General features: G+C 38.8%; 2 protein-coding genes and 1 long non-coding RNA gene across 3 annotated transcripts; all 3 read right to left on the bottom strand.

Moving 5' to 3' along the window:
• Nucleotides 1–28569: 28569 nt before the first annotated feature.
• LOC119558514 (Krueppel homolog 1) lies at nucleotides 28570–69600 on the bottom strand. The gene is made up of 4 exons (XM_037872014.1): nucleotides 68576–69600; nucleotides 37216–37916; nucleotides 30434–31779; nucleotides 28570–30083 (listed from the first exon to the last, which is right to left on the bottom strand). The coding sequence occupies exons 1-4, from the start codon at nucleotides 68679–68681 to the stop codon at nucleotides 29747–29749; spliced, it is 2490 nt and encodes an 829-aa protein (XP_037727942.1). The 5' UTR covers nucleotides 68682–69600; the 3' UTR covers nucleotides 28570–29746.
• On the bottom strand, nucleotides 44888–45728 carry LOC119558515. The gene has a single exon (XM_037872015.1). The coding sequence runs from the start codon at nucleotides 45629–45631 to the stop codon at nucleotides 45389–45391; it is 243 nt and encodes an 80-aa protein (XP_037727943.1). The 5' UTR covers nucleotides 45632–45728; the 3' UTR covers nucleotides 44888–45388.
• LOC119558517 lies at nucleotides 50997–52337 on the bottom strand. Its single transcript, XR_005220229.1, has 2 exons — nucleotides 51467–52337; nucleotides 50997–51115 (listed from the first exon to the last, which is right to left on the bottom strand). It is a non-coding gene; the product is annotated as an uncharacterized LOC119558517 (long non-coding RNA).
• Nucleotides 69601–72089: the final 2489 nt, after the last annotated feature.

Below are 72089 nucleotides of genomic sequence, written 5' to 3'. Positions count from 1 at the left end.
GTACGATTTTAAATCGCTTCGCCATCAATCAACAAACAAACCCTTTTATCTTAAACATTTCACTTAAACTAACGTGTTTCATAACAATCTTTTTCCATTTGCATGTCTTTAACAAATTTTCGTTCTCTCTGGAGGTTATGCCCGAATGTACTTGATCGCAAACTTTCTCACTACTGTTTGAGTCGGGCGTGGTCACAAAACCGATGGAGGGCTTAACTTTTCCGATTTCCCCCCTTTGAACTTTATTTTAGTTTTCCGGCATTTCACGCCAAATTCACGGCTCTTGAAGAAAATCTCCGCCGCGGTTCCGCGACGGACCGAACGTCTTGCAGCGCGCTTGAACAACTGCCCTTGGCTCTCGCTTAAACGAAGAACTATGCCCAAGCAAAAGCTTTTACTTATAACCTAGCAGACGAAAATGGTGAGGTAGGTCGGGTCTTCTCTCATCGCCCCAAAGGCAATGCTGTTGGCGGGGCCCGGAACTGGGCCTCTTTTCCGCTACACGACGTAGTTTCCCGAGCAGCTTGTCCGGCTCCAAATATAATGGGGATGACCTCCACCGATCTCCCTCGAATATACGGCGGCCGCGCAGGAACCTTTTGAGGACGGCTGGTAGCTGCCGAATAAGCCCAACGTTATCCACTAGACCTCAAACCTTGCGATCACGGCTAAAACTCACCCCAATCCGTAATTAATCTCCTGAATATATATTTCCTTTTCTTTTTTTCCCTTCCGGTGGCCCAGCGATATGAACAGGCTGATCTAGACACTCGCGCTAAACTTTGCGGGTTAATCACTTGCAGAGAAATTTTCACTTCTGCTTGCCTCGGCTGCCAAAACGGAAAATACCGACTCTGACGCCATAATTCAGGCGGTAACCCAAACCCCGGAGTATGAGGTGAAAAACTAGACCCGAGAAAGCCTGACATTTGCCACTGTTGCTCTCACTTATTCCGAAATCTGCTGCAGAGTGCAGTGGTCTCCTTCATGTAGCTTACGGCCCAATCCTTAAGTCGGGGAAATTTCTGCCCAGATCAGCGCCAGCATTATCATAAGCTTTTCAACATACACCCAAAGGCGTCAATCTACAATCCTAATCAAGAAAGTGCATATAAAGCAGTGAAAGTTTTAATCGGATTGGGAATTCTCAGTGCACCATTTGTCGCACATACACACAAGCAACACAGTGCTTGTGTTGCTGACGCACATACAACCAAGCAACACAGCGCACAGCGCACCCGTTATTGAAAGTGCGCAAGTGGGCAGGCCCAAACCTGCCACACCCGGTTTTGATTTGTGATTCGGAGAAATTCAACACAAAAACAAGGAAGAACGCTAAAGTCGAGTACCTCGACTATCAGATACCCGTTAGTCAGCTAAAGGGACCAAAGGAAAGTGGAGATATGCAAGCAGCAAATGCGCCACCTACCGGCGGTAGACAGACTTAAGCGCTGTGGGCGTTAGAGTGGGCGCGGCAAAGATTTTTTTAAATCAATCAATAGGTATTGACGAGACCAATACATTTCTGTTAAAATTTTTTATCTAGCACGAAAATTGTGGGCGCCACAGTTTTGGGCGGTTTGTGGGCGTTAGAGTGGGCGTGGCACTCTTCTGAAACAAACTTGCGCTGCGAAGGAATCTCAGGAATCTGCATGCCTAATCTCAGTATTGTAGCTCTTATAGTTTACGAGATCTCAGCGTTCATACGGACAGACGGACAGACGGACATGGCTAGATCGACTCGGCTAGTGATCCTGATCAAGAATATATATACTTTATGGGGTCGGAAACGCTTCCTTCTGCCTGTTACATACTTTCCGAAATGCTGAAATGAATTGTTCTCATCAATACCTACCACTTTAACGACCACAAACCGCCCACAAACTTCAAAAAATCGTTAGTATGAACGCGGATATCTCGGAAACTATCAAAGATAGACTATTGGGATTTTAGATTTAGATTCCGTAGCCTTGTACGCAGCGCAAGTTTGTTATGCGAATATGCCACGCCCACTCTAACGCCCACAAACCGCCCAAGCCTGTGGCGCCCACAATTTTTATGCTAGATACAAAACTTTAACTGAAATGTATTGGTCCCGTCAATACCTATCGATTGATCACAAAAAAATGTTGGCACGCCCACTCTAACGTCCATTACGCTTAAATCTGTCTACGCCGGTAGGTGGCGCATTTCAATCTCACTTTGCTGCTTGCATATCTCAATTTCCCTTTTGTCCCTTAAGCTGAGTAACGGGTATCTAATAGTCGAAGTACTCGACTATAGCGTTCTTTCTTGTTATTGACTGTATACATATATTCAAATAATCTTGATATAAAACAAATTCCCCCATGACATAAATACTTGCTCAGTGATAAAATTAAATTTAATATTCTAAATTAATGTTTAAATTAATGGAATTAATTAATTCTTTATAGAATGTGAATGTAAACAACCCATACCTTATTAGAATGAAGTTAAGCCGAAGTGGAACGTAAAAGTTTATTATAGTCTTTATGCATTCTTTAGAATTATATATTTATTTAAAATTTAATTTAACAGTCTGTGTGTTTGGTTTTTCAATAGCCAAGCCATATGGCGACTACTCCTAGTCATGGTATTAGGGTACTTAAACTCTTGTGCAAAAAAAACCTCTGATATCAAACAAAAACACCTCTTAACGAGGTAAAAAGTAGTGGCGAACGCGCCTTTAACAAAAAAAAATGTATGTATTCGGCACGCTACAACAGAAAATTTACGTGTAGGTAAATAAATATTTACTGTTGCGGGCCGAAATCATAAATTTAATGTAGTTTATTTATTTTATCGAATGTAATATCATGTTTCGTCACAATTGTTGATATCAGAAATTTTTGTTAAAGGCGCATTCGCCACTACTTTTTACATCGTTAAGAGGTGTTTTTGTTTGATATAAAGTCCAGGCTATGATCGGTGTTATAAGTTGTGAGTAAATCTAACTCAAGCATTACTGGACGCAAATAGCAGAGTTCTTCCTTATGAATTACGTTTGTTATGAATTGGTTATTTCATTACAATTTAAAAAAGTAATGCTAATGAAATCTGGTTTTATTATTTTTCAAAAAAGTAATGCTAAATATTGAATTACTTTTAAAATTGTAATGCCAATAAAAAATTAATTCGTTTCTTTGAAAAAAGAAAAGAAAAGATATTGCATCTTTGCAAAACTTCCCAAAAATATAATGAGAATACATTGCATTGATTTTCAAAAAAAAATAAAGCCAATAGAATAACATTTCATTACTTTGGAATACTTTTGTGCGTTGTCCGTCGTAGCTACAGTGCCGCTTGTTGTTGTTGTTTTTGCAGGCGCATCAACAGCATTACTTTCCAGCTATCTCGCAATCCCTCTCTTAGTTTTTTTCTGATTCCCTTAATCGAAAGCTTAAGCATACAGAGTGCTCTTCCCGCACTTTTAACTGTTTGCTTGAAATTTTCGATCTTGAAAAAATAGCTCATACCAAGTGTGCCGGGTATATCGGTCGAACTAATGATGACCTGGCAAAGGGTCCTGACTTATTATATTGCTGTGACCAGTAGGGCGCTTGTCAAAGAAATTGGCAACACACAACATTTATCATACAATTCAATATGTCCGCCAGAATTCAAAACTGCCGCCAGGGCTTAGACTTGCCGCCAAGAATTAAAATGGCCGAACAAAATGTTTACAACACTAAAAAGAGGCATTCGATAGAGTTTCATGAGCAACTCTGGTCCCACAATTTCCAATAAACAAGCCCTTATTACTGAAGCATATCGATTATCCAGTCTTTTCCGTTCTGGACCGTGGCCGTGTGAGGATCGTTCTCCCCTGAACAAATTTTCTTCAGTGATTAAACTCAAACTCAGTGATATGCCCAAACTAAATTTGCAAAATATCAGTCATCCTCGGCCATTGCTACGGTTTTTTGTTACCATTAGGTCGCTATTGATAAATGAAAGTAAGTTTAACTAATATTTCGTGAAAAAACCCCGTCTTTCATAAAATATTTCGCTTCATAGGTAAAGTCTTGGAAGTCCAGTGGTCTCCTTCATGTAGCTTACGGCCCAATCCTTAAGTCGGGGAAATTTCTGCCCAGATCAGCGCCAGCATTATCATAAGCTTTTCAACATACACCCAAAGGCGTCAATCTACAATCCTAGTCAAGAAAGTGCATATAAAGCAGTGAAAGTTTTAATCGGATTGGGAATTCTCAGTGCACCATTTGTCGCACATACACACAAGCAACACAGTGCTTGTGTTGCTGACGCACATACAACCAAGCAACACAGCGCACAGCGCACCCGTTATTGAAAGTGCGCAAGTGGGCAGGCCCAAACCTGCCACACCCGGTTTTGATTTGTGATTCGGAGAAATGCAACACAAAAACTACTTATTAAATAATCTTAACTTCTATATTCATGTATCTAGTTTAAACTAAATTCCTATCAGTTAACTAATTAAAATATAGAATTATAATAAGAAGTTAACGTAAATTATCCAAAACCTAGTGTAAAACCATTATGACATAGGCAAATCTCGTCATGCAAGCAAGTGTTTAAGCCCCTGGAGGTTTTTTTTTCCCAATTTATGTCAAACCACAGTCAATTGAAATGAAGTTCTTGATTTATAATCAAAAGTTACAGCCAATAATACAACATATTGCAAGCGCTTTTAATGCTATATTAATATTATATTATATATTATATTTAATGCTATATTTTTATTGACTATATACATATATTCAAATAATCTTGATATAAAACAAATTCCCCCATTACATAAATACTTGCTCAGTAATAAAATTAAATTTAATATTCAAAATTAATGTTGAAATTATAATTTTTTTTTGCTTTGACTTAAATACACCCCATCAATATGAATTTAACCTAAACTTTATATGACACCCAACTTTGTAAATTTAATGATTACCTTTGTTAGTATTACTTTTCTAATATTAAACCTATTATAAACATTAACTGCTAAATTTTTTTATGGAAGCTTGCATCAAGGAAGATGATTAGGAGCTAGGCGTGTGTCGAAGGGATGACCAACCTGTATCAGGTTATGTGGCTTCGGTGATCATGGTAGGGTGGGCAATGTCAGCGGCAAATAACATCCTCGCTGCTGACACCGACACACACACATCAGCTGCTGACATTCCATATAGGCAGCCCCCTTCTTTTTAGGTATTCTCTCCCTCTTTACCCCTATCTTAGTTCTGTCCCCCAACAATTAACCTCAAAGTCAGTTCGCACGCGAATTTAAATAGGAATATTGTATATACATATGCGAGTAAGTAGCACTCTGGATCAAATTGGAAACCACTCCCTTTACCGACGAAACAAGAGCCATAACCAGCGCGTGCCCCACTTGAAGCTACAACCACTATCTTTCGTTGCTGTTAGAGTCATTCGTAATATGGTACAGACCCTTGTCTACAAATTGCGCACGAGATGAGATCTTTTATGCGCCAAACTGAAGGTGGCTAAAAGGGTGTAATTAATAGATACGGCGTAGCTAGAGATAGTTTTCGCCGAGCAGATGAGTTACTCTCAGCGCTGGATTAACAATTTAAAGCCCTCAAGATATTGGATGAGTCTCCTAAGGGAAAAAATGCCACTGGCGGTAGGCAGCCTAGTGAGAACAACCCGCAACCCCCGAAAGAATTAGCAGCTAAAAAAGATATAGACAAACTGCAATCTGCATCGTCTAAAATTGATTCACCAGTTCCTTCTTCACTAAATATCATGACACCATCAGTTAATACTGAGCCTATTCTACCGGCACAATTTGGCTCTGCAGAAACACAATCTGCCGCACCAAAACCCCTATCAGTGGTTCTGCCAAAACAACAAATATTTGTTTCTCGGTTTTCCCCTGACCAAACGGCCTCCGAGGTGTTGGACTATATACAAGTTAACACCGGCCAAACGCCCCCTTCCCTTCACCCCCTCTCGGCCACCCAGCAACACCAAAACATTCGAGTGGCTGCAGCCGCTAAGTTATGGTACCAGCAGCGATGGAGCAGCAGCGGGCTAGCCGGCCGGCTTCACCTTCCCCCCGCCGCGGTGCCGACGCAGCGCGGCAACATGCGCCGGCCGGGCGCTGACCTACCTGCCCCCCGCACCCCGTGTCAAGTCAGCACAACGACATCCGCTGGCCTGGCTCGGGAACGCTGACCGTTCGCCGTGCAAGTGGAGCACGGTGAGAACTGCAAGGTCGGCAAAACTTCAGCCGGCCGCTGACGCTGACGCCGACGTCGACGCCGGGACCGGACTCACGGGGCTCTAGCAGGTGTCGACGCAGAAGACTGGGGGCAGAGCCAATTGGACCGGCGAACCAACATAACTTGTCAGCTTAAGTTTATTTGAATAAAGAAGAATTATAACGTATACAAGGGCGAACGCTATTGACTGGGAGGAACTCTATTGTATGCAAGGGCCAACGCTATCGATTGGGAGGAACGAGCTACGCTTGGGACAGCACAAATACACCGGAATGTCTAGGTATTAAGTCGGTCCTTCCCGGGGACATACGAGGCCCCTCGGGAAGGACTTAACTTACAACATAAGACAAAGGCCAAAAATATTACCATGGAAAAATTTAATTTTACCCATGCCAGGGACACCTCGTCTTTTAAGATCTCTGTTCCAAACGAGCTCTTTTCAGCCGTATGTTCTGCAAATTTCTGGCCTGCACTTATGGTTGTAATGGAATTCGAAACTAGGAATTGGAATTCAAGTAAAAGAATATAACCTGTAGAAACAAGACTCCCCAGTAGTGTCGCTCCATCATCTTCTACCGTAGCACCTTCTTCAAAAAACTAAAAACTAGCTTACTCTTTCCTATCAGAATACCAGAGGCTTTCGTAGCAAGCTAACTAAAGTGTATTCGGATAGTCTTTCTTTTGCATCTCACATTATTGTGTTCACTGAGAAATGGTTAAAACTGGATATCCTAAATTCCATTTATAGGCATGATCGATCGTCCAGGCGAGGAGGGTGAGTCTTAATCAGTCTCAGGTCGGTAGAGATTCGTGTTGAGGAATTCAATAATACTAAATTCGTATTTGTAAAGCTGTCGATCCCTGGTAGTTTTATATATATCACCAGCTCGCACATTCCGCCTGTATCTGAGTTCCCGGAGTATTTAAATCATCCTTTTGCTATACTCTCAAATAAGCTGTCCAAGAGACCATTTTGTAGTGCTGGGAGACTTTAATATACCTGGAATTAAGTGGTCCACAGATGAAAAAACGAAAGTCTAACTTCCTTTAGCTCGTAATGATTTCACTGAAGATTTGATTGACATATCTTTATCTCAAGTTAACTTCATTAATAATTCCTTAGGCCGTTTACTGGACCTGAGCCCGAAGTAGGACCTCTTATTCAACCCGAAGATCCACATCATCCTGCTTTCGAGGTCTCAATCGACACTTGTGCTGTGCTAGAAGAAAATTCAGAGAAGTCAACTAAGCGATTACATTGTTTTCGCAAGGATGACTTTCAGCGGCTAAATCTTTATAAATCAGTTTGATTGGTCCGATCTTTTCTAATCCCAAAATATGGATGATGCTATAAATATTTTCTATAGTACAGTAAATTCATTTTTCAATTCTTGTGTTCCGTTGTACTATCCGTCAGTCTCCAACAAGCCACCTTGGTTCAGTAAAGAGTAAAGAAGTCCTGTTCTCAATCTATTTATTCTACATACTTAAGTGCTCGGTCTAGTTTTACCTTGCATAACTCTCTGTGTTACAAAGTCTATTCTTAGGTGGAATTTGTCCAGTACAATTCTGATTGTTGCAAAAATTACCTGTCTCGTTGTAAGCGTGATTTCAAAAGTAATCCTAAGCTTTTCTTTTCTTTCGTCAATTCTAAACGGAAATCTAACTGCTTCCCTCCCTCTCTTTTTCTCAATAATAATGTAGCATCTGATGATAATGATATTTTCAACGTTTTTATTTAATCTGTCCCTAAGTCAATGTAGATTTCCATCCATATGGAAGGAATCCTTTATTATCCCATTGTTTAAAAAAGGGAACAAGTCCGATATCTCAAACTATCGTGGTATTGCTAAACTCAGTTCTATTCCTAAACTTTTTGAAAAAATTATTACCTGTCAGTTGCAGCATCATTGCAGGTCTATTATTTCACCTTGTCAGCATGGCTTCACTAGATGTCGCTCTACTTCTACAAACCTACTTGAATTTACGTCTTTAATTACTAGAGGTTTTCTGACACATCATCAAACTGATGTGATTTATACCGATTTCTCTAAAGCTTTTGATTCAGTGAACCATAGGATTCTTATTTATAAATTGTCCCTTTTAGGTTTTCCACCCAACCTACTAGAGTGGATATTGTCCTACCTTTCTAATAGAACTCAAATGGTCTGTTTTAATAATAAAATTTCCAAAATAATTAATGTTACTTCTGGAGTGCCACAGGGTAGCCACCTGGGACCTTTACTGTTTGGCTTAATGATTAACGATCTACCTTATGTCATAAAATCGTCAACTGTTTTAATGTATGCAGATGATGTCAAGCTATGTTTGTCCATGTGTTTACCTAATTCATATAATGACCTTCAATTAGATTTTGATTGTTTGTATACGTGGTGCATGATTAACATGTTGAATTTGAACTATTCTAAATGTAACTTTATGACCTTTTATCGTTGTAATCCATCTCTCTATTCTTATTGTATCGGAAATAACGCCCTTGAACGTTTTTTTTTTCTGTTCAGGATCTTGGCGTTCTATTTGATCATAAACTTAGTTTTAAAGACCATATATCTACTATAACTTACAAAGCCAGAAGTCTCCTGGCGTTTATGAAGCGTTGGTCAAGGGAGTTTGATGATCCATACACAACAAAGCTTTTGTATGTTTCTCTTGTTCGTCCGTCAATGGAATATTGCTCGTGTATATGGTCACCTCAAATTAGCTGTTACCAAAATATGTTAGAGTCCGTTCAAAAACCATTTCTTTTATTTGCTTTGAGAGGTTTAAACTGGGACACAGGAAGTCGATTGCCCTCTTATCATGCGAGGTTGCGCCTGCTGGACTTACCAACCCTGAACCATCGTAGAAAGTGTCATGGAGTTATGTTTTTGCATAAATTAATTAATGGTGATGTCGACTCTCCCTTCCTTCTTAGTTCCCTCAACTGGAATGTACCCTGTAGATCAGTTCGTCGTTTTCGTCCGTTGTCCCTGCCAATTTGTAGATCCAATTATGCCCTTCATGATCCTTTTCGGGTTCTTTGTGACGACTATAATGCACTGTGTCACGTCTTACTGTTTGATAGCCCTAATGAAACTAATTATGATAAACTTATGTATTTTCTATCTTTCAATAATTTGTAAATTTCTATGTTACTAGCCATTCTATGTGAGCATGTATTTTAAACTGTTTATTGTTATGTCGTCTTTTTCCATGTCCGTGATTTCGTTTACTTGCCCAAATCGGTTTAGGGCTCCACGCGTAACAAGCATTGCTTGGTGTCGTAAGGGCCACTTGTTTTTACTGACCATAGTGCATCAACGTCCAAGAATATAAAATCGTTGTAAAGTTCAATTCTCTCAGAATCCGAGAAAGTTTTTTATTTTGTTAACACTAAGCGTAAATCCACCAATCGTCCTTCCTTCCAATTATAGAGGTATCTCTAAGTTGTCAGCGATCTCAAAGCGTTTTGAAAATATTATTACTCCCCACTTGCAGCACCTCTGTAGGTCTGTAGGGTCTCTTTAGGGCTTATGAACAACAACCACTAACCTTTTGGAACTTACTTCATTTGTGATAAAGGGATTAAAAAACAACTTCAAACAGACACCATTTACACTGACTTTAGTAAAGCATTTGACTCTGTTAATCACGTTCATCTAGTTAGAAAACTGGATTTATTAGGGTTCCCACAAGGGAGCCACCTGGGGCAGCTACGTTTTGATTTGGTTATAAACGACCTTCCCTCAGTAATAACTAATATGCCTGCAGTACAAGGATACTTCTTGCTAGTCCGACTCGCAATCCGACTTAAATAATTTTCATACATAGTGCTCTGACAATTTACTGAATTTAAATGACTTTAAGTGTAAGGTAATGACTTTTTGTCGAGTCAATCTTCAATATGTGACATACACGTTGAGTAAGGGCTCATTCGATAGAATACCTCTAGTAAACGATCTTGGCGTTCTTTTGGACCCAAGGCTAAAATTTGCTGATCATATTTCGTCCATAGTGAATAAAGCTAGGCGTGCGCTTGGCTTGTCCGCCCGATACTTGAGTATAGAACTCCCGTCTGAAGTCGCCAATACGGAATTCAAGTTGATCGTATCGAATCTTAACAGAAGCACTTTTTGCTGTTTGCTTTAAGGTGCCTAAACTGGGATGCAATCCTCATCTTACATTCTTATTCTAGTAGATTACTTCTAATTAACTTTCCCTCCCTAGCCAACCGCAGAACGATGCTTGGAGCAGTTTTTATTTGTAACCTTATTCGAGGTGAAATTTATAGACTTTATCCTTTTATCCTCAAATCTGACTCTCTGCCTCTCTTAAAACGATTAATATTAAATTTTCTAGCACAGGGGTACCTAACCTAGGGATACATATGGCCATCTTAAGTATTCGCGGTTTTTCAATAATCACCTTTAAAGCTTAAACTTGAGTAACTCAATTTGTACCTCAATTTATACACCTTGCGATACCAATGTCCATCAAAAAACGGGTTATTCACATAATGAGGCATTTTGTTCTTAAGATGGCCATATGTATCCCTGGTGTCTTATGTGTGATACCAATGGAATTCCGCAAGGTTGAGCTTTATAAATGAATATCGAATTAAACGCGAATTCTTCAGAAGAGACTGCTAAAAGGGCTTATGTAATTTTAAATGATGATCCAATGATTTATGGGACACTTTTGTGGTGGATAACGAAAAACCGCGAGTTCTGAAGATGGCGAAGGTGCATTATGTGCGATACGAATTTAAATTAAATTGGATTTGGATTAAATTGGCCATAGCTTCAGATTTAATTCACCCCCAAGCTACGTTCAATTAACTTTTTATTTAACTATACAATTTTCCTTATAACCTTTATAATTTCTAATGGGAAATAGTCACTAGCATTATTTGTTTTAACTGTAAAGAAATATTTTTTTATACCCGTTACTCGTAGAGTAAAAAAGTATACTAGATTCGTCGGAAAGTAAATAACAGGCAGAAGGAAGCGTTTCCGACCCCATAAAGTACATATATTCGTGATCAGGATCACTAGCCGAGTCGATCTAGCCATGTCCGTCTGTCCGTCTGTCAAGATGAACGCTGAGATCTCGGAAACTATAAGAGCTAGGCTACTGAGATTTGGCGTGCAGATTCCTGAGCTTCTTACGCATCGATTGATCCCACTCTTACGCCCATATCGCTTAAATCTGTCTACCGCCGGTAGGTGGCGCATTTCAATCTCGCTTTGCTGCTTGCATATCTCCATTTCCCATTGGTCCCTTTAGCTGAGTAACGGGTATCTAATAGTCGAGGTACTCGACTATTGCGTTCTTCCTTGTTTTCCATTAGCATTAGTCTTGCCAAAGGTAATGATTTTTTTTCATTGAATTCGAAAGTAATGAATTGGTTTTCCACTTGCATTATTTTATTTTAAAGTAATGCAATGCATTGCCATTATTATTATATTTTTAAAATGTATTGCATTAATTTTTACGGGTTAACTTCCGTTTAGCTCCAACGCCAGATTTCGTTCAAACTTTCAATATCTACGTTATTTGGGGTACTAACTACGGGAAAAATAGTCAAAGTTGGCGCAAATAACGGGATCAAATAATAAATATCTTCGAATATATTAACTTAATCAAAAAGTTTGCCAAGGAGAAATGAAAGCTATTAAAGAAATGAGTAATTTATGTTCTATACATTTTTTCTGTAAAACTAATAGTTTTCGTTAAAAACGATAAATAAGATTACAGTTTCACAAGGTTTGAAAGTAAAAAACCGTTGAGGCACACTTTCGTCATTTTGCCCGATATATCGCACGAAAGCTTGTTGTTATATCGGCGTGTCGATATTGATATCGATGTCACTCGATGTTTTAGTGATGGTACGACCAAAACACGAGAACGGCATTGAAATTTTTAAGAACACAAAAAAAAATAATAAAGGCTAAATGAAAAGTAAAAGTAAAATAGAAATGTTGAAAAAACAAAAAAATATTCAAATTATAAAACGGAAATAAAATGTATTAACCAAAAAAACATAAAAAAAACATTTCTAATGTTTTTTGTTAAAAAAAATTCGCTATATGGGAAAAAAGAACATAAGCACGATATATCGTAAAAAAAATGTCAAAAAAGTCATCTTAAATGCTGTTATCGATTAATCGTAACCATCTGACGCCATTTTTATGGCGGGATATTGCAATATTTTTAAATGTTCACCTCCTATTTAAAAAATTTCTTTTATTATAACAAAAAAGATCCGTTTTATAAATATCTTTTGTTTTTGTTTGAAACATTTTTTGATTATCCTTAGTTGGGTAAGGTTAGGTTAGGGCGGCTGTCGGACTATAGTCCGACACACTTAGACCTCAGTGGGTTTATTGTGATACCGCATGATCTCGTTTTCTTTCCTTCTCTAGGGTCCCGTTTCTAGTAGTTTCAGCCTGTGTTAAGCTAATCAGCATGTCTTCCACCCTGAAGATTTAATAAAGGAACTATGCGTTTTGCCAATGTGTGTTGGCTAGTGTGTTGAAGTAGTTTTTTAAATTTAGCTTGCAAGTAGCCAAGGGCATTCCGACATTCTCCTCTCCTGGGAGGAGAGGCATGGTGGTGGCTAATTCGTCCGCTATGCAGTTGCCTACGATGTCCCGGTGACCCGGAACCCATATTAGGCTGATAGTAAACTGATTTTCCATCTCGTGGAGAGATCTGCGACAGTCTGCTATTGTACGGGAGTTAGTGTTTGTCGAGTAGATCGATTTAATAGCCGCTTGGCTGTCACTATATATGTTTTAGGTGTTAGGCTAAAGTTCCCTAAACAGGTTAGTGCTTGTTTTATAGCGTGAACCTCCGCCTGAAAGACGCTACAGTGGTCCGGGAGCCTGAATGACTTCCTGATATCTAATTGTTCGGAGTATACACCTCCGCCAACGTGTCCTTCTAATTTGGAGCCATCTGTATAGAAACAGATTGCGTCCGTCGTACCCGGTCGGCTTTGCTCCCATGCCTCTCTATCAGGAATCAGGGCCTCAAAGGGTGTAAGACTATATTCAATGGATTTGCATAGATCCGTGATCTTCGGAATCGATTTATCATGCTGGAGAATTTTAGCATGGCCATAAAATTGGGATTTCCACTGCCCTGTGTCCCTCAGTCGAATAGCTGCCAATTTGGCCCTTTCCAAGCCTGCTAAGTCCAGGCTAGGGAGGTTCAAGCTCGCATTCAGCGCTTCATTCGGGGTGGTTCGAAGGGCTCCACTAATACACAAAGCCGCCATTCGCTGTACTTTGTTTAGAGGAGTCAGTATACATTGTTTGTGCAAGGCGGTCCCCCACAGAGCCACTCCGTACAGTAGGATTGGCTTGACTACCGCTGTGTATATCCAGTTGACTATTCTAGGGGACATGCCCCATCTTAGCCCAATTGCGTTTTTACAGGAGTAAAGTGCAATGGTCGCTTTTTTGGTTCTCTCTTGGTTGTTTAAGCCCCATTTGAGGCGCTTATCTAGTACTAGCCCCAAGTACCTGGCGTGATCGCTAAAAGAGAGATTACAATTGTTTAGAATGGGTGGGTTAAGTTGTGGAATTTTGTACCTACAGGGTGGCTGATGAATTTTGCTACATTAAGAAACTCAAATAATTTTTTTTTCAGTGTATGGAATTCATTTTTCTTTTATTTATGTTAAAGTTCATTCAATTTTGTTAAATATAGCTTAATTAGTTTTAAAAATAATAGAATTTAAATGCCCCCCTGCTCGTTGATGCATGTGCGGCATCTTACCAAAAAGTTGTTCATTACTGCTTAGAGAGTTGAGACAGGAATAGCCGCAATTGTTTCTCGAATGGATTGCCTTAGTTCAGTCAAATTTGTGGGTTTTGCTTTGTAGACTTCCTGTTTGCAATAACAAGAAAAAGTCAGGTGCAGTAAGGTCAGGCGACCTGGGTGGCCAACGGAATGTGGAGTTTCTGGATATCAGCTTATTGGAAAATTTTGGTCGCAATTCTGTCATAACAGGTTGGGCTATGTAAGGAGCAGCACCATCTTGCTGAAAGCACACAGAGTTGAAAGAAATTCTCATTCGGCGTAATTCTGGATAGAAAAACTCTCTCAACATGCTCAAGTAACGGTCTCCAGTAACCGTAACGGTGTGACCGTTTTCTTCGAAGAAGTAGGGCCCGACAATGCAGCGTGATGAAACTGAACAGACCACTGTGACGCGAAGTGGATGCAATTCCGTCTCATGGAGTATCTGTGGGTTGGAAGCACTCCATATTCAACCATTTTGTTTGTTTATGTTGCCGTTTAAATCGAAATGGGCCTCGTCAGACATGAAAAGACAGTTCAACATGTTTCCATCCTCTTCCACCATTTAAAGCATCCTCTGGCAAAATTCCAAGCGAATCGGCAAGTGTGCAGCGATCAGTTTGTTGGCCATTTGAATTTTATATGGGAATAAGTCCAAATCTTTGTGCATAATTGACTGTAATGACTGTCTGCTTACACCCATTTGAGCAGATAAGCTTCTTGTCGAAACACGTGGATTGTTTTGTATGGCAGCAGCTACAGCAGCGATTGTTTCCTCCGTTCGAACTGAAGGGTTTCGATGGTAAGGTCTTCTGTTGACTGTCCCATGCTCGGCAAAATTGTTTACAAGTCTCATTATGGTCCATCTGCTCGGAGGATTGCCGTCAAACCTGCGCCTATACTCTCTTTGAACCGAAACTACGGACTCCAGTGCGTGATAGCGGCGGACAATCCAAATTCTTGTTTCAGTGTCCCAGTTATCCATTTTTGTTAAATGTAAAAGTCAATCTGCAAAATAAAAAAAAAAATTTAACCAAATTCATTAAATAGAAAAAAAGTTATTTAATTTTTTTTGGTAGCAGCTTTCATCAGCCACCCAGTATTTGTAAATAGAACAAGTTCCGTTTTCGAGGGATTTACCCCGAGTCCGATCGCTATCATCCATTCCGATAGTATTTTAAGTTTAGCGGTCATAAGATCGCAAAGTGTTTGTGGATATTTTCCATTAAAGATGATGGCGACGTCGTCTGCGTATGCCACGACCTTACAAACTCCTCCTTCCAGAATCCGCAGTAGTTTATTTACTGCGATATTCCACAAGAGGGGTGATAGTACACCTCCTTGCAGGGTGCCTCTGTTCACTAGTCTAGTCTGTGTTGAGGTCCCTAGTGTGGCTGTGACCATTCTGCTTATCAGCAATTTATGGATTAGCCTCACCATTGGCGGTTCAACCCCTAGTTCTGTAAGAGATTCTGTTATAGCAATGGGGAGCACGTTATTGAAGGCTCCCTCTATATCCAGGAAGACGATCAGTGTGTATTCCTTGATGCTGAGTGATTTCTCGATGCTCCTTACCACCAAGTGTAGCGCCGATTCGGTTGGTGTAAGCGTGCTGTGCTTCTGATATTTGTTTCGGGTCTACGGTGGCCCTTATGTGTAGGCTTATCATTCTTTCAAAGCTCTTAAGCAGGAATGATGTTAGGCTTATTGGCCTAAAATCCTTTGCTGTGGTGTGGGTGGCCTTCCCTGCCTTGGGAATGAAAACCACCATTGTTTCTTGCCATGCTGTTGGTAGTTCTCCTACCGCCAGGATGGATTGGAAGATTTTTTTCAACCATTTTATGCCTATTTGTCCTGCTTGTTGGATGTGAGCCGGTGTTATCCCGTCCGGTCCCGGCGATTTGTATGATTTGAAACTATGAATGGACAATTTCATGTTGCTGTCTGATAGGAGTGGATCTAATTCGATTCCCTCTCCTGCTCCTCTTTTAGGAGGATGACCTGCTTGTTGGCTCCCCGGGAAGTGAGCGTCTAGGAGCAGGTCCAAGGATTCTTTACTGGAGTCTGACCATGATCCATTTGCTTTTTGAAGATAGCCCAAAGGTGCGGCTGTCTGAGAGAGTATTTTCCTGAGCCTTGCGGCATCAGTTGTTTTTTCTGTCAGAGCAGAAGGTCTGCCATGCCGTTCGTTTTGATCTTCTAATGGCCTTTTTGTAAGAGGCTAGTTCATACTTGTAGTTCAGCCAGTTAGTGTCCTCATTTCCCGCCTTTGCTCTGTTAAACAGGCATCTGCAGTTGGTTCTGAGGATTGATAGTTGTTGGGTCCACCAGGGGGGTTTTTTCCTTCCCCTTGGTTTTTCTGTGGGGCATGCCACTTTGAAGGCAGTGTTGCATGCCTCTGTGAATTTATATACTGTTTCGTCCAGCTCCTGTGGGTTTGTGATGCTTTCTAGCGGTTCCATGGGGAGGATATTTGTCTGAACTTCTTTGTACCTGTGCCAGTCGGCTCGTCTGGGGTTAGCGAAGGTGACCGGCAAGGGCGAATCAAGGGACAATACAGTTTCTATGAATCTATGGTCCGAAAAGGAGTGCTCGTCAGAGACTGCGCCTACGAGTGAATCTGATACCAAAGTTAGATCTATGATCGTTTGGCAAGCTTTAGTTATGAATGTAGGGACATTGCCCCTATTGCAGAAGAATAGGTTCGAATTTAGAATAAAATAAAAAAGAGACTCACCTCTGTCGTTGTTGCTTGGGCAACTCCACTGGGTGTGATGGGCGTTGGCGTTACAGCCTATTACCAATCCTTTCCTGAGCTTTTCGCATTTCTCTGCCAGTCCTCTGACCAGCGCATCTGGGAAGTTTTCCTTTTCAAAGGCCAAGTAGGCCGATAGGACCCTCATAGAGCCACTTTGCAGCTCCAGGCTTACTGCGGTGTTGTCTCCGTTGCTGTAATTGCGAAGTAGAAATATACTAAGATGCCTTTTGGCTAATATGCAGGTTCGAATTTTACGTTCTTTGTCTACTGGGGACATCGCACCAGTCTAGCGTGACGATGTTCGCCCCTCGGCGAGCTTGCTCGTCGCCTGTTTATACAAGTCAGCCGACCGCTGACTGTCGCAGGCCACCACCTTGACGCTGCCTTTGTACCATCCCGCGTCCATGCAGCAGGGCGAGGTGCCTGGCTTCTCCCGTACCATGCGCAGGCAAATGAGGGGAAGGTGGGACTCCACTGCCTTCCACTTGTTCCTGGCGATCCTGCCCTTCGGATTTCCCCTGTCAATTAGGCCGAGTAGGACACGGTTCTTCGTGATTTCGGCGAACGAGACCGATGGCTGGATCTTAGATCTCTTCGCCGATGGTCCGGGTAGTTCGAGGGATCGCTGCCTTTTCGCCTGAGTCCCTTCTTGAGTGGGCTTCCTTGCCCACTCTACCTTTTTTAGCCATTCAGGCGAAGGTGTGGCAACGGTGCTCCTAGTGTGTGAGCGCAGAGTCTGGGTGGCAGTCCGCCTTTCTGCGTATGTGTATTTGTTTGCTCCAGCGGGTGGCCCGAGCGCCTTGGCAGTGCCTACCGCTGCTTTAGGCGCAGATGCGCTCGTGGCGGAGGCGTTTGCGGATGGCTTTCTGCCACCCGTCATCCCCAGTTTGGGATGCGGTCCTTTCGGGACCGTGCTGGTATGGATGGTGGAACCAGTGTTCATCTTATCCATGGGTTTTTTGAGAGTTCCCGTCTCTGTGTTTTGTGTTGTGTTGTTAGTTTGCTTTTTATGTTCCATAAATTGGTCCCACGAGTTGCGGAGAAGGGGAAAAGTCCGCCCAGGCAGATTTCCGCGGTGCCCGGGTAAGGCGATAGTTAGAACAGGGGGTCGCCATGTCCCTGAGCACACCGTTTGAGACTGGGCTAGTTTTTGATCCGGGCCCCCAGCCAGGCTGACTCTTGGCACGATCCGTATTACACCGCAGTTCGGCCCGGAGTGAGATGTTGTTTGGGAAGGGAGATGGGTAGGTGTTGTGTTGGGAGTGGGTTTGTGTAAAGCAACTATTTAGATGCGGCTGAACAACTCGCATCGTCGGTATTGCTTCGTTGCAAACTACCCGCTGGCTGTCCGGGACTGTTTATTTACTGGGGTTTCCGTCCACGGTTCCGTGTTTGACTTATCCCACCAGCTTATTCACAGATGGCCTCGAGACAGGTCGTCCGCTATGCGCAACCTGCGACCCGCTCGGTTGCCCCAGCCAGGCGACTTTGGAACTATCTCACAAGTTCCTCAGCCGATTTGATTATCCTTAAATTTAAAAAAAAAACAGCAACAAACCAAAAATTGTACGGCTTTTACCGTTATTTTCCAAGATACCTTTATTTGCGCCAACTTTGACTATTTTTCCAGTAATCAGGACCCATAAACACGTCGATGTGGAAAGTTTAAACAAAATCGGGCGTTGGAGTTAAACGGAACTTTATCCCTTTTGTCAAAGTAATGAATTGATTTTTTATTGGCTTTACATTTTCAGAAAGTAATGATATTATTTTTCATTGACATAACTTTGTCAAAAGCAATTAATTATTAGCATTGCATTTTCAAAATTAAATTAGTAGTCTGTTGCCTCCTTACTCATTGAGTAAAAGGGTATATCAGATTCGTCGGAAAATATATAACAGGTGGAAGGAAGCGTTTACGACCCTATAAAGTATATATATTCTTGATCAGGATCACTAGCCGAGTCGATCTAGCCATCTCCGTCTGTCTGTCCGTCCGATGAAAGCTAGAAAAATGGAACTTAGCATGTAGATTCTTGAGCTTCTTGCGCAGCGAAAGTTTATTATAACAGGGTGCCACGCCCACTCTAACGCCCATAACGCTAAAACCGGTCTATCGCCCACATTTTTTATTATTTAGTACAACATTTTTCTTATTATCAATACTTATCCACATTCCAAAAATTTTGCAAATCGGACCATTCATTAAAAAGTTATAAGAAAATAAAATGTGCAATTTTGGACACAGTCGCTCTGCATATTTCCATCTCCCCCGCACTACCCTTGTTTTTGTGTGTGAATGTGCCAATGCGTTCATCATCCCTACTAAAAACAGTTGAGAACCAGCCGCTTTGAAATCATTCCATGAGAAGTGACATTTGTCAAAACATGGCTGTACAGCATAACAAGAATTTCAAGTTCTGAGAAGTATTGACCATTTAGCAAAGGGATCAGATTGTGGTACGAGCTACGACCGACACGATTGTAGCTCCAAAACTCGGTATGGGGTAAAATTCCATTAAATGTGGCACTTAGTAACAGTTTCGTTGATAGTGCATGTGCTATATTCAATAAAGGCCAAAAGTGGCAAAAGTCAAAACAAAACCAGATGCAAATATTCTGCTAGCCGTCTCCCACCTCAAGGTACCTTAATTGGTCTTAGGAACTTTTTAAAGAAGTCATGAACTCTAATGAATTCTAGATACATACAGGAAGCATCGCTCCAACGCTTCACACGAGAAAATTAAAAAAGGCCAGATTCTGAGATATTTAGGAGCAAAAAATTACTACCTCCCATAGTCTCGACTTTCATAAACTGGATCCTCGACAAAGGTTTCGTCGTACAATTACGCAACCTGTCGTATTAACAAATAATCCAGATTACCTGCCGGTTAATATACTTTTATATTCAAGGCTTTTATCCTTATAATATCCTTACAATATCCTTATATAGTATCTGTTTAGTTGTGACGATGTGCCGAAAAAGCTCTGTACGGCTGTCATAGTAAGAGGGGCTCTTGGGAGTAATTAAACGACTGAAGTTCAAATATAACAGTTTAGCCTTTAATTCATTAGCTTATAATGTATAATAATAATAATGTATAATGTGTACACTTCACTCTTGTTCATTAATTAACTTTACAAAATAATGGGTAGCAATGGACAGCAAAGTAAAAGAAGACAATGTTGTTCCGGTCGCTGAAGCTTGTAGTTCTCTCTGCCCTTCTCGCAGGTTCTGTGGAGTTGCCAGATGTCCTGACTTTCGTATTCAGTTGGCAGGGCTATAAGCTGTGTATACGAACCAAGTACCGTGGGACTGAACATGCCGCCCGCCAATTCGAAGTCAGCATGACACACGTGTTGTTCAGGATTCTGGATCTAAATTCCCTTGTACTCGTAGCGGCTAAGAAAAAAAAAAAAGAGAAATGACATACGGATGCAGTTGATTAGCAAGGGAGCAACAGCTTGTTCATATTAGCATGAGATCGGCAGGCGACAAAGCTTAAAGATGGAGCGTTTTTGACTGCCTGATTTTGTTTTCAGTGTTACAACTCGAACGAGTGAATCCTCTCTAGGATGGAGACTGGTAATTCTACCGAGCGTCCATTGCAATGGTGGCAGTTGATCGTCCTTGATGAGTACTAATTCATTGATTTTAAAATTCTCCTTTTCCTGACACCATTTTTTGCGAGTTTGAAGATGGGACAACGAATCTCGGCTCCATTGCGTCCAAAACGGACGGATCAAATTTTGATGAGACAAAATTGCTCACGGAACGACGAGTTTTGAGGGCGACAGTGGGCAGGTGCGAGCAGGGTGTCACGAATGAGAAAATGTGCCGGCGTGAGAGCTTCTAAGTCGTCTGGATCAGCTGTTAAGCCTAGTACTCACATCGACGAAAACCGCGAGCTAGCCATAGGAGTGAGCGAGAGGCAAATACGCGGCTAACGCTTTTCGTCGGGTGTGTTTTTCAGCGCGGTACTCAGATGAGCTAAGGAAATACCAGAAAAAATACCAGATTTTACGAGTGAATTTCGATGAACGCCGTTAGCGGCGGCCCAAAGAATAAGAAATTTGATCTTTGGCGGTGTTCGTGCAAAGGCGTTATGGAAACTAAAAATTAAAATTGGAAGAAAAACCCCAAAATCGGCGCCAGGAGGTCAGTGCAGATGAAAAAAGACGCCTAATCCAAGCTGTTCCCCATTATTGTGGGACTTGACCGACAGGAAGCAATACCATAACGGGGTAAATCCGCAGAATAGTTGAAGCGTTGGCGGAGATCCACTAGAGAATTCCAGTGGAAAGGAACATGCCGAGTGGGCCTTCGCTCTCTACAAGGACATCCTGCCGGACGTGTCCTCGCAAAAAAAGTAAGATATGGAAAAAATAATTTGGTTGCGTTGTACTAATAGAAGAATCTTTTTAGCAGAACCACCAGTAATATGATCTCCGAAGACCTCTCCATTAGGACTCCGTACACCATAACCACCAGCTACTTGGCAGCTTAAGCGGAGCTGGAGGACACGCTGGCTTCTATAGGGAGGAGAAAAATAGGGCGCCCGCTAAGGAACAGTTGGAGAAGCCATGGCCAGCCACTGCCAGGATGCTGGGCGACTTCCTGCAGCATCAGCGGATCAACCCCATTCCCAAACCGGCTCCCACTTCCTCAAGGTCCAATATGCCCATTGGGACTCGGAGCTGGATTGCGGTGGCGCGGGAAAAATGGCGAAGCATTGGTGGGACGTTAAGGAAGCTTTAGACTACTAATTTACATAAATAAAAACATTCGTTGAACATTCTATCTATTTTTATTTTAATTTCTTTGTGCACCAGCAGACTCTTCTTTTTAAATTGCTCCAATTTATTTGTTTTCCGTTTGGCAACAAACCCAGCTCCCAGCTGCTTGACAGTAAGACCATGCTACATGCATTGCGGATGAACTTTGAAAACTTCGGTCACACTACAAAGAATAAGATTTTTCGATTTTTAAAACTCTTAGCCGATCTGAGTACTAGGCTTTAGCGGACAAAGTGGGCGAGAGTTTAGGAAAGCTTCAATCCTGATAAGCACCGTTGCGAGTTCCTCATAAGTTTGCTTGTGATTTCCGACAATCCTCTTGAGGTGATCCTTGACGGACTTGACCCCGGCCTCCCAAAGGTCTCCGAAATTGGGGGTAAGGTTGGAATGCTTGAGACGACCGCGAACGCGCAAGATGCCGTCGTCAAGAAAGGGAGTGAGATTTCTTAGGATGATCTTCGGAGGCAGAGGATATTCTGCGAGGATCGCGTTCATATCGGATTGAAAGGTTTCGGCTTGTACTATTTTCACGACGCAGCGAAGTGCATTGTCCAGTTCCTCTGGCGACAGCTGACTGTAAAATTTGGTTTTCTTCGATTGAGTATTGTGACAAAAGCGCAGTATGTATACTATGACTCGAACGAGTTTGGTGTAAGTCGAAACCCGCTCAATGACATTAATGTCTGTGGTGTGCAAGCGAATCTGAATAGATTTTGCTTCTAGGGACTGCTCATCAAACTTTATGTTCGGTACCTCAGTGTCCGGCCACTCACTGGAGTGTTGCCTCAACCATGATGTTCCGTGCCACCAGAGATCAAAGATGGAGATTTCTGATGGGGATAGTCCTCTCGTAGCGCTGTCTGCTGGATTATCCGCCGTGGGAACATGTCTCCATTGGTTTGAATCGCTGCAGTCCAGAATGTAGGCAACACGATTGGCGACGAACGTTTTCCATCTAGTAACATATTCTTTAATCCAGTGGAGAACGATAGTGGCGTCTGTCCAGTATGTAACGGAGATTTGAGCGTTTTTCCAACGATTGTTTGCTACCACCCATTTAGTTAGTTTGGTTGCCAGTACAGCGCCGCATAACTCGGTCCTCGGGATCGTGAAGGGTTTCGTTGGAGAGATTTTGGATTTTGCGGTGGTGAGAGTGGTAAAAAATGATGAATCCGGTTGGTTATGCGCATGTTAACCGGCGCTGCGTAGGCGTGAGTCGACCCCTCGCAGAAAGCGTGCAACTGGATATCATGGCTAAAGTCTGGAGTATACCGTACGCTGCGAGGTATTCGGATTTTGCTGATGTCCTCCAGATTGACACGAAACCTTTTCCATTTGTTGGAACTGGGCACTGGGTCGTCCCATCCTAAGAAGTGCTTGCGGTCGTTCTCGGAATGTAGGTGTGCCATTGTGACTTCCTTTAGAATTAGTTTTTCTGAAATGAGAATAGGAGCGATTAATCCGAAAAGTCTGGCAATGCTCGAAAGAATTTCTCTTTTAGTTGAACCCGTGGGAATGCTCGCTTGCAATTTGTAGGTGAAACAGTCTAATGAAGGAATGCGGTCTAGGAGCGCTATGTCGTTGCTAGACCATTTTCTCAATTCCATATTTGCGGATTTTAGAGTGTTCTGGATTTGTAAGCTCTTGTTTTGTGCTGCTGAGATAGTGTGATCACCAGAATTTCGTGCTTTAAGACCTCTTCCGCCAGTGGATAATTTTCGCGTTCATCTTCTGCAAGTTGAAGAACGTCTCTGATGGCGGTGAATGGTGCAGAAGCGGTACCGAAAGTTACAGTTGACAGACAATATTCCGTGATGTTTCCATCCGCCGCCCGCCATAAAATCCGCTGGTACTGCGTGTCGTCCGGATGTACGTCGATGCAGCGGTACCTGCGCTGGATGTCGGCGGTGAAAACATGTCGGTACTGTCTCCAATTCAGCAACACTGCAGGGAGATCATTTTGTAGAGTGGGTCCTACGGACAATACATCGTTTAGAGATCGACCGTTTGCGGTCTTTGCCGATGCGTCGAATACTATGCGCTGTTTGGTGGTGAGACTGTCTTCTTTATAAACAGCGTGATGAGGAAGTACGCAGGATTCGACTCGACAGGATTTTGTGGAGGTAATGACTGTTGATCTCTCACTAGAGACTGCTGGTGTGATTTGTCCCAATTCAAAATATTCTTCGATTCCCTCCTTGGATCCCATTGATAACGCCGCTATAATTTAAGAAACCTTTTTAAAGCGACTTGATGCGATTTTCCTAGGGTCAGTGTGGGATCGAAATGCCATTTGAAAGGTAGTCTTACCATAAAACTACCGTTTGGTTGACGTGTGTGCGTTTCCTTAAAGAAGGACTCACACCACCGCTCTTCGTCAGAGTGAAGTGATCGGCTTGGGACAGATTCTATTTCGCAAAAATTTTTCAAAAGCGATTCCGTATCTAGGGTGGCTTAATGACAGCGAATATTAAATGTGTGGATTGAATCCTGGAATTTGCCGAGTATCATCCAACCTAGGTGAGAACTTTAAGCAATAGGTTCGTCTGGGTTTCCGATTCGGGTTCCCGGAAGGATAAGACCCGCCAAGAGGTCGGCTCCGATGATAAGATCTATGCGCTTTGAGCGATAGTATAGAGGATCCGAGAGCTGGAGTCCGTTGATGTGTTTCCAATTTTGAGACGAAAAAGATTGGTTTGGTAGATGTGAGGTCAGCGAGTTCATAACGTACGCAGAGTCGACATCTAGATTGAACGTTGGCTTTAGCGACGTTCGGATGCAGCATCTTGCCGTAAAGTTGCACCGTTGACCAGTAGTTTGGTCGACGCCGGCGATCGTGGAAGCTGGAGAGCTTGGACGGTATGCTCTGAGATTATTGTAGCTTCCGACCCCTGATCGATGAGGGCAGCTATTGTTGCTTGAGCGCCGCTCTGGGGGTGGCAGACAATAATCCGTATTCTGTCGCGTTGCATGGGAGGCTGTGGAAGAATAACATTGGAGGTTTGGATTAGCAAGGAGGCTAACTGGTGAGGTGTCGTTGTTCATAATCGAAGCGATATGTGGTTGACTAGATGATACGGTCGGCGAGTAAGGTTGGGGTGCTTGAGTGATGCTTGGCGCCGCTGCAGGATGAAGTAACGAATGGTGGCGTTCTCCACAGTGGTAGCAATTCTTTACACTTGAACAGCGGGGCAGCATGTGCGATTTTCTCAGGCAGTTGAGGCATATGTTTGACTTACTCACGACCTCCTTCGTTGGTAGCAATCCAAGCTAAGGAATCGCTGACATCGACAAAGGATATGATTACCATTGCAGTGTGGGCAACGAAGCACATGGGGGGTTGGTTGCGCGTGGGTGTTATGAACCGAGATACGTTTTGTAGTGTGATGATCTAGTGATGATCCAGATTTGCTGATGCCCGAACAGTTTCTATTTTCAATGGCGTCTAGGGTGATTAACCGGTTGTTGAGAAACTTTTCGAGATCCCTGTACGAGGGAATGTTTGACTGCCGAGATGATGTTCCCAGGCGGAGTGCGTCTCTTTCGGTAATTTTGCAGTCAAATAATGGGCGAGCCAGTGATCTCCGTCCTGCAATGACGCGTTGGTGGTGTTACAGGCGGCTGCGCAGACGTTAACTGCACTTATCATTGATCGAATATCATCGGGCTTCTCCTTGCTTAGGGTTGGCAACTGGTACAACATGTTCATGTGATTGCGGCCGTCAAAGGAATTTGACGAATATCGCAATCTCGACCAGCTGGCAGAGATTCCTTGAGGAAATGAAACCGTTGAATATTGTCCAGCCGCTCATTTTCATGAATTAACCGAGTAAAGGCGTCATAATATCCTGGCCAGTCCACGTAGTTTCCGCTAAACTTGGGCACTGGCAGTTGTGGCATGTGGACACGTGCGTCGGCAACCGTCGACACGGCGGTTGGTGAAGAGGCTGAGGACGGCATCACCGGGAACTTTATACGTTGGCCTTCAGCTACAAGACAATAGGTTTCCATGTACAGATCCTCAAAACTGACGGCGATCTTCTTGGCGTGATAGTCCGTTTTGGCATATCCCTCGGTGCAGATGATTACTTGATGGGTGGTCTCAAAAGCCGAGTTTAAACTCTCGATTTGCTGCAGGCGCTTCATATAATAGCTTTCGTTTTTTCAAGACGCGGAATCCTTCTTATAGTTCTGCTGCAGACGGGTTAGACTTTGAAGACGCTCCCTTTGAAATGTAACAAAACCTGCTAAGGCCGGATCATCAGCCTCGTGGTCAGACATATTATGAGAATTTTTACCAATTTATTTTGGGCCTAGCCAGCTCTGCTTGATAAATCAAAAAAGCACCCGTACTCACGTGATCATTCCCTTTTTACTTATGCCTGAATTTACGTAACGTTGAATATAGCGTGAGCGCAGGCTGTACTGTTTTCCGATTCCGCTTTGAGTAGAAGTTTTTCCTTGGTTGCGAAATTATAACGGGCCTTCTTGCAGCACCCGTGTGTGTGTGTGTAGAAGCGCTGTCAGCCCTTCAGTTCCAAAAAAAAAGTTTCACTTGTGAATCACCTTGGGAATCACCTGGGACATGTCCTCGTGCACAAGTGAAGAACAAGTGACGCTCCATAAGAAAATTGTATGGGATGTCCGCATTTTCACAAGTGAAAATTCAAATGAAAATTTTTCGAAGTCCTACGGGATTTCACTTGTTCCTTATACTCATTTTTCGTATGGCCTGTCACGTGCCGGTGACTCGTCCCAAGTGAATCACTTGGGAAAATCAGAATTTTTCCTTGAGTTTTCACTTGTGAAATCACTTGCAAGGGACACGTCCCAAGTGAAACACTTGGGAAAATCTGAATTTTTCCTTGAGTTTTCACTTGTGAAATCACTTGCAAGGGACACGTCCCAAGTGAATCACTTGTGAAAATCTGAATTTTTCCTTGAGTTTTCAATTAAAAAAATATAGAATTTAATTCATTTCATTTTAATTCATTTTAATTATATGGTACTATTTAGATTTTCAAAAATTGTACAATTATTGTTTCTGTTTTTTTGCTTCGTAAGCTTATTTTTAACGTTAGACATCGCCGTTCTTAAACCTTTGTCCGGGTCCTCTGAATCCTTGGCCAACGCTCCTGAAAAAACATATGTATGTTTAAAAAATGCGTTTTATTTGTTTAATTGTATATTTACCTTTTATAGCTTGTTGCAGAATTTTTATTGGCACAAAACATTTCGTCATCCACTTTCGGCTAACGGAACCCATTGAATACCTTCAAAATTTACGTACTTTAAACTAAGATCAATGCACAACATCTTAAACTTAATGTAGCACTTACCTGACTTTATTATATTAACTAAACGATTAAAGTAACTCTGCTGCGCACCATTAAAATGGATGCTTCCCTTTCAATCACTCAAACAGAATGCACCAAGTCTTCTCACCCCTTTACTAGATTTCTTTTGTTTTCTCTTCGCTGTTGGCGCGTGACACTGCACCTATACCCTTTCTTAAGTGAAATATATCCGACTATATAGTTTTTACTTCTTGAGTAAAAAATACAATACGATTTTTTTTTAAATGTTAATACTTAAATGTTTTAAATACTTAAATCAATTTTAACGGACTAAATTTCTATAACTTAACTAAAAAATTATATTGTAATAAAAATGTATAATAAGTAAATATAACATTATAAGTAAATTCAATTTACTAAATTTTACTATAATCAAATAGTTTACTTTTATAAAACAATATTAGTTGGTTTTTTCGATACACAATAATGCTCCTAAAATATTAGGGCATTCACATGTCGCTTCTCCACGAAAATTTTTCCGCCGAAATATTAGTCGCTAGCCGAACATAACGGAGAGACGCAAAAAAAAATAACGGACCAGCCGAAATTTGTCTCTGCAAGCGCGGAGTCCAGGCAGATTATAAGACAAGAAAGAGAGGGAAATATCCGAATATCTGCCTCTCTTTGTTCCACGATCGTTTTCGTGGGCAGTCTTCTACGCTGCGCCGACTGCTCTGCTGACGTCAACAGCGGCACAGCGTTTTAGGCACAAAAAAAAAACAAAAAAAGCTTTTTGCCTTGAGCCATGTCACCGCGTCCCTACTGCAGAACTGAAGGGAGGCGACCGGGTGTGTTGGTATTGGTGACTGTGCTCTATCGGTGTGAGAGCACTTGTTGGGGGCACAAACGGAGACGATCGCAATTTGTGTTAGATGAAGTGATGGGTGTTATGCTTTATAACTAACAATTGAAAGATCAAACTGAGATTTTTAAACTTCAAGCAAGAGTCCCCTCATGGGCCACCATGTTCAGTTGTGACGCCGTGCCGAAAAAGCTCTGTACGGCTGTCATCGTAAGAGGAGCTCTTGGGAGTAATGAAACGACTGAAGTTCAAATATAACAGTTTAGCCTTTAATTCATTGGCTTATAATGTATAATAATAATAATGTATAATGTATACACTTCACTCTTGTTCATTAATTGACTTTACAAAATAATGGGTCGCAATGGACAGCAAAGTAAAAGAAGACAATGTTGTTCTCTCTGCCCTCCTCGCAAGTTCTGTGGAGTTGCCAAATGTCCGGACCTTCGTATTCAGTTCGCAGGGCTATCAGCTGTGTATACGAACTGTGGCGATCTTGTTTTCTGCCATCTGGCATCGCTGAAAACTCCTCAGAATAGATTGGTATCAAAAAACCTCTCTGGGCACACTCCTTGAAGAACCACACTATAAAGCCCGCTAAAAAATAAGATCTCTATTCTGAACAATCACAGTATAACAGAGTTCAAAATATATATTATAATCTAAGCATCCAAGCTCTGTGTTTTACTTAAGAGCAGGACTTACCTTGGTTTAAAGACAAACCATAGAACCAAGTACCTTGGGACTGAACAGTATCCATATACATATAAAAGGATATGAAGAAACAAATAAGAATAATAATCATTGTTAAACTTAGGCATCGAATGTATTTTGTGGTCCTTTTACTTTCGACATCTATTGATATTGCTGTATGCTTAATTCCAATATGTTTCGACAATTCTAGAAATTTTTACAAAAAATTAAAAATATAGCTTGATCTGAAAACGTCATCATTTCTTGGGAGCTAGAGCTCTTATAATATTCCTAAGTCATTTTACTAAATGGGGAATTTAATAAGTTCCTATATGTATTATTATGTTAACGTACTGGTATAAAGACAAATTCCATACAAATATTAATTTATTATTACACGTTTGTTTATAGACTTTCTAATTGTATATGTTTTTTATGCAATTTTTGATTTTACAATTTAGACCTAAATATTAAATCTGCGTTTACAAAAAAGTATGTAAACGCACTTAATTTTATTTGTTATGTTTGAAATTGTATAAAGCTAGTTATGCTTGCTTTGTTCTTGTGTATCAGTTCAATATTCTCCGTTTGTAAAATTAAAATTACCGTTTCGTTTCATTATTATCTTATTTAGTGCCTATGTGTCGTTATATATAAAATATAAAAATGCATATAAAATGTTGAAGAATGTCGAAGATGGTGCTGACACTAATAATGGAGGGGAAGAAAGAGGTTTGGCGAGCAGAGTTTATTACACTAATAAATACGTATAACCGGTATTAATAAATATTAAGTGCCAATATGGCCTTATACCGTTTTTATTAGTATTTGTTTAATTACTCACATGTCTTATTGTTGTGTAAGGTTGGGTTGTGTCTTGTTAAGTGATTATATTTAAATTAAACTTATTAATGCTTCTGATTAGTATGCGTAATTCCAATTCCGATTGAGGCAATTTGACTAAGTGACAACACAGAAAAAACCTATACCTAAATGCCAAATTAAAATAAAATTGTTACATTTTTAAGATCAAACATTTAACACAAATCGGGTCAAGCCAATAAAACGCAACAGGAAGTTATAATTATTTTATAACAAATTTTCGCATTTTATAATACTTTTGGCATTTATATTTTTCCTGCTTGAAAAATATTCGAATGCCCCATCTCTCCATATTTTTAATTATTCTGGGCCTAACCTCGAACCTCAGAGAAAAAACTTAAACTTATTTCAGTTAGAATTTGTTTGGACAGTCTTAATGCTGATTGGGTAGAGGCCTAGACCCCTATGAGGCCTTTGCAAATTGGATGACCGAACTCAATCTCATCACTTTCGACCCAGCTCCATCGCCGGCGCTAACAGAAACGACTGCACTGGTGGTAGAAGACCCATCCTCGGCAGGGTCTTTTCCCCCCTCGGTCTTTTTGGGATCTGCTTGACCGTCGTCCAATTTGTTCATGTAGTGTTTGCGCTTGCGAAGCGGTAGCGTCATAACGTTCCGGTCGGCCATCATTAGGGAGTCGCTCTCCGGCGAAGAACTTCGTTCGGGTGACTCCGTGCTGGACCGGAGTCCAATTGCCGCTTCCACGCGTCGCACGATGTCCGGATTAGGTAAAGCGGATCTTAAAGGAAGTAATCGAAAAGTTTAGTATTTCATGGTTGGTATTTAACAACATATTAATTTTAGCGCTAAAATATAATAAATAATATGATTTACATATGTTAATTGAGCAAGTTTACTTTAAACCTTGAACCGTATAAATATTCGTATTTTTAAAATCAGTGAGGTGTTTACAGAAAGGATTTTGAATATTTCTTAGCTAAAATATAATTTTTTTTTGTATTCAAAAGGATATTAAATCGATTGCCGGGTGTGTAAAGCTTTATAAAGAGTATTTTCTACCAAAAAGACGGATAAAAGGCTGAGACTTTTATAAATGTTTAAGACCGTAGGGGTGGGAATCATACTTACTTATATTTGGGCACCGGCGCATAGCCCTTGTGCAGCCCGTGGCGAGCAAGATCGCCCCTCTTAAAGTGCTCGATCAGCACGGTGGCTTCATGGGTGTCATCGTAGTTGGCCGCAAGGTCACTGTCGTGCAAAGTTGTGACGTGTGGCTGGTGCGTTTGAGGTTGCATTTCTGTTGAAGGTAAGGACCCGTGCCCACGACGAAGTTGCATCATTTGCCAGGCGGCAGCGTGCACGTCCTCATCTTTCACTACGTCATCGATGTCGTGATGGCGACGCGCCATATTGGCTGCTTCGAGCAGGGCGGGATTAATTGTGAGGTTAGGGGCTTGGGGGTGCAGCTCCAGAAGACTCGTAGAGGCCTGGTAAAAGCACGCAGTCGGTACTGGTGCCTTGTTCTGGCCCTGTTGCATGCTTAAGTCTGTCGGCTCCTCGTCCGTATAGCTGCAGTGGGTAAGCTGGGCGTTTGAAACCCCACTGTCCCGGCTTAAGGCATCCGCCTCCAACTGGACGGGCAGGTATTGACCCGATGTGGGCGGAGGTGAGGACTGGCTGCTTACCGATGGCGAGTACGTGGAGCTTAGCGAACTGGGCGAAAGCGGCGAGGAAAAAGTGACAGGAAGAGCAGATGTCGCGTCTTTGGATTCACACGGCTTACGTGCCCGTCGAGGCATCTTCGTAGTCAGCGGCGAGCTGGGCAGCGAGTGGTTGCTGCTCTCAGAGTTGCAGCTGTCTCCTTGCAAGGGCGATCCAGCAGAGGAGCCCGCTGAAACTGATGCTGCCGAAACCTCCGCCTCGTCCTCGGGGATTTCCTTGCCATGCCCCTTGATGTGCGCCTCCATCTCCTTCTTATTCTTAAACGTCTCTTCGCAGATGGTGCACTTGTAGCACTTAGAGCCGTAGTGCTGCACACGGTGCAGCTTGAGCACGTGGTTGTATCCAAAATCTCGGAAGCAAATGTCGCAGTGGTAGGGCTTTTCACCCGTATGCGTTCGTGAGTGCACCTTGAGCTGCTTGGAGCAGGTAAAGCCCTTTCCGCACCCCGGCTCCGGGCACTTGTACGGCTTCTCGCCAGTGTGGGTGCGCATGTGGATCACCAACTGGCCGGACTGGATGAACGTCTTCTCGCACACGGAGCACTTATGTGGCCGCTCGCCTGTGTGAATGCGCATGTGGCGGTGCAGCTTCCCGGAGTGCTCGAAGGCTCGTCCGCACACGTCGCACTTGTACGGCCGCTCCTTCGTGTGGATACGGCGGTGCACCTGCAGGTTCTCCTTCACGCTGAACAGCTTGTGGCAAAACTCGCACTCAAACGGCCGCTCGCCAGTATGGGTGCGGTAGTGACGGATCTGCAAGAAAAGGTTAAATAATAATTATTCATTTTTAAGTGTGGGTGATATTCAAACTTTTTGACCGATTTTTAATATAGCTTTTGCATCTTAATCATGGCATGGCCGATGACCTATTTTGTTAAGGAGTAGGTCTGGTGGTTGTTGGGGGTGTTTTTAAGCTTGCTGATATTATCATTTAATTTTTTGATCCTATAAAGTATATATTCTTGATCATTCTCAATTGTCGAGTCGATCTAGCCATGTCCGCCTGTCTATCCGTCTATTAGTTTTTACGGAAACTAGTCTGCCAGTTTTAAAGGAATCGGGATAAAACGTTTCCAAAAGTCTAGAAGGAAAACTAAAAACTAATTACAGAAATATTAAGATAATGTCCCATTTCAAGTTACCATCATAAATTTCAAATTTCAAAAAATCATAAATTTTTAAATTTATTATGTTAAACAAGAAAGAACGCTATAGTCGAGTACCTCGACTATCAGATACTCGTTACTCAGCTAAGGGGACTAAAGGGAAATGGAGATATGCAATCATCAAAGCGAGATTGTAATACACCACCTTTCAATTTATGGTTATGTGGGCGGCAGGCAGATTAAAGCAGTATGGGCTTGCAAACTTTTTTTTGGTCAATCGATAGATATTGACGAGCTTAATACATTTCAGTTAAAATTTTTAAACTAGCATGAATAATGTGGGCGCCACATGTTTGCGCGGTTTGTGGGCGTTAGAGTGGGCGTGGCAAACTTTTTTTGGGTCAACCGATAGGTATTAATAAGAACAATACATTTCAGTTAAAATTTTTATTCTAGCATCAAAAGATTATGTAAGATTTTCATATATACATAGATAGAACATTTTAAATTTTCATACATTTTTTAAAGACATGATCAACTTCAAATAATTGTGCTCATACACTCAAAAAAAAAAATCACCATAAATATTAGAAAATCGCCCGTGATTTTAAAACGCCATTGAATTAATAAATTTTTTCTTTAATTAAGAAATATTTTCTTGATTATAGAAAAAGTTTCTAAAATTTACGGAATTTCGCAATATTTTTTTTTTTTTTTTTTTTGTAAAAAAGAAGGAAGAATCGAAATTTTTTCTTTAACTTATGGCGAATTTTTCTTGATTTTTTTTCTTGAAATATTGGTAAATTCTTACTTAAATTTAGTAAAGCTGGACCAAAAGCACCATAGCCCTCTTTAGTCATTGTATGACAAGAAGCACGCGTGGCCGAAAGAAAATGTTCCTTATTTTTAAGGTTATTTACCATACATTTATGAAAAATTGGTCATTATTTCCAGAAATGGCAAACCATAAATTCAAGAAAATTATTTATTTAAAATAAAGGCGAGTCGCCGTTGGATGAAAATCATAGGCGATTTTCTTGATTTAACGGCGAATTTCTTGAATTAAGGGCGATTTTTTTTGGGTGTATTATTTTCATTTTCTGATCGTAGCTCAAGTAAGATTTGTTGTTACATTTATTCTTTCGATTGGATGCAATGCAATAGATATTTTTAGATGAACATAAATGTTTAATTAAAAAAATAGAAAACAAAAACTGTATTAAACACTTATTATTTATTATACCCGTTACTTGTTGAGTAAAAGGGAATATTAGATTAGTCGAAATCTTAGGTAAATGTAAAAGTTTTTTTCGTCACAAAATCTGATATAAGAACTTTTATATGTTGAATGTGCGACATTATTTGTATTAAAGGTTGTTTAGAGAGCTAAAATAACGAAGTGTATTATTCATGTATTGGTCTTAAATTTTGGGCGAATTTTCATAAATCTAGGGCGAATTTTCTTAAATCTAGGGCGATTTTTCTGTTTTCAAAGGTAAACACCCTTAACATTTAAAAAAAGTGTTAGAAATGAACGGCTATATTTCTTAAAATTATGGTGACTTTCTTATTTTAATGGTAAATTGCCTTAAATTTTCCGATTTTTTTTTTCAATTATTCCTAGGGGAACTTTAAGATATAGTTGTCCGATCCGGCTGGTTCCGACTTATATACTACCTGCAAAAAATATAAGGCTTTTGGGAAAGTTTCAGCCCGATAGCTTTGAAACTGAGAGACTAGCTTGCGTAGAAACTGATGGACAGACGGACATGGCTAGATCGACTCGTCTAGTCATGCTGATCAAGAATATATATACTTTATGGGGTCGGGAACGTCTCCATCACTGCGTTGCAAACTTCTAACTGAAATCAATATACCCTCTGCAAGATTATAAAAAATCGATTAGCTATAACTTTAAATCTATTTTATTTAGACAATTTAATAAGAGGTAGCATGATAAACATAATAAACTACCTTTTTACGTATCACTGGCATAAATTGTTAAGAAACTATAAGCATTTCAAATCTGTCCTTTCTTGGATTTTCCGCTAAACTAGCGGGTTTTTTAAAAAGTCGTAAAACAAAGTTTTCTATATCCAGTTTCCTAAACACCAATAAAGTCCCGAAACGGATTCATAATGCCCACAAACAAAGGGGACAAATATTTTAATTTTGGAAAGTTCCCCGATTCTTGTTATAACTTTTAAACGAAACCTCGAATCTTAATAAATGAGGTATACACGATGCTTACTTTTATTACACTCATAAAATTATTTTTCTAAATACTAGAAAAATCGCCTTAACGTTATGAAAAATCGCCAAAAATATAGGAAAAATCGCCACAGAAAATAGGTTAATTTTTCTAAAATTTCTATTATTTACGGAGAATTTTTCCGAGCATATGCTTTTAATATTTTTTAATATTTAGGGCAAATCGCCTTATTTCGTTGAACAAAAAATCATCCAAAATCGCCCTTGAAACTAGAAAGTCGCCCTGAAAATCGGTGGCCTAGCGGTCTAATGCGTTGAACTTTCAAACTCATCTAAATGGCGTGAGATCGAGCCCACAAAGAGTCAACATTTATTTTTCTTTTTTGTGCAAGTTTCTAGAATTGAATTCTTAAATAATTTTGTGTGCAGAGGCAAAAAAAATTTTAGAACACGTCAAAATAACAAATATAAAAATTTATATTGCATTAAAATAATATTTTCTTAATGTATTTAGTCTAATTGGGTAAAATAAAGCATAATTTGTTGTCGTTAGTGAGAATATTTCTTAGAATTAAATTGAGAATTTGTTCTTAGAAAAAATTGAGATAGGCAACCTTTTTGCGCGTCGCCTAGCGGGATGCGTCTTTGGTGCAGCGGAAGTGCTCTCGACTGCGAACCCAGCGGACGTGAGTTCGATTCTCGCTGCGACCACGAAGATTTTTCTCAAGAAGTAAGTTGTTTTATATTAATGTTATTTCCCTGATTCTGTTCAATGACTACTTTTCAGTTCATATGACTCTCATTAGCAGTCTACAAACATGCGGTGGAGCGGCCAAATAATAACCTTGCCCCTTTCTCTCACCCACTCAAGTTATAGTGAAAAAAGGACACTAAGTCAAATAATTAAAAAAAAAATTCCTTGAAAAAGTACCGCAAATAATGTTTGCCGAGATCCAGCAAACATGTCCAAACACGGTTTTTTTATAAAAATTAGTTTTAATATTTAGGGCACTTGCTCTTGTTTTTAGGGCGCTTCACCATAATTTCAAGAAATACCGCCGTTGATGTTTAAAGTATTTTTTCATATGTTAGGGGTATTTTGAAAACAGAAAAATCGCCCTAGACTTAAGAAAATTTACCCTAGATCTAAGAAAAATCGCCCTAAATGTAAGACCAATACATGCCTTTTTTGCCCACTATAACGCCTACAAGCCGACCCATACTGTGGCGCTAAAATTTGAACCATTGCTATGCATTGTAAGTAATAATTATACACTCATAGAAATTTTACTGTAAAATCGACCTAAAAACAAGGAAAATCGCCCTAAAACGGGGGTCAATGGCGACTGGGTAACAAAATAAGGGCAACATTTTCTAAAAATAGGCATGTATTGGTCTTACATTTAGGGCGATTTTTCTTAGATCTAAGGTTAATTTTCTTAAGTCTAGGGCGATTTTTCTTTTTTCAAAGGTAAATACCCTTAACGTATGAAAAAATATTTTAAGTATCAAAGGCGGTATTTCTTGAAATTATGGTGAAGCGCCCTAAAAACCAGAGCAAGTGCCCTAAATATTAAAACTAATTTTTATAAAAAAAATCGTGTTTGGACATGTTTACTGGTTCCCGGCAAACATTATATGCGGTACTTTTTCCAGGATTTTGTTTAGGATTATTTGACTTTAGTTTTCTTTTTTTACTATAATTTCAGAGGGTGAGAAAAGGCGCAAGGTTATTATTTGGACGCTCAACGCATGTTGGTAAACTGCTAATTAGAGTCATATGAACTGAAAAGTAGTCATTAAACAGAATCAGGGAAATAACATTAATATAAAACAACTTACTTCTTGAGAAAAATTCTCGTGGTCGCAGCGAGAATCGAACTCACGACCGCTGGGTTCGCAGTCGAGAGCACTACCGCTGCACCGAAGACGCATCGCGCTAGGCGACGCGCAAAAAGGGTGCATATCTCAATCTTTTCTAAGAACAAATTCTCAAATTAATTCTAAGAAATATTCTCACTAACGACAACAAGTTATGTTTTATTTTACCCAATTAGACTAAATACATTAAAAAACTATTATTTTAATGTAATATACATTTTTTTATTTGTTATTTTGACGTGTTCTAAAATTTTTTTTGACTCTGCACACAAAACTGTTTAAGAAATCAATTATTAAAACTTGCACAAAAAAGAAAAATATATATTGACTCTTTGTGGGCTCGAACTCACGCCATTTAGATGAGTTTGAAAGTTTAGCGCATTAGACCGCTAGGCTACCTAATTTCAAATTTCAAGGGCGATTTTCTAGTTTCAAGGGCGATTTTGGATGATTTTTTGTTCTACGAAATAAGGCGATTTGCCCTAAATATGAGAAAATATTAAAAGCATATGCTCGGAAAAATTCGGCCTAATTAATAGAAATTTTAGGAAAATTAACCCTTTAACATATTTTCTATTGCGATTTTTCCTATATTTAGGGCGATTTTTCTTAATGTTAGGGCGATTTCATGTTTAGGGCGATTTTTCTAGTATTTAGAAAAATAATTTTATGAGTGTACGCCCGTATCTAGCAAGAACATCGTCAATGACGACACAACTAGTATATAAAAGCGAAAATGGTAAAATGTAAAAAGTATAGCTGAACGTTCGTCCAATAACAAAAAATAACATTATTACCAGGCTAGTACTCACATCAAATCAAAAGCCCACGAAATGAGAATCCCCATACAAAATTTGTTATATGAAATTTTCCGCCAGTAATTTTTATATGAAAAAATTTACATTTCGTTGTTTGTTCATTTAGGTGACTTTAAGACTAAAGCTGCAAGAATAATTGATAGCCATATCCTTCAGTTTAGAGCGAAACTTACCAGCCTGGCGGGAACGGCGAATGTTTTTTGGCATACGTTGCACTGATACGGATCAGCTCCGGCAGCGACGTTGTCCAGGGGCTTAATGGTCGGACTCTTGGGGATGCCCACCGGCAGACCCGCTTCATTTAGCTCGATGGCAGCCGATGTGACTGTCGCAACGACCGCCGCGCCGTCTCCGCCGTTCAGCGACAGATCGGCATTCTTAGAGTGCGACTTGGTGTGCGAGGTGTGGGCCGACTTGCTGCCAAAGGTCATGCCGCACTGGTCGCACCTAAACTGCGGCTTGTTCGTGATCGGCTTGCGTACCTGCGGCACCATCGGAGATGTTGAAAACACGGCGGACGGCTCTGTCTTGATCCGCTGAGGGGTTGGGGCTGCTGTTGGAGTCTTGGTAGTAATGCATTCATGTTGCTGCTGCTTTTGCTGCTGTGGGATGCCCAGTTGATAGCTGACGAACTGCTGCTGCTCTTGGTGATGATGGTCCTGCAGTTGTAGCTGCAGTTGCCGCTGTTGTGGCGTCTGCAGTAGTTCAAATTGCTCTTGCTGGCCACCGGTTGGTGACACTCCGATTCCCAAACTCGTAGTCGCCGACGTCAGCGGGGGCGGCACTTGAAGACAGAACTGCGTCTGATTAGATTGCTCCGTTTTTATGAGCAGCTGGTTAGCGGAATAGTAGACCATGTTAGTTGTAGGTGAATCTGCAGATAGTAAGAAGAAGATTAAATTCGAGATTGGTAACAGTGAACAATAAATAAAAGAATGTTTAAGAAATTACAATATCCAATTATATCATTACATTCGGGCGATTCTCAGAAATATTTTCGGGCGAAGGCCGGGGGATTCTTTGTACCGTATATGGGTCGTTTTTTAACAAACCGAACACCTTTTTTTATTTGGTAAGGCCTAGTATTCAACCTAACAAAAAATCGTCCAAAGCCAAAAACTTTTTATAAGAAAAACGTCACAAAAATTTTGATGTCGTTTTCAGACCCGTTACTCGTAGAGTAAAAGGGTATACTAGATTCGTCGGAAAGTATGTAACAGGCAGAAGGAAGCGTTTCCGACCCCATATATTCTTGATCAGGATCACTAGCCGAGTCGATCTAGCCATGTCCGTCTGTCCAACTCTGAGATCCCAATTCTCTATCTTTGATAGTTTCCGAGATATCCGCGTTCATACTTACGATTTTTCGAAGTTTGTGGGCGGTTTGTGTGCGTTAAAGTGGCCGTGCCAAACTTTATTTTGGTTGGATCGATAGGTATTGATGAGAACAATACATTTCAGTTAAAATTTTTATTCTAGCATCAAAACTGTAGGAGCAAGAATTTTGGGCGGCTTGTGGGCGTGGCACTCTGCTGAAACAAACTTGCGCTGCGCAGGAATCTTAGGAATTTGCATGCCTAATCCCAGTATTGTAGTTCTTATAGTTTCCGAGATCTCAGCGTTCATACGGACAGACGGTCAGACGGTCAGACGGACAGACGGACATGGCTAGCTGGACTCTACTAGTGATCTTGATCAAGAATATATATACTTTATGGGGTCGGAAACGCTTCCTTCTGCCTGTTACATACTTTCCGACGAATCTAGTATACCCTTTTACTCTACGAGTAACGGGTATTAAGACTAAACTTTTCTAAATCTACATAGGATAGAACAATTTTTACATTGCACACTTGGCCAACCAATCCGATTTTTGGCCAAAGTGTTTTTAAAGAAAATTATCGAATGAATTATAGGGAGCTTTTTACACGAATTTCTGCAAAAGTTTCAAGAAATTTAGGCATGTAGTTTTCTTTTGCCATATTTTGAAAGTTAAAAATTATCTAATAATGAAGGAAACGAAAAAAAATATAAATCAGAGATGGTGAACTTTTAGCAGTCATTATTTTTAACAACTAAAAAATGTAATACAGCTCGCAGTCTAGTTTTCTAAAATTTCATGAAATTAAAAAACAATGATGAAATTGTTGATTTTTACTTTGGTTTTTGAGAGCTTATGACTGTCATCCCCATTAAAGTCAGTCCTTCAAAAATAAATTCTTTGATCAATTTACTAAAATCGCTCATCGCCAACCCGATACGGTTTTGACTTAGTTTTCGGTAATCTTTGTTTAAATTAAAGGCTTAACTTGTTAATTAAGAATGCCCAGAAGTATAAAGTATGTTTTTGTTTCAGGATTAAATGTAAGTTTGATTTTAGTTAGCATAACACCTAAAATCTACTTTTTTTATTCATTCTCGTCTTATTTTATTTCTGAGACCAAACAATCGAGTGTATTATCGACATATCGATAAGAGAAATATCAACCTTTTTGGCTCTTCTCTAGAAAAAAAATGTTTTTTTTTCATACAGCTGCAAAAACATCGATGGTAGCACCATCGATAGTTTGAGGAGTAAATATCGATACAATCGCGATAGTATCGCTTATATCTAAGCATTATGGGTAAAGGGGTGAAAACCAATATAATAGGGTAATTCTTGCGGAAAATTCTGTTATGTTTGTAATAATTCCAATTAAAAACGCAATAAGTTTAATAATTGTAGAGACTCGACCTGCAGGCGGACATCGACACACCGCGGAGGCTGCTGCGAAGTAGCCAATCTGGCACGCATAATTTAATTTATATTTAATGTATAATATATAATATATATGAACATGTAAAATGTGAGTGCCTTCGTATTCCTTTGAAATTCAAGTGATGGAAATAATCGCGATAATCTGAGAAACATCGATGGCGGTCACCGTGGCCCAACCTTCGATATTATCGATAGTACCATTGATTTTTTGAAGCTATATTCTGTCATTCGGTTTTTGGAACTCATCTTAAGCTGGAATTCCGGATGACAATTGTATTAAATCCTCTATAAATTAAAAATTGTTTAAATAGCTATTAACCAAAAACATAAAAAAATGAACAAAAATGAAAAAAAAAGCTTTACAAACGGTTCCCCTTTGTATAGATGAATATCCGTGGCTATTTTACAAAAATGTGAATGCATATCAACGACATGTTCTAGAGATCAGTGGACTTTTCAGACCCTGTTATATCGTCATTACGTTTAAAAAATAGCAAGATACGACAGGAGCACTTTTTTAAAGACGCATTGTGAGTGTTAAGCCCAAATAAAGATTTATACGTACAGAGGATCACATTAATATTCGGTTTTTTTTTCCAACTTCAAACGCGAATAAAATGTTTAAGACTAAGAAGGGAAATGTTGTTCTTTTTGATATATTCAAGCTTTTAATATTACCTTTTAATAGATATATATGTTTTAATACTTTATTTGATATTTAACGAAAAATCATACATAAACTAAAAAAAAACTCTATATTTGCGTTACTTTAATATTCGGTATTTTTCAAAGGTCCTATAAAAAAGCCCTGTGGCAACTCCAAATGGCCAAAAATTGGCGCAATTAAGGTGTTTCCCCGAAAAGCCAACACTTGACCGACATTAGTTGACACCAAACAAGCCGCAAACATTAAGTTTTAGCCACGAATTTAAAATGGGCCGCAAAAGTAAGAATTCTTCCTTGGAGCAGAGAAAACTTGTTCTCCAGTTGCATCTAGAGGGCAAAACTTACAAGGAAACTGCCGATATCCTGGAAATTAAGCCAAATACGGTCGGTGACACCGTCCGCAGATTCAAAAATGAGGGAAAAGTGGCGTCAATAAAGCAGAAAGGGCAACCCAAAAAATTGACTGATCGCGAAGAAGCGGAAATAGTCCGAAAGGTTAAGAAAAATCCTCGACTAAGTGCACCCGAATTGAAGGCCGAACTCTTTGCAGACCACGGGAAGACCGTTTCAGCGCAAACCGTTCGTCGTACCATAAAAAAACAAGGGTACAACGGAAGAGTCGCTCGAAAGAAGCCTTTGCTGGTTGAGCGCAACCGGAAACTGAGGGAAAATTTCGCCAAGGGGTACGCCAAAAAGGACCAAAGCTGGTGGGACGATGTCATTTTCTTGGACGAGAGAGCAAGTTTAACCTTTTCGGCAGTGATGGCAAGACTATGGTTTGAAGGAAACCCAATACCGAGCTCCAGAAACAACACCTAGAATCAACAGTAAAACACGGCGGAGGAGGTGTTATGATTTGGGGATGCATTTCTACAAAAGGAGTGGGAAATCTAGTGTTTATAGATGGTATAATGAACCAGGACCAGTACCTTAAAATTTTAGAAGAAATTTTGAAGCAGTCGGCAGAGAAAATGGGCATTGGCAACACCCTTAAGTTGGTTCAGGACAACAACCCGAAGCACAAGGCCCAATCACCTGATCTCAATCCAATTGAGAATCTGTGGAGTGAGTTGGACCGCCGTGTTCACAAAACGCCTATATCGTCCATATCGGCCTTAAAAGAACGGCTTCAGAAAGAGTGGGCTAACAGTGGGTCGGAACACACCCAATAAATTATAGCCAATATGCCAAGAAAAAACCGAATATTTAAGTAACGCAAAATGTTGATTTTTTTTATGTTTATGTATGTTTTTATTTTTTAATATAACCATTAGATACACTCAAAAAAAAAATCACCATAAATATTAGAAAATCGCCCGTGATTTTAAAACGCCATTGAATTAATAAATATTTTCTTGAATTAAGAAATATTTTCTTGATTACAGAAAAAGTTTCTAAAATTTACGGAATTTTGCCATATTTTTTTTTTTTTGTAAAGAAGAAGAGGAAGAAGTGAAATTTTTTCTTTAACTAATGGCGAATTTTTCTTTATTTTTTTTCTTGAAATATTGGTAAATTCTTACTTAAATTTAGTAAAGCTGGACCAAAAGCACCATAGCCCTCTTTAGTCATTGTATGACAAGAGGCACGCGTGGCCGAATGGTTCACACGTCTGGCTATGGTGTGAGTAAGTTGCGGGTTCGAGTTCATCCCGGGATTGTCTGAGGTAAGGATTTTTCCATTTGTTTTTTTATATGTTTATAAAAAGTATTTATATAAAATAAATCTTTAATAAATTCAGGTAAATATAAAAATTTATAGACTATATTCCCATGTAATAATTGCCATTAAAATTAGAAACGGTTTTATCCATTTAAAATTTAAAATTTGTATACAAAACCAACCAAATTCCTCAATTGTAAAAAAAAGTAATCTTACATTATAAATAATTTTTTTCTTATTTTAAGAAAATGTTCCTTATTTTTAAGGTTATTTACCATACATTTATGAAAAATTGGTCATTATTTCCAGAAATGGCAAACCATAGATTCAAGAAAATTATTTATTTAAAATAAAGGCGAGTCGCCGTTGGATGAAAATCATAGGCGATTTTCTTGAATTAAGGACGAGATTTTTTTTGAGTGTACGTACCTTGATGAATTGGTAAAAAAAAGCTTTAATTTTTCATTTTAAGATTGTTTGTTATTATTTGATTTCAAAAATATATTCGCGTTTGAAGTTAAAAAAAAACGAATATTAATGGGATCCACTGTAAGCGACTCGGACTATTCTGTTTTAATATCGTTTGCGTGCTGGGTTTATAAGCTTGCGAATCGAATCTCACTGTTTCATTTTTTTTTGTCAAATGTTGTGAACGCCGCGTTTACCGTTCATGTGGGATTTCATGTGATTGGTACAGAAAGGTACACTCATAGAAATGTTACTGTAAAATCGCCCTAAAAACAAGGAAAATCGCCCTAAAACGGGGGTCAATGGCGACTTGGTAACAAAATAAGGGCAACATTTTCTAAAAATAGGTATTTATTGGTCTTACATTTAGGGCGATTTTTCTTAGATCTAGGGTAAATTTTCTTAAGTCTAGGGCGATTTTTCTGTTTTCAAAATACCCCTAACATATGAAAAAATATTTTAAGCATCAACGGCGGTATTTCTTAAAATTATGGTGAAGGGCCCTAAAAACAAGAGCAAATACTAAAACTAATTTAAAAAAAAAAAGGCTTTGGACAAGTTTTTTGCTGGTTCTCGGCAAACATTATCTGCGGTACCTTTTTTCAGGAATTTTTTAAGGATTATTTGACTTAGTTGTCTTTTTTTACTATAATTTGAGAGGGTGAGAAAGGGGGCAAGGTTATTATTTGGCCGCTCCACCGCATGTTTGTAAACTGCTAATGAGAGTCATATTATGAACTGAAAAGTAGTCAGTGAACAGAATCAGGAAAATAACATTAATATAAAACAACTTACTTCTTGGGAAAAATCTTCGTGGTCGCAGCGAGAATCGAACTCACGACCGCTGGGTTCGCAGTCGAGAGCACTTCCGCTGCACCAAAGACGCATCCCGCTAGGCGATGCGCAAAAAGATTGCCTATCTCAATTTGTTCTAAGAACAAATTCTCAATTTAATTCTAAGAAATATTCTCACTAACCACAACAAATTATGCTTTATTTTACACAATTAGACTAAATACATTAAGAAACTATTATTTTAATGCAATATACATTTTTTTATTTGTTATTTTGACGTGTTCTAAAATTTTTATTTAAGAATTCAAAAAGAAAAATAAATGTTGACTCTTCGTGCGCTCGAACTCACGCCATTTAGATGAGTTTGAAAGTTCAACGCATTAGACCGCTAGGCCACCGATTTTCAAATTTCAAGGGCGACTTTCTAGTTTCAAGGGCGATTTTGGATGATTTTTTGTTCTACGAAATAAGGCGATTTTCCCTAAATATTAGAAAATATTAAAAGCATGTGCTCTGAAAAATTCGCCCTAAGTAATAGAAATTATAGAAACATATTTTCTATGGCGATTTTTACTATATTTAGGGCGATTTTTCTTAAAGTTAGGGCGATTTCATGTTTAGGGCGATTTTTCTAGTATTTAGAAAAATAATTTTATGAGTGTAATACATATTATTTAAATTTTTTTTCTAGCATGAAAGTTGTGTGCGCCACGGGCTTGGGCGGTTTGTGGTCTTTAAAGTGGGCGTGGCAAACATTTTTTTGAATCAATCAATAGGTGTTGACGAGACTAATACATTTCAGCTAAAATTTTGTATCTAGCATGAAAATTGTGGGCGGCACAGGCTTGGGCGGTTTGTGGGGGTGGTATATTCGCGTAACAAACTTGCGCTGCGTACAAGGCTACTTAATCCAAATATAAAATCCCAATTCCCTATTTTTGGTAGTTTCCGAGATATCCGCGTTCATATTTCAATCGATATGTATTGATAAGAGCAATACATTTCAAATAAAATTTTTGTTCTAGCATCAAAACTGTAGGAACAACAGTTTTGAGCGGTTTGTGGGTGTGGCACCCTGCTGAAACAAACTTGTGCTGCGCAAGAAGCTCAGGAATCTGCATGCCAAATCACAATAGCCTAGCTCTTATAGTTTTCGAGATCTCAGCGTTCATACGGACACACGGACGGACGGACATGGCTAGATCGACTAGGCTAATGATCCTGATCAAGAATATATATACTTTATGGGGTCGGAAACGCATCCTTCTGCCTGTTACATACTTTTCGACGAATCTAGTATACCCTTTTACTCTTCGAGTAACGGTCATAATCAACACAGAAATTGGAATACTCGTAAAGGCATTATAGGGTGGAAATAATGGGGAAAACCCACCCCTTGAACTTATTCTCCGCACTTTGTTTTACTTTCGATCTAAGTTTTCAAAAACAATATAGAGTAAGAGAAATTTTTATATTTGGGAGATAATATTAAGCTCTAGGGTGTCTGTCACTTTCTAACTCAGTCTTGTTATTATGATAGTTCGAACCCCACACCTTGCCCATAAGCGAAAATTGCGTATACCGAAACAAAATGGCGTCGCGAAAAATCTTTTTTTGTCTGAACTTTTTTGGAAAGAAATGTTCGCCACAATCTTAGATACCTTTTTCCGGCGACGTTCTTATGGCATTCTTTGGAGTTTTGGATATATCAAGCAACTCAGTGTCCGATCTTTTAAGAACATCTTTAATCCAAATTTGTTTGGTGGCCCAGGTTGTTGAATCATTCTTGCTTTCATTCATATTGTGTCTTATACATGTGCGTCTTAATATTACTATTGGATTGTTAAATCATTTTGTTGAAAGTTGTAAAACCTTTTTTAAAGATATCTTGTAAATTTTGTAGAGATCATTTCGTTTATAAATGTTGAATACTTCATTTTGTTCTCAAAATCAGACTTTAATAGCAGTCTTAAGATTATTATATTCTCGTTATATTTTTATACAAGAATTTTCATTTGACGAGTGATTTTTTCCTTAATCATGTTCTTTTTGATGATTTTAATAATTTTTTTCAAATCCTTCGATGGTTGCACAGCATAGGTGTGTTGATAGGTCTTGACATTTTGAGGAGGCTGCTGCTGATAGTTACGGTGTTGTTGATGACCGCCTTGACCCGAGCCCTTATTCATGCGCATTTTTCTAAATGATCTCAAAATACCGTTCATTAAAAAGTCGGTCATTTTAGAGGTGTGGACCCGTCACACACTCACAACACACGAACAAACACTAAACAGAGTAGAATGGGAATCGAAAAATGTTTACATCGCCGCTCACGAGGTTTTCTGTTCTATGGTGTAACGGAGACTGGTGGGTGAGTTCCCGAAAAATCTACCTCAAACCAAAGAAAGACCTCGACACGGAAAAACCAACCACCAACAAGAGTAGTTCCATTTGATCTGAGTATCCCCGCAAATGGAAAATGTTTGAGAGCAAAATTTGGGGAAATTTCCGAGTGTTTTTTTGTTTGAGTGCTTTGTGACTTTGAGACTTCAAATTTTTCGGTACAACAAAATTTCATTTAGTTTATGGAACGAGTCAAACTTAGTCCAATTGGTAAAAAAGCTATCGGTGTCATTTTTAAAAAGTAAAAGTATTATTATCATTGAATCTGTTTTAAACTGTTTATATGTACCCCAAATTAGTCTATAAAAACAAAGAACATTGTTCTTGAACTGAGAAACTTCGTTTTAATTAACTGTGTAAGCCCGAATGTTCTTATTTTGAGATAAATGTTCTTAATATCAGAACGAAATGGTAAGAAAAGAAGCGTTCATACGGACGGACAGGCAGATGGACATGGCTAGATCGACTCAGCTAGTGATCCTGATCAAGAAAATATATACTTTATAAGGTCGGAAATGCTTCCTTCTAACTGTTACTATTATCGGACGAATTTAGTATACCCTTTTACTTCAAAAGTAAAGGGTATAAATATTTCCATCTATTTTTTAGAACATTTTTAACTTAGAAGAGGCCGTAAGAAATCTCTCTGTGTATACTTCTTATCGCTATTAATGAGATATTAGTTTTGAAAACATACAATTATTTACCAAAAAATATTCCTAAAATGTAAAAAATTTGCATCAAGAAAACTAAATATTGGAGGGACAATCGATTACTACTTGCAGGGATATCTCCGAAAGTTCATATTCTTCAAACCGACGAACAAATTCAACCTTCAACGACAAAATGTTTTTAGAAAACCTTCCAAAAACAGATTGAACACAAGAAGCAAATGTTGAAATACAAAAGTTTCAAAGAGGGAAGGTTCAAGAAACTTTTTCGGTTTTTGTTGTTTTTGTTGCTGATGTTTATTCGGCTGTGCGTTGAACTAGCGTAAAAGTTCATTAACATTCGACACAAAAACTATTTCTGAGTTTGTTTGGCTGGAGTCAAGAGCATGATAACAGATCCCTCGTTTCGTTCGCTCGCACTCTTTTCGGTATCATGCTGAGGGTATAACCGACCAAATATTTCGGGGGAAAATATTTGTATCTATTATGAGTAAGGAAAAGAGTAGGAGAGGGGCAGCTGTTTCTTAAAAAAGTTTAACTACCGTTACTTTGTTGGAACAGCTCTGAAATAAAGTCAATTAAAACTGGTCTTTAGGGGAAATTATCGTGTTTGAATAGATCAGTTAAGTTGCTTAGTTGTCAGGTAGAAGAAAAACTAATTGCAAGGCTTTGCGTGGGACTTTAACTTATTAGACGTAGTTATCTTTAAAGAAACAATTTAAAATGAAAATATATATATAAAATATATATAGGCTGTAGTTATGGGGCAAGGATAGTTTGTGACCCTAGCGGCTAAACTAATTGAATTAATTTCATTCAATGCCATATTTTATAAATTATCTTTATAATTTATAAATTATCTTTATCTTTTTTAATGTAATTTATATCTGATGCGAAATTTTCTTGTCAAACGCGTACCCATTTAAAAATTTTTCTTTTGCTTTGCAACAACTCATATTTTATAATACGGATTTTGTTGAAGTACTAAGTAGTACTTGTTGAAGTACTTTACTAAACTAAGCGGTACAAAACGCGGTTGGGGACGTCCGAAGAATTAGTTAACACCTCCGAATTTTCAGGGAACAATGATATGCTGTAAATCAATAAAGTAAAAAATGAAATTTACATAAGTCGTCAAAAAGCTTTAGCCCCAATTTTATACCATGAAGAAAGATTAAAAAAACAAAAAATCTTTTCTATTTGACATGAAAAGATTGGTGCCCAATGAGTCCAATAAAATTGAATAAAAAATGTTTAGCTTCATACTATTTACAGGGGAAGTAAATTTAAAACTATTTTTACCCCAACGATATTAAGAACGGTATTTTGACATTTTGCAACATTTCGCGAAGATTGCAATAGACTGCAAAGTGGTGGTGGAAAAAATTATTATACAAAATAACAACAATAATACCACTTTCGTGGTGGTGACTTTATATTTATAGCTGCTATGTCTAACCAAACTTTTCTTACTATCCTTCCCCCAATGTAGGACTGCGATATATTTTTATATAACTTTAAAATCCCTTAGTGTTTTAGCCTTAGATCGATGTTCCACGATTGCAGTTTTCATATTCAGTGGAAGCCTTCTCAATGAAACTGTGTAAATACATCGAAGCTTTGAGTAGATTAATCAAACAAGAATGTTAAATACGAAAAATGTATATTTGGAGTGACTGCATGCTTTTTGGGGCGACATTTGTCCTGAAGAAATGTCAAAAAACCTGACCTTGTTTTCTTTTAGCCCATTAAGTGTACAGAATTTTTTATAAATTTTTAATTAGTTTGATTTTTTACTTTTTTTCGCCTACAGTTTATGTTTCTGTTCTATTTTGATATTAAACTTATAAATATCCAAAAATGTTTTGTGGATTCGCATTTTGAAAAAGTCATAATATCAGAGGGAGCACCCAAAACTGTTAATGTTTCTTTGAGTATACTACAAAATAAAGATAGCCCTAAAGTCAAGGAAATCTCCCCATTTTTGTCTTTAAGACAAGCTCGCTATAAACTTAAGGGTACGGTATTTTCTAAGTTGTAAGGTAATTTTTATAACTTCTACGGTTATTTTGACTAAATTTTGTAATAATCTTACTAGATTTAGGGGTAATATTTTTTTTAAATAGAAAACCATGTCCTGCAATTAAAAAAAATCACCATAAATATTAGAAAATTGCCCGTGATTTTAAAACGCCATTGAATTAATAAATATTTTCTTTAATTAAAAAATATTTTCTTGATCATAGATAAGTTTCTAAAATTTACGGAATTCCGCAATATTTTTTTTTTTTTGTAAAGAAGAAGAGGAAGAATTGAAATTTTTTCTTTAACTAATGGCGAATTTTTCTTGATTTTTTTCTTGAAATAATGGTAAATTCTTACTTAAGTTTAGTAAAGAAATACCCATATTTTAAGGGAAAAGTGACTTTTTTTTATACGTTTTGATGGTGGTCTAGCTGGTAAAGACGTCCGGTCACTAAACAATCGTACAAAAGTACCTGGTTCGAGCCAACGCCACGGCAAGTGTACCCTTTGTTTATTTATTTTTCTTGTTTTTTTAATTTATTCAATTTTTATTCTTATTAGTTTCACTTTTCTATTTACCAAATTGTTTAAACGGTTGTTAAAAGAGTTTAGATTAGAATAAACGTTATTGGTATGCGTAAAGCTGGACCAAAAGCACCATAGCCCTCTTTAGTCATTGTATGACAAGAAGCACGCGTGGTTAAGACGTCTGGCTATGGTGTGAGCAGTTGCGGGTTCGAGTTCATGCCGGGGTTGTCTGAGGTAAGGATTTTTCCATTTGTTATTTATATGTTTATAAAAAGTATTTATATAAAATAGATCTTACATAAATACAGGTAAATATAAAAATTTAAAGACTATATTCTTATGTAATAATTGCCATTAAAATTAGAAACGGTTTTATCCATTTAAAATCCAAAATTGGTATACAAAACCAACCAAATTCCTCAAATGTAAAAAAAGGTAATCTTACATTATAAATAATTTCTTTCTTATTTTAAGAAAATTTTCCTTATTTTTAAGGTTATTTACCATACAATTAAGAAAAATGTGTCATTATTTCCAGAAATGGCAAACCATAAATTCAAGAAAATGACTTACTTAAAATAAAGGCGAGTCGCCGTTGGCTCAAAATCATAGGCGATTTTCCTGATTTAAGGGCGAATTTCTTGATTTAAGGGCGATTTTTTTTTGGGTGTGAATGTAGAATTTTATATTCAAAAAAAAAAATTGTTCACCGTGAAATCAATAACAGTATACATTCAAAATAAAGTTAGCCCTAAACTCAAGAGTATCATCCTACTTTTCTGTTCAGGGCAAGCTCGCGTTACATTTTAGGGTATAGTACTGGTAAGTATGATGCACCCTGATTCATTTTACTCGGAATGTAAACAACAACAAGGGAGAATGCTATAGTCGAGTACCTCCACTATCAGATACCCGTTACTCAGCTTAAGGGACCAAAGGGAAACGGAGATATGCAAGCAGCAAAGCGAGATTTAAATGCGCCACCTACCGAAGGAAGACAGATTTAAGCGTTGTGGGCGTTAGGGTAGGCGTGGTAAATTTTTTTTGGATCAATCGATAGGTATTGACGAGACCAATACATTTCAGTTAAAATTTTTTATCTACCATGAAAATTGTGGGCGCCACAGGTTTGGGCGGTTTGTGGGCGTTATAGTGGGCGTGGCACATTCGCGTAACAAAATTGCGCTGCGTACAAAGCAACGGAATCTAAATCTAAGATCCCGATTCTCTATCTTAGATAGTTTCCGAGATATCCACGTTCATACTTACGATTTTTTTTAGTTTGTGGGCGTTTAAGTGGGCGTGGCAAACTTTTTTTTGGGTCAATCGATAGGTATTGATAAGAACAATACATTTCAGCCAAAATTTTTATTCTAGCATAAAATGTAGGAGCCACACGGACAGACGGACATGGCTAGATCGACTCGGCTAGTGATCCTGATCAGGAATATATACTTTATGGGGTCGGAAACGCTTCCTTCTGCCTGTTACATACTTTCCGACGAATCTAGTATACCCTTTTACTCTACGAGTAACAGGTATAAAAATGAAAAACAAAAATTGCCGGAATGCATTCATTTCCGACTGGACGGGGAAGCTTACGGATGTATGTTTGTGTGTGACGACTGCTCAGTCGGAAATGAATGCATTTCGGAACACGTTCTTTCATTATGAATGGTCATCAAAAACGTGTATCTAAAGTGATGAACTTTCCCGTTCGGCTTACACGGGTGCGGGACAAAATAGATCGTATATTTTGCAAGCGTTTAGAAATGCACCTAGATGCATTTATTTGAAATTCGCCTGCGCACCAACTAAACAGATTCTGATACCCATTTATTCAGAATGCCCCTGTAAACTGTACCCAGGAATGCACCTATATGCACCAATTTAACACATTCTGGTACGCCTTTATTCAGAATGCACCTGTAAACTGTACTCAGGAATGCACTTATATCCTTAAAAAAATTAATATATGTCAGCTTTCCGGAGGACCTTTTTATTGTAATATTTAAGAACGCAAATAATTTGTATTCGAAATAGCTCTCCTTCTGCACGGTTCCTGCTTCGAGGTGTACCCCTTTCTTTTTTGCGATTCTGCAAGATTTATAGGAAATTTAATATTATATATATAGATACATGTGTGTTTATGATACGAATATGCAATCTATTTATATTGGCTTAATTACACTATATATATGTACATTGTACAATGTACATACATATAATTATTATTTTATTTCATTAATTTTTTATATTTTGTTAATTGTGTTAATATTAAACTACATTAACTGCACTTAACTTACCTGTTAAAGTATTGACGTAAAGTAGGCGGCAGAGAGCAACATTGTACAATGTACATACATATAATTATTATTTTATTTCATTAATTTTTTATATTTAGTTAATTGTGTTAATATTAAACTACATTAACTGCACTTAACTTACCTGTTAAAGTATTGACGTAAAGTAGGCGGCAGAGAGCAACAACATTTTTCGAAGCACGTGGAACGAACATCACTTTTTATACCCGTTACTCGTAGAGTAAATGTGTTTACTAAATCCGTCGGAATAACGCAACAACGGCAGAGCCGAACGCAACGCCAACAAAGTGCCCTTATAGCGTTTCTTTGTGCTTAAAAGACGCTTAAAGTGTTTTCAATGTGTGTCACTTTTTGAGCAGTGAATCGTTGGATATGCCTATGCTAAGATCAGCACAACTTTTCATAAAAGTTAAGGGCTCATTGAGCGCTCGGTGATCAGCTTTATGCTGTGATTAAGTACTTAAAAAGCGCTGAATAGTACTGCAGTGTTTTGTAATTTCTTTTCAATTTAATTATTATTTTGTTTTAAAACTGCGGCTCGGGAGTTCCCGTCGATATGGGAGTCTTTGGCAACTCCTTGTCAGCATCTGGGGTCTGCGTTGGCATTATCTTGGAGCAGTTTAGGTTTTTATGCATGTCATTGCCATCTGTAACGTCTTTTCCGGAGGCTCTAAGGGCTCAAACTCAGAAATTGCATCTTATATTAGAAAAAAATTAGTCTTCAGAATATAACAAGAAAATTAACACTTTTTCAGTGACTGATAATTTGAGATGTTTGAGACCTTTATTTAAATAGCCATGTTATAAATATGATTCTGTACACAAAAGTAAATAATTCACATCTTTTTAGTTTCACTGTTTAAAAAAAAATCTTAGTCTGTAAGAGACTTTCCTGGAAATAAATATGTTTTTAAAAATACACTTTTTTTGTTTTTTGGTCAATTTAGATCAGTGGTCGGCACACACATACCATCACAAGTTTGCCTTGCATTAGTGTGAGTGTAAAAAACACGAAGTTGGCGCGCAGCGCTCTGATGCCTGACGTTTCTCTGTTTTGCAATGAAATTCTCTGCCGCAGCAGCAAAAAAGTGCGCCGAGGCTGAGAAAAAAAGAACCGAAGACCCATGTCGAAGTCATACGAACAACTACGTTATACGTGAGCGAGCAGAGGATGGGCAGAACACTTCCCTATGCTCACTAGATAGGCCGCTGCCGACCCCTGATATAAATGATATCTAATAGGATGCTGCCTGTTAGCAGTTCTAATAGTTTAGTTTTTTGGCTTATTTTCGGCATTTTCCTTAATTTTAAACATAATCTTTGGTAAACACAGCCTGGCAATTTGACAATGTGACAAACAGCTGATATAACTTTTAGGGTCGTTCCCTTAATTGCTTAAATTTTCTGTTGAATTTTTGAAAAATTCAACTGAATATTTTTGTTGGTTGCCAAGCATACTTTAAAAGTCAACTGAAATAAAAGTATGCAATGTAAAATTGGCTAGTGTAGAGAAACAGGTAGACTGCAGCGTCGACGCAAGCAACGCAGCGACACAGATCGGCACTCTCACACTCCCGTCACAGCGACATTGTGTGAAGCGGTCGCTACTCACACACACTCTCGCTAGCTCTCGGTGTTGTCTTGAACTTGAACTACACGTGGAGGGCGTGCATCGGATTTCAACTCGCTCGTTGAGTAGCAGAAACCCAACCTGTCGTAAGGAGGTCGTGCGCGAGTTATTGACAACACATAACCTATGCGCACACTGGCTCGTTCTCCCTACTCACAATCTCCCACCCCAACCTCTAGATTTCGCTCTCTTCAATGAGAAATAATATTGTTTGTTGTGACTTTTGCAAAAGCACCAACAACAAAACCCAGTGGTTGGAGGACTGAGAGCCTAACGAAAGGGAAGGTTTCCTGGCTGGGACATTTTGCAGCAAATAAGCCTGCAGTTCCACAATTCAGCACAAGCACCAAATCATCACGAAGTCGACTGCGAAGTCGGCAGAGCAGCCTGCGATGCCGACAGAGCCGAACGCAACGGCGGCAAAGCAGACGTCCTCGCAGTCGGGTACCGCAAAAAAAAACGCACAATAAGTATTTTTTTTTCCTCTTCCTCTCTCGCGATTTCTCCGCTGAAAAAATGCGGGTGAAGACAAAGAGGTCCAGCAATCAAAATAGCTAGATTTTTGTGCACCCTTGCATTTTAAACAATTCGACATTTTTTCGTAAATGTAAGTACAAACAATTGAAGTATTTTGTGTCGGTCTTAAAATATTTATATTTCTTACAAAATTGATTGTTTTATTATTATTATGTGAAGTTTCAAAAATATTTTTTATATAGCGATTTGCATAGTCGGATAACCGGGACATGCCAAAAGGAACAGAACAACAAAGGATTAGCGGAACACCCTATTTTCGTCTTACACTTGCGTTTACTCGTTTGATCCCTGCAAGCAAAAGGGCGATATTTCTATCGCCTGTCGTCCAGAAGTCACTTCTTAGTAACTTCTGCGCGATAGAAACACGATAGAACAGATTTTACAAAAACAAAATACACATTTATCGCGTAGAAGTAACTTCCAAGTCACTTCTGGACGATAGAAAGGCGATAGTACATATTTTATAAAAACAAAAAGGGTCGGGATCGCGAAGAAGTAACTTCTGAGACACTTCTGCGCGATTGAAAGGCGATAGTACGGATTTTCCAAAAATAAAATATACATGTATCGCGAAGAAGTAACTTCTGAGTCACTTCTGGACGATAGAAAGACGATAGTACACATTTTACAAAAACAAAAAGAGTCGGGATCGCGAAGAAGTAACTTCTGAGACACTTCTGCGCGATAAAAAGGCGATAGTAGTGAGTAAAACACGCGATAAAAAGAGGTCGCGGTAATTTTCCGTTACCCCTTTTTTTCTGAAAATTTTTTGGGTCTTCCGTTGACCCACGCCGTTATTTTTCGACCGAGCGTCATTTCGTTGCGTGATTTGTCTGTGGACAGTGCGGTTTTGTATCAAATTTGTGCGTTTTAAAAATATAGCTTTGTTTTTTTCTAAATGTTTTTAATTGCTTAACATACTTAAATGTCCCCCCAACAAAGCGTGCGAAATTACGTGCTTATCGTGAGCTGTACGATTATTTAAATCTTTTTACGGACAAGCTAGCTGTGGACATTACTCAACGTGTAACTGCGGAGAATCCCAGGCATCCAACGATTCTCAACATATTTCGTTGTAAAAGGTAATGTATTCTACTTTATTTTTACTTTGAACAAAAAACAATTTTTGTTTTTGTTTCTTTTAGAAATGGTTATTAATAAATTTCTTATGTCGACGGAGCTGGACCTAAATAACATTGTTCAGCAAAATTTCCTACATGCCAGGCACCGTGTATACAAGCGGACAAAGCACGTATACAAAATGTTAAAAGTAAAAAAAATATGTTTTTATTCAAGATTTTCCAATTGGGAAAGACTCTTCTAGGTACCTTCCACAAGCATATGTAAAGTCACTTTTGAGTGACTTCCATAAGTGACTTCGGCGACACTTCTCGGAGTTACTTCGGCGACACTTCCAGAAGTAACGCAGAAGTGACTCCGAGAAGTGTCGCCCAAGTGGCACATTTCTTCCCGACGGGAGTCACTTCCGCGATCCGAATGCGTTATCGCGGACGATCGTTTTCATCTTCTAGAAGTCAGTTAATAGTGCCTTCCGCGATAGAAAATGCTTGCAGGGATGGAGTTGGATCTAAAATTTAGATGTATCTTCCACAGATGCACAGGCCAAAAAAAGTTTCCCTTATTGTTGCTGCTGCGACTTAACACGAAAACCAGGAAGAACGCTATAGTCGAGTACCTCGACTATCAGATACCCGGTACTCAGCTAAAGGGACCAAAGGAAAATGGAGATATGGAAGCAGCAAAGCGAGATTTAAATGCGCCACGTACCGGCGGTAGACAGATTTAAGCGTTATGGGCGTTAGAGTGGGCGGGGCAGTTTTTTTTTTAATCAATCGATAGGTATTGACAAGACCAATACATTTCAGTTAAAATTTTTTATCTAGCATGAAAATTGTGGGCGCCACAGGCTTGGGGGGTCAATCGATAGGTATTGATGAGAACAATACATTTTCAATTTTTATTCTAGCATGAAAACTGTAGGAGCCAAAGTTTTGGGCGGTTTGTGGGCGTGGCACTCTGCTGAAACAAACTTGCCCTGCGTAAGAAGCTTAGGAATCTGCACGCTAAATCTCAATAGCCTCTTATAGTTTCCGAGATCTCAGCGTTCATCCGGACGGACAGACAGACGGACAGACGGACATGGCTAGATCGACTCGGCTAGTGATCCTGATCAAGAATATATATACTTTATGGGGTCGGAAACGCTTCCTTCTGCCTTTTACATACTTTCCGACGAATCTAGTATACCCTTTTACTCTACGAGTAACGGGTATAATTACTGGGGTAAGCAAAGGATACTAAACAAATTTTTTGTCCTTAATCATTTTAAACACCGGGTAAACAATCTAAAGTCTCTTTCTTTTTCTCTTACGTGAATGCACTGCAGGTCAGAATGAAGAGAGTGGAAATGCAAAGAGCGCAAAGCCCCCACCCGCGGTCCTGATATTGTTTTTCAGGAACTCAAAGTTTACATTAAGATAATCGGAATTAGATAATTGAAATTTGTATTGAGTGTATTGGAGAAATAGAGGGAGAGACAAAAAGCACAAATTGCTTAAATTGTGAATTATGCAATAGATTAATTTAGCGCACTCTGCTCTCTCTCTTCGCTTACCGCGCTGTTCGTCCTGCAACTGTTTACAAACACATGCATGCAGATACATTTGTTATTGTCTGGCTCTGACGACATTGCTTTTCTTCTCGGCAGGTTTTTGGGCATTAGAGTGGGGGTGGAAAACTGTTTTTGGGTCAATCGATAGGTATTGACGAGACCAATGCATTTCAGTCAAATTTTTTTCCAGCATCAAAACCGTGGGTGCCACAGTTTTGCGCGGTTTTTGGGTGTTAGAGTGGGCGTGGCACATCAGCGTAACAAATTTGATAGTTTTCGAGATATCAGCGTTCATATGGACGTTTTTTTGAAGTTTGTGTCGGTTTCGACTCGGCTAGTGATCCTGATCACTAAACGTCTCCTTTACTGCGTTGCAAGTCTCTGACTGAAATCATTATACCTTCTGCAAGATCCAAATCCAAACCAAATCAGACCGCATAAAAAGTTTTAAGTTAATCGCCCTAAAACGGGAATCAATGGCGATTGGGTATTAAAATAAGGGCAACATTTTCTAAAAATAGGCATGTATTGGTCTTACATTAAGGGCGAGTTTTCCTAAATATAGTGTGAATTTTCTTAAATCTAGGGCGGAGTTTATGTTTTCAAAGGTAAACACCCTTAACATATAAAAAAATTATTAGACTTCAACGGCGATAACTCTTGAAATTATAATGACTTTCTTATTTTAATGTTAAATTGCCTTAAATTAAGGTCAATTTTTTTTTAATGTAATGTGTTACTATACCCTTGCAGAGGGTCCATACAGTATATATTTTCTTGATCAGGATCACTAGCCGAGTCGATCTAGCTATGTCCGTCTGTCCGTCTGTCTGTCCGTCCGGATGAACGCTGATATCTCGGAAACTATAAGAGCTAGGCTATTAAGATTTATTTATTCTTACCCAGCGCAAGTTTATTTCAGCAGCGTGCCACGCCCACTTTAACGCCCACAAACCGCCCAAAACTGTGGCTCCTACAGTTTTGATGGTAGAGTAAAAATTTTAACTGAAATGAATTGCTCTCATTAGTACCTATCTGTAGCAAGCACACACACACACATACATATTCCTAAGCATCTGTCATACATACATACTACGTTAAGTTAGGTCACACTATTATTAAACACACATTAACATCTCTGTTACTCTTAAGAAACACTATGCTTGTCTCACTCCCTCATACTGTATACCCCCAACGCTTGTGAAATAGGCTAAGCCTGTACAAATCTGTGCAATAAAGATCACTTTTGCTGCGACCGCCGAATAAGAAACACCCAGAAAGTGCCGTCTACAATTTCAGAAGTGGGATTACCGCGAAAAAATTTTTTTCTCGCGTCCTTACTGCCTACGAGCATAATAAAGCAAAAGTTATTAAGTCAGTTATTTAAAATAGTTTGTAGTCATGGACCCCATCGCTGCGGACGACTACACAGCATCAGAACTTCGATGTTGGCTGGAAAAACTTGGGTTGCCAAAAAGCGGCACCAAGGCAACACTAGCAGCGCGGTTGAATGGTGTGCACCCCGCAGCCCGAGGAGATTGTCCAGTACTGGACCCCAAGGACATGACCGACATTGAAGCTGGACCCGAGGAAAGGTCAAATACTGCTGAAAATCAAGGAACCGATCTGGACGATGTCGGGGCTACATCGCTGGAAGCCCAAAACAACGAAGAAGCTGACAACAACATGTGCGTTCCAGAAATTTCCATGCAATTGGAATCTCTGAAGCGTCACTTAGAAGTCGTCCAATTGGAAAATGAGTTTCTCAAATTGGAAGTTTCCCGGCGTCAGCCATTGAATAGAGTTACCGCACCTTCGACGAGCAACTTGCCAGAAATCCAGAACAATGTTTCCACACCAAATCAAACCAATGTCACCCTATCAAATTTGGGGAATATTGTTGAAGAGGCTGCCAGACCTAATACAACCATTTTTAACAACAACTCTTTGGTGACCACGGTGAAGGAAATGCTTCCACCTTTTGACGGTGCTGTTAACAGCAAAGTGCCAGTTAACACTTGGATCGCACAGCTCAACGCGATCATAAAAATGTACAAGCTGAGCGAAGACATAACTCGCATGCTGGTTATGTCAAAGTTGAAAGACCGAGCTCAAATTTGGTTGTACTCTTCTGAGAACTTTCTGTCCTTGCCAGCCCAGGACCTCTTAACTCAACTCGCAGAGGCTTTTCAGTCAAAAGAGAGCAAGATAATGTCCAGACGCAAGTTCCAGGAGCGAAAGTGGCAACCAGCTGAAGACTTTGCTACGTACTTTAACGACAAGACCCTGTTGGCTGCACACATCAGAATAGACGACGAGGAATTAATCGACAGTATCATCGAAGGAATACCGGATACTCTTCTACGACAACAGGCACACATGCACTGTTTTAATTCGTCTGCCCAGCTGTTGCAGGCATTCTCCAAAGTAACATTGCGGAAACCATCTCTCGCATTTGGACGCCACAAAGACGTTTCTGGAAATCAGCCCGGACCCGCTGTAAGATGCTTCAACTGTAACTCCATGGGTCACTTCGCAGCCGACTGCCGCAAGCCTAAGCGCGCGTACGGCGCTTGCTACGGTTGCGGAAGTTTGGAGCACCTGATATCCCATTGCAACGAGAAGAAGAACGCAACCAAAAATGAATATAATGCCTAATCGATTCTGGGAGTCCAATTAGTTTTACGAAGTTATCCTGCGTTGAAAACATTCTAAGAAGTAATATCGTTAACGTTAATGAAAACAACTTGTCGCATTACTTTGGCTTGAACCACAGCCCTTTAGATATATATGGAAAGATATCATGTTTCGTTATTATGAATAAGGTGAAGTTTAATTTTGAATTATTAATTGTGGCAAACGAATCGATGGCATATAGCACTGTTTTAGGAAGAGATTTTATGAACATTTGTAACTTTAAGATTGTTAGGGAAAATGATTGTTCAAATGATAGTTGTACTGATGATCGTTCAAATGATAGTTGTACTGATGATCGTTCAAATGATAGTTGTACTGATGATCGTTCAAATGATAGTTGTACTGATGATCGTTCAAATGATAGTTGTACTGATGATCGTTCAAATGATAGTTGTACTGATGATCGTTCAAATGATAGTTGTACTGATGATCGTTCAAATGATAGTTGTACTGATGATCGTTCAAATGATGGTTGTGCTGATGATCGTTTAAATGACAGTGGGGTTGATGATCGTTTAAAGGATATTTTTTCAAAAGATAGTTGTATTGCAAATGATCGCTCAGATAATGGTAATAGTGAGAAGGATAGTAGTTTTAAATTTTATTGCTCAAATGTTGGTCAGACTGGAAACGATTGTGCTACTGATAGCTGTGAGAAAGATGATTGTCTAAATGATAGTATAAAGGTTTATTGTGGTTACAAAGAAACGCAAAGTGATTCGTGTAAAACGATAGAGTCAAGTCAAAATTTAAGTGTCCAACCCAGCGATCATTTCGAGTCAGAAATTATGTCAATTGAATACCCTGATCCAGCCGAAAGCAACCTGTTAAATATTAGCGACAAGTGTGAGTTTACGTTAAGAAAAAAACTGATAGATATTTTTGATAAGTTTTATACGAAACCGAAACGGCCAGAGATCCCCTTAGTAAAATGGGAAATGAAACTGAATTTTGATAAAACTAAACCGTTTAATTACCCTCCAAGGCGTTTATCATACGCAGAGAAAAGTCAAGTTCAAAATTTATTAGACGATTACATAAAAAACGGTATTATTAGAGTAAGCGAGTCTGAGTATGCATCACCTATAGTTCTAGTTAAGAAAAAGTCTGGAGAATTAAGAATGTGCGTAGATTACCGAACCCTCAACAAAAACATGCTTAAAGATAACTACCCCACCCCCTTAATAGATGACCTTATTGATAAACTGTCTGAAAAAACTATTTTTACCAAGTTAGACCTCAAAAATGGGTTCTTTCACGTGCACATGCACGAGGATTCAATTAAGTATACCGCTTTTACAACACCTATGGGTCAGTATGAATGGCTTAGAATGCCATTTGGTTTACGAAACGCACCAGCAGTTTTTCAAAGATTTGTAAACAAAATCTTTGCCGATTTGGTTAAAGAAGATAAGGTTCTAATTTATATGGATGACATTTTAATAGCAACGAAAGATAGTAAGAGTCATATGGAGATATTAACGGAGGTCTTTAAACGACTGGTAGATAACAAGCTTGAGCTTAGGTTAGACAAGTGTGAGTTCCTTCAAAGAGAAATAAAGTATTTAGGATACATAATATCGGGAGAGGGTATTAAACCTGATTCGAAAGGTATGCAAGCAGTAAAAGATTTTCCTGTACCGACAAAAACGCATGAGGTTCAAAGTTTTCTTGGACTGTGCTCCTATTTCAGACGCTTTGTCAAAGATTTTTCAACAAAAGCAAAGCCGTTGTATGATCTTGTAAGAAAGGACAGAAAGTTCGAATTTGGTGCGAAAGAGTTAGAGTGTTTTGAAATATTAAAAGTAAATCTTTTGGAAGCCCCTATTCTGGCCTTGTACAATCCAAAAGACCCAACAGAGTTACATTGTGATGCTAGCGCCCTAGGTTTTGGTTCAATTTTAATGCAGAAGAAGAAAGATAGTAAGTTTCACCCCGTGTTCTATTTTTCTAAACGCACGACGGATGTGGAGTCGAAGTACCATAGTTTCGAATTAGAAACGCTCGCTGTAGTTTACTCGTTACAACGCTTTAGAATCTATCTTCAAGGAATACAGTTTAAAATAGTTACAGATTGTAGTGCTCTTACCCTGGCGTTAAATAAAAAGGAATTATGCCCAAGAATTGCCAGGTGGGCACTTTTTCTTCAAGATTATGACTACACTCTAGAACATAGAGCCGGCAAGCGTATGCAGCATGTCGATGCACTTAGCAGGAACACACACATACTGACAATCGATTCTAATTCATTTGAAGAAAACTTAGTTATATGTCAAAGTAGAGATGAGAAAATCAAAAGTATAGCTAAGAAACTTCAGGAAACAGAATTAAAGGATTATGAGATGCGGAATGGAATAATTTACAAAAAAAAGAATAAGGATGGTCTTTTATTTTATGTGCCAAGCGAAATGGAAAGCCACGTTCTTTTTAGTTACCACGATCAATTAGGACATGTTGGAATAGATAAGATGGTAAAAATTATCTCAAAAAGTTACTGGTTCCCTAAAGTTCGTGAAAAATGCAAGCGGCACATTAATAATTGTTTGAAATGTATCGCCTATTCTGATAAGTCTGGTAAAGACGAAGGTTTCCTTCACAGCATCCCCAAAGTAAGCATTCCCTTTGATGTCATACACATAGACCATTATGGCCCGGTAGACAAAAGTAGAGCCAACAAACACGTACTGGTGATTATAGACGCATTTACAAAGTTTGTAAGACTTTATCCGGCAAAAACTACAAAGTCTAGGGAAGCAATAGTAGCATTAAAGGACTATTTTAGGTCGTATAGTAGGCCGCGATGCGTGATCTCAGACCGTGGGACATGCTTCACATCTAAAGAATTTCATGACTTCTTAGAGGAAAACGAAGTGAAACACATTAAGATAGCCACTGGATCGCCGCAGGCTAATGGGCAAGTCGAAAGAGTAAATAGAAGCATAGGACCCATGATCGCTAAATTGACTGATCCAGACAAGGGATTGTTCTGGGATACAGTTTTAGAAACAGTTGAACACGCACTGAATAATACGATCCAAAGATCAGTTAGTCAGCACCCAAGTCAAGTTTTATTCGGAGTGTCTCAAAAGGGAAAAGTTATAGATAGTTTAAAAGAGAAATTAGAAGAGTTGAATAAAGTTAGGGAAAGTAGAAATTTAGAAGTAATTAGAGATAAAGCTACTCAGAGCATCGAGAAGCTGCAAGAATACAATAAGTTACGCACGGACCTTAAGAGAAAGACTCCTAAAGAGTACCAGACGGACGATTTAGTTATGATCAAAAACTTCGATTCTCATGTAGGCGTATCCAAAAAGCTAATTCCAAAATTCAAAGGACCATACAGAGTAACAAAGGTGCTTCGTAATGATAGGTATGTCTTGGAGGATGTTGAAGGTTTTCAACAGTCTAGGCTTCCTTATAAGGGAGTTTGGGCAGTAGCAAATATACGACCATGGATTAATAATGCAAATAGTTAAGAGATCAGGAGCTCTCTGGTCAGGATGGCCGAATTGTAGCAAGCACACACACACACATACATATTCCTAAGCATCTGTCATACATACATACTACGTTAAGTTAGGTCACACTATTATTAAACACACATTAACATCTCTGTTACTCTTAAGAAACACTATGCTTGTCTCACTCCCTCATACTGTATACCCCCAACGCTTGTGAAATAGGCTAAGCCTGTACAAATCTGTGCAATAAAGATCACTTTTGCTGCGACCGCCGAATAAGAAACACCCAGAAAGTGCCGTCTACATATCGATTGACCAAAAAAAAGTTTGCCACGCCCACTTTAACGCAAACAAACTTCAAAAAGTCGTAATATGAACGCGGATATCTCGGAAAATATCAAAGATAGAGAATTGGGATTTCAGATTTAGATTCCGTAGGCTTGAGCGCAGCGCAAGCTTATTACGCGAACATGCCACGCCCATAAACCGCCCAAGCCTGTGGCGCCTACAATTTTCATGCTAGAAAAAAATTTTTAACTGAAACTTATTAGTCTCGTCAATACCTATCGATTGACCCAAAAAAAATGTGCCACGCCCACTCTAACGCCCATATCGCTTAAATCTGTCTACCGCCCACATAACCATATATTGAGATCAGGGTTAGGTGGCGCATTTCAGTCTCGCTTTGCTGCTTGCATATCTACATTACCCCTTTGTCCCTTTTAGCTGAGTAACGGGTATCTGATAGTCGAGGTACTCGACTATAGCGTTCTTCCTTGTTTTTTTTTAATGATTTTTTGACCTATTTTCCCTTATCTTACTTTAATTTGAGAGGGTGAGAAGGCAAGGTTAGTATTCGGCAGCTCATCGCATGTTGGTAAACTGCTAATTAGAAATCATAAGAACTGAAAGTAGTCATTAAACAGAATCAGGTAAATAAACATAAATATCAAACAACTTATTATTTGAGCAAAATACATCGCGCTAGGCGACGCTCAAATACGGTTCATATCTCAATCTACACTCATAGAAATTTTACTGTAAAATCGCCCTAAAAACAAGGAAAATCGCCGTAGAACGGGGGTCAATGGCGACTGGGTAACAAAAACAACATTTTTTAAATATAGGCATGTATTGGTCTTACATTTAACGTTAGGGCGATTTCATGCTTAGGGCGATTTTTCTAGTATTTAGAAAAATAACTTTATGAGTTTAGAAATCTTAGAAATATTCTCACTAATAACAACTAATTATGTTTTATTTTGCCCAATTCGACTAAAAACATTTCAAAACTGATATTTTAATGTACCATACATATTTTTTTGGTTATTATTTTAACATGTTTTGCTTTGCCCTTGCACACAAAATTTTTTAAAAATCCAATTCTTAGAACTCGCACAAAAAAGGAAAATAAATGTTTACTCTTTGTGGTCTCGAACTCACGCCATTTATATGATTTTGAAAGTTCTAGACCGATTTTCAAATATCAAGTGTAATTTTCTAGTTTTAAGGGCGATTTCAGATGAGTTTTTGTTCTACGAAATAATGCGATTTTTCCCTCAATATGAGAATTCGCAATAAATAATAAAACAATTTGGCATTTTAGAAAAATGAACCCTACAAAGGGTTTTTACGGCGATTTTTTAGTATTAAGAAAAATATGTTTGAGTGTAGTAGTAGTGAAATCTGATAAAGTATTTCTTTTTAAGTGAAAAAGTATCCGAGGCTTTTAAAAAATACTGTAGGAAAGTTAGATTCCATTCCAATTAATAATCCGTGTAGAAAGTTATCACTCAATATTATTTCCGCGACGGTCCAAAATACAGGCCCGTTCATATAATCGGAAAGGAATCCAGCGGAGATGCGTACATTTTAATATCATAACTGTGATAAGAGGTCGGTCGGACACTCCAATAAGTGCCAGCAGGTGGAACGCAGCTACGATAACCAGCGCGACCCAAAATGAAAGACGAATAAAATCACCTTGACAATACTCGTGATAACGATAGCAAAACACCATACCATTTTGGTATTTCTTTATTATCGTTATTTTTGTTTTTGTGCCTTTAGTCTACAATTTCCTGTGGACTGAGATTAAAACAGAAAATAATTCTTCGTAACTTACTTATGGTGACTTTCTTATTTTAATGGTAAATTGCTTTAAATAAAACGGATTTTTTTTAAAAATGTATTTTTATTTTTTTTTCAAAGGTAAAGCGCCTTAAAAACAAGGCAAGTGCCCTAAAATTAAATAAGATAATATGTCAAAAAACACCGAAGCTATAATTTGTTTCATATTATTTTCCTACCAATTTTTCGATCGTTCCTATGGCAGCTATATGATATAGTCGTCCGATTTTGATAAAATTAAATTCGAAATTCAGAACTAATTAAAAAATCTTATTTCCAAGCGTAGGAGGTTATATGTTAAAAAACACCGAAGTTATAATTTGTTTCATATTATTTTCCTACCAATTTTCCGATCGTTCCTATGGCAGCTATATGATATAGTCGTCCGATTTTGATAAAATTAAATTCGAAATTCAGAACTAATTAAAAAATGTTATTTCCAAGCGTTGGAGGTTATATGTTGAAAAACACTGAAGCTATAATTTGTTTCATATTATTTTTCCAAAAATTTTCCGATCGTTCCTATGGCAGCTATATGATATAGTCGTCCGATTTCGATAAAATTTAATTCAAAACTAATTAAAAAATGTTATTTCCAAGCTTAGGAGGTTACACCAAAGATATAATTTTTTTTTAATTTTTTTGTCCGATTATTCCTATGGGAGCTATAAGATATAGTTGTCCGATCCGGCTGGTTCCGACTTATATACCGCCTGCAAAAGATATAAGACTTTTGGGAAAGTTTCAGCCCGATAGCTTTAAAACTGAGAGACTAGTTTGCGTAGAAACGGACGGACAGACGGACAGACGGACATGGCTAGATCGACTGGTCTAGTCATGCTGATCAAGAATATATATACTTTATGGGGTCGGAAACGTCTCCTTCACTGCGTTGCAAACTTCTGACTGAAATATATAAACCCTCTGCAAGGGTATAAACAGTGTTTGGACAATGTCCAATGGACATGTTTGTTGGTTTTCGGCAAACTTTTTGTGGAATTGTTTTAGGATTACTTGACTTAATGTTCATTTTTTATAATTTAAAGGGTGAGATGCAAGGCAAAGTTATTATTCGGCCACTCAACGCTCAAATGTTGGTAAACTCTAATTACACTCATAGAAATTTAACTGAAATCGCCCTAAAAACAAGGAAAATCGACCTAAAACGGGGGTCAATGGCGACTTGGTAACAAAATAAGGGCAAAATTTTCTAAAAATAGGCATGTATTGGTCTTACATTTAGGGCGATTTTTCTTAGATCTAGGGATAATTTTCTTAAGTCTAGGGCGTTTTTTTTGTTTTCAAAGGTAATAATTTTTCAAATAAGAAAATATTTTAAGCATCAACGGCGGTATTTCTTGAAATTATGGTGAAGCGCCCTAAAAACAAGAGCAAGTGCCCTAAATATTAAAACTAATTTAAAAAAAAGTGTTTGAACACGTTTTTTTTTTTGCTGTTACTTTTTTTCAGGAATTTTTTTAGGATTATTTGACATAGTTGTCTTTTTTTACTATAATTTGAGAGGGTGAGAAGGTACAACGGAATGTACGGCAAAATTTTTGGTGTGGATTTTCGATGTGGATTTTCGATTTTGCTAATGTGCGTTGTCCGTTTAAAGCTCTTTGGTTGTGTTGGTGAATCATTTCGTGTGGTCTGCTGCAATAAGGGCTCAATGTAGGCCAGGGGTCTAGTCGCTCAACCGCGGGAATTGCAGGTCGAGTTCAACCCCGACTGGGAACAACTTTTTTTTTATGCAATCTTTTTTTTTTTAATTAATGAAAATCATGAGTGCTATTCACATAAAATGCTAATGCTAGATACATTGATTAGAGTTTTGCTGTACAAACATTGTTAGTGGCTAGACTCCCCAGACAAATGTAACAGTAGCAATAAGCTAAATTTACTTCGTCATAAATAAATAAATATCTGGGGATCTTTGAACAGTAAAGCTTTAATCTAGTTATCAAAAATTTGCATTTTGCACTCACCATATTCAACAAAATATAATGAAAAATCGTTTTCTCGAGTACACATTACGCTTTTATTCAAAGTGAATTACTTATTGTGTTCATGTTTTTATTGTTATTGGATATATTTTTAAAGTCTTTGATATGTAATTTACACAAAAAAAATATATCTATAGAAGCGATTAATTGCTAAAGTCCCAATTGGTACATCTAAAATAAATGTCGGCTATAAAAACATAATTTAAAATATTAAAAAAAAACTAAAAACAAACTATAAATATAAAAAATCTATCTATAAAAAAAATAATCAAAAAAGTACAGCTAAAAAAATATTAAAATAAAAAAAAACTATAAAAAAAATTAGTTGAATCCAGCCTCTGAGTGGACTCGAACATGGAACTCAAATCCATTATCCACGGGTCACCAACATACGCAGAGCGCCACAGCCCGCTTATAATTCGCATAAGCAATGCGTCTCTTAGATCGATTCCTTTTCGTCAACATAATTCAAGAATCGACAATTGAGACAAAAATTGAATTTTGACTTTTTTACAGCGCGGAGTGTCGTGAGCGAGATAGCAAGAGAGAGGGAGAGAGAAGGAAGCAAAGCAACGGCATTCTAAAAATAGATTCCTATACGTGTAAGGGTTGCTTTGCAAAAATTAGCCCGCCTGTGTACATTTTCTTACTCCTAGTTACGCATCTTGTTATTCTATGGTCTTTGGTGCAGCAAGGTTATTATTTTGCCGCTCCACGCATGTTGGTAAACTGCTAGCTAATTAGTGTCAAATGAACTGAAAGTAGTCATTAAACAGAATCATGGAAATAAATAAACATATATATATAAAACAACTTACTTCCTGAGAAATATCTTCGTGGTCGGAGCGAGAATCGAACTCACGACCGCTGGGTTCGCAGTCGAGAGCGCTACCGCTGCACCAAAGACGCATCGCGCTAGGCGACGCGCAAAAAGGGTCCATATCTCAATTTGTTCTAGGAACAAATTCTCAATTTAATTCTAAGAAATATTCTCACTAACGACAACAAATTATGCTTTATTTTACCCAATTAGACTAAATACATTAAGAAACTATTATTTTAATGCAATATACATTATTTTATTTGTTATTTTGACGTGTTCTAAAGTTTTGTTTGCCTCTGCACACAAAATTATTTAAGAATTCAAAAAGAAAAATAAATGTTGACTCTTCGTGGGCTCGAGCTCACGCCATTTAGATGAGTTTGAAAGTTCAACGCATTAGGCCGCTAGGCCACCGATTTTCAAATTTCAAGGGCGACTTTCTAGATTCAAGGGCGATTTTGGATGATTTTTTGTTCTACGAAATAAGGCGATTTGCCCTAAGTATCAGAAAATATTAAAAGCATATGCTCGGAAAAATTCGGCCTAAATAATAGAAATTTTTGAAAAATTAACCCTGAAACATATTTTCTATGGCGATTTTTCGTATATTTAGGGCAATTTTTCTTAATGCTAGGGCGATTTCATGTTTAGGGCGATTTTTCTAGTATTTAGAAAAATAATTTTATGAGTGTAGAAATCATAAAAACTGAAAGTAGTCATTAAACGGAATCAGGAAATAAATGTCAAACAACTTACTTTTTGAGAAAAATATTTGTGGTTGCTGCGAGAATCGAACTCACGACCGCTGGGTTCGCAATCGAGAGCACTTTCGCTGCACCACAGACACATCGCGATAGGCGACGCGCCAAAACGGTTCATACATCAATTTAGAAATCTATGAAATATTCTCACTAATTACAACAAATTATATTTTATTTTACCCAATTCGACTAAGGACAATTTTATAGTTTCAAGGGCGATTTTAGATGACTATTTGTTCTACGAAATATGCCAAATTTGCCCTAAATATAAGAAAATATTAAAAGCATATGCTCAAAAAAATTCGCAAATAATGAAACAAATTTGGCATTTTAGAAAACTTAACCCTAAAACATATTTTCTAAGGCGATGTTTCCTTTATTTAGGCCGATTTTTCTTAACGTTAGGGCGATTTAACTTTTAGGGCGATTTTTCTAGTATTCAGAAAAATAGTTTTATGAGTGTAGTAAAATTGTAATAAAAATATTACTATTTAGTTAAATATTTTGCTTATAATAAAAAAATGTATGTATCTACATAAATTGTACAACAACTTACCATATAATTGATGGGAAAAATCCGTAAAAAGCTTGTTATTTTTATATGTATCTGTGGCAGTTTCGCCGACTCTTGTAAGTAGCGACCGAGCACGCAAATCTACCATAGACAAATGTTTTCCGCCAAAACTTTTTCACTGCGTCGCGTTCAACAACCAGACTTGTTCCCGTACCCGCAATTGCTGCGAGAATTTTCTGTCTCACTTAACGATGTTTAATTACGAAATACACGGGGACCGTTAGAATAGGAACATTTATGTTTTTCTTTTCCGTTTCGTTGTTCTTATTGTTAGTACTGGCACTGCTGAAAAGCTCTAGGCATGCGATCTTGATGTTAAGCATTCGGGGGCACTCGTTTTTGGCAGTGCCGAGCCACTCGCTAACAACCTTCGCGCTTTGATATTATAAATTTAATAGATTCAAGTTTAGAATCGTGCTTTTCTTTTGCCTCTCTGAAGCTGTGCGTTGTTTTCGATTTCAGCGAATGTATGTACATATGTATTCATATGTACGTTTCTAGTCACGAGTGTGGGTTCCAATGTGCGACTGTGTGCGTGTGATTGCTGTTTATTATCAACTGGGCAACTAACAATAGTTGTTTTTATCTCTGCGAACATTTACTCGGCACTTTAAGCAATATTGACCTAGGTTGTTATGTATGTATATATGTGTGTGGTAGTATATGTACCTATAACGTAAGAACTATTTGATATTCAGCTTCACTTAAACCATTCGATGCTTTGCACTTCCTACATAGTTTTACTTTTGTCAACTCTCCAAAAACTTGTTTAATTTCGTTAGATGTTAACGCGCACACAACATAAAAAAATGGATTTTAAAATATCACTTGCGTTAGAAAATACAAATATGTCATGATATTTAATCAAAAACTTGTCTTCGTAAGGCAATCAAGATAATTGGGTATAGCGATTATGTTCCTTGCAATTTAGGTTTCTAAAACTACTCGAGGTCCAAGTTCCCGGAGAACGTCCGTCTGCGTTGTCAGCTCGTCAAATAATACATACGAGAACTGAAAAATTCGCCGAGAACAAAGCTCGCAGAGGCAGAGGGAGCTGCGTCGACTGCGTAGTCGGCGCAGAACGAAAGTTGCTGTATGTGTATGCGTGAACCGGCATTTGACGCAGCTGTTTCAAGCACACACACTACACTAGGAATTCTTTAAAGGTGGTCCGCCTTCGCAGTTTTTGAATTATATTATTCGCAAATGTTGTTGATAGGCGTCGGCGCCGACGCCGACTGCGACAGCGACGCACGCAGCAGAGTTCTACTTACTCAATATAATGTTTGTTATGATATCTTAGCACACGTAAAAAATGCCGACGTTCCGGTGACCGTTGGTTTTGAATTAAATTCTCGATGGACACTTGGCTTTCCATTCTTATCGCCCATGCTGCCGCTCGCTGGATGACGTATCCGTCTGAATTCTCTGAACGTCAGACTTGTTTACAAAGAGTGTGGATTTGTTGCAGCCAGGAGTTGCCAGTCACTGCAAAGTTAGTCCATGTGGCATGTTTGAGTAAACAAACTTGCGCTGCTTACAAAGCTGAAGAATCTGAAAATGAAATCCCAACTCTCTGTCCTTGATAGTTTCCGAGATATCAGCATTCATATGGACGATTTCTTGAAGTTTGTTGTCGGTTTGTGAGCGTAGGCTTTGCAAATTTTTTTTTAGGTCAGTTGATAGGTATTGGCGAGAACAATACATGACAGTTACATTTTTTTTTCTAGCTCATAAACTGTAGGAGCCACCGTTTTTGTCGGTTTGTGGTCTTCAGGGTGAAGTTCGCGGAACAAACTTGCGCTGCGTACGAAGATAATAAATCTAAATCTGAAATCAGCTCTTTAGCTCTTATAGTTTCCGAGATCACAGCGTTCACACGGACAGATGGACAGACGGACGATTATTGCCCCTGATACACCCAGAAAAATAAATGACCTAAAATTAAAAAAAATGGCCTAGAATTAAGGTAAAATGGTCCTAAACCTGGAGCTAAGTCAATGTATGGCCTAAAATGTAGGATTCCATTCTCATCAGTACCTATCGATTGACCCAAAAAGTTTTGCCACGCCCACTTTAATGCCCACAAACTTCAAAAAATCGTAAGTATGAACGCGGAAACTATAAAAGATAGAGAGTTGGGATTTAAGATATAGATTCCGTAGCCTTGTACGCAGTGCAATTGTGTGAAACACAAACCGCCCAAATCAGTGGCGCCCACAATTTCCATGCTATATAAAAAATTTCAACTGAAATGTATTAGTCTCGTCAATACCTATCGATTGATCCACGCCCACAAACCGCTTAAGCCTGTGGCGCCCATATCGCCTAAATCTGCCTACCATATCCATATATTGAGATCGCGGGTAGGTGGCGCATTTCAATCTCGCTTGCATATCTCCATTTCCTTTTGGTCCCTTTAGCTGAGTGACGGGTATCTGATAGTCGAGATACTCGACAATAGCGTTCTTCCTTGTTATATTTACATCTTGTAATTTATAGATTAATTTCAGTTATTATTTCGGTTTCAATTTGAAACTTAAAGTGTGTTTACATCATAGTCTACGTGTTAAGGTAAAGGAGAGAAAAATAAATTGACAAATGGGAGATCCAACAAACTTGTCTTAAAAGCAAATCAGTTTTCTCGATTCGATATTCAGCTGTATAGCGCCAATACTGGACTTGCTTTGATTATTGCATCAAATTTTAGAAAATAACATCTTATTAGGCTTTCAGAAATCAGCTGTCATTAAATCAAGCCGAAAAATTCTTAGCTGGCCGTCTGAGTCCCTGTCCAGGCTATCTTTCACATTAACGCTCGAGAAAACCAAATTTCCTTAGCAGGGACTATATCTGTCCGAGAAGTGTTATTCTGCACTCGAGAATATGGACCTTAACATTGTTCCACGATTTCAATAATATTTTTTTTGTCCGCCATCCTCAGACACAATATCTTCCGTCCCATACGCAAAACATGTGTTTTTATACCCTTGCAGAGGGTACATTTATTTTAGTCAAAAGTTTGCAACGCAGTAAAAGTTTGCATCGCAGTAAAGGAGGCGTTTCCGACCCAATAAAGTATAAATGTTCTTGATCAGCATCATTAGACGAGTCGATCTAGCCATGTCCGTCTGTAAGACTATGCGCAAACTAGTCTCTTAAGCCTAGTACTCAGATCGGCTAAGAGTTTCACTAGTCGAAAAATCGTATTCTTTGTAGTGTGACCGAAGTTTTCAAAGTTCACCCGCAATGCATGTAGCAAGGTCTTACTGTCAAGCAGTTGGACTTGTTGATAAACGGAAAACAAATCAACTGGAGCAATTTAAAATGAAGAGCCTGCTGGTGCACAAAGAAATTAACATAAAAATAAATGGAATGTTCAACGAATGTTTTATTTATGTAAATTAGTAGTTTAAAGCATTTTATCTCGTCCCACGGATGCTTCGCCATCTTTCCTGCGCCATCGCAGTCCAGCTCCGAGTCCCAATAGGCATAT

The sequence above is a fragment of the Drosophila subpulchrella genome, unplaced genomic scaffold, assembly GCF_014743375.2.
Source record: "Drosophila subpulchrella strain 33 F10 #4 breed RU33 unplaced genomic scaffold, RU_Dsub_v1.1 Primary Assembly Seq106, whole genome shotgun sequence".
NCBI lineage: Eukaryota > Metazoa > Arthropoda > Insecta > Diptera > Drosophilidae > Drosophila > Drosophila subpulchrella.
Note: the sequence above shows the minus strand (reverse complement) of the source record. Positions and strands in the feature narration are given on the sequence as shown.

Coding starts and splice junctions, on each gene's coding strand:
- LOC119558515 (XM_037872015.1), bottom strand. CDS start 45,631: ATGACCGACTTTTTAATGAACGGTATTTTGAGATCATTTAGAAAAATG.
- LOC119558514 (XM_037872014.1), bottom strand. CDS start 68,681: ATGGTAGATTTGCGTGCTCGGTCGCTACTTACAAGAGTCGGCGAAACT. Junction 31,780..37,215: donor TCGCCGTTCCCGCCAGGCTG/GTAAGTTTCGCT, acceptor CTTTTCTTGCAG/ATCCGTCACTACCGCACCCA. Junction 30,084..30,433: donor GCGCCGGTGCCCAAATATAA/GTAAGTATGATT, acceptor ACTTCCTTTAAG/ATCCGCTTTACCTAATCCGG.